Source organism: Mytilus galloprovincialis, chromosome 1, assembly GCF_965363235.1.
Source record: "Mytilus galloprovincialis chromosome 1, xbMytGall1.hap1.1, whole genome shotgun sequence".
Taxonomy (NCBI): domain Eukaryota; kingdom Metazoa; phylum Mollusca; class Bivalvia; order Mytilida; family Mytilidae; genus Mytilus; species Mytilus galloprovincialis.
The window spans coordinates 22,373,284-22,445,372 of NC_134838.1; the positions used below are offsets into that span (position 1 = coordinate 22,373,284).

The following is a 72,089-nucleotide window of genomic DNA, read 5'->3' on the forward strand; positions in this document are numbered from 1 at the left end:
TACTCATTATCGAGAGTTTTAGATTTATCATCAAGTTACTCCCTAGAGCAGGCTTTTACTTAAAAATATGCTACCTAAATTTGAGTGATCCGTGTGTATCTTTATGTTAGCCTTGTTTGAGATAATTCTTATTACAATACATATATTATGTGTCCACGCCTTCCTTACTAGGATCTGATTATACTTTCTTTTGTTTTCTGTTATGGTGAATTTTCATGATATCAGCCTATGAAATTTCAGACTTATGTTTTTTTTTTTTCTTTTCTCGAAAAGCATGGACAAAGGATCAACTGTTATTAGATCCGTTTGAGATATTTATATTTTCAATCGTGTCTGCAGTCATTGTGGAGACAGGTCTGTCATGTGTAAACATGGTTCAAGTATGCCTTCTTTTTGAAAGTAGAATAAGAAAGTATAGAAGCATGTTGTGCATGTTCTTATATGATGCTTAATTGCCACGTGTTTCCAATATGAAGTATGGATATATTGTATGATACAATATATGACGATCCATTTGTAGATTTTGAGAATTGTATTGCAACCTAGCGAAAATACCACAGGCACTTGTCTCAGAAAAAAAAATCCTATATACCGTAATATAAGAGTTATATTAAGGTATAACGGAAATTCTTTCAAAGAATTTCCGTTATACCTTAATAAGTTTCTCTGACTGAGATAAGTGCATATGTGACCAACCTGGCCCTGAAAACAGCTGTTGTCACGGGAGCCCCGCCAGACTCCAAAAAAACCCCCCAGTAAAATAGTAAACAAGAATGCACACGCTGAAATGTCTCGCCTTCTATACTAATCATTGAAATTATGTTGATAGTAAAAATATAAAGCTTCACTACAACTATCACTTACACTTAACGTGATTCACGAAAATGAGGTCAAGTTCATATAAACCAAACGAGAAATACATGTACACCTTACAATCATTCAATATACTAAATATAGTTGACCTATTGCTTATAGTTTCTAAGAAAAAGACTTAACCAGGAAAACTAAACATTGACCAATGACCCATGAAAATGAAGTCAAAGTCAGATGACCCATGCCAGGCACATATGTACTGTAACAGCTTGTAATCCTTCCATACAAGAAATATAATAGTTAACCTTTTGCTTATTATTTAAGAAAAACAGATCAAAACACAAAAGCTTTACACTGAGCAATGAAACTTGAAGATGTGATCAAGGTCAAATAAAACCTGCGAGACTATATACATCACAAAATATTTCAAAATATAGTTGATCTATTGTATATATAGTACTAAAAAAAAAGACCAGAACTCAAACACTCAACTTTGACAACTGAACCATGAATATGAGGTCAAGGTCAGATGACACCTGCCAGCTAGAAATATACACCTTACAAACTTTCCATACACCGAATATAGTAGACATATTGCTTATAGTATCTGAGATATGGACTTAACCACTAAAACTTGACCTTGTTCCCTGATCCATGGAATGAGGTCGAGGTCAAGTGAAAAGTCTGACGGGCATGAGGACTTTGCAAGCAATGCCAAATCTAATATAGTTATCATATTACTCATAATAAGAGAGAAATTAACATAACTCACAATTTTAACTTTTTTTTTCAAGTTGTCACTGAAGCATGAAAATGAGTAGGTAAAGGACAATGGACATGGGACACATGGAAACTTCGTTACATACGGCATCTATATACAAAGTATGAAGCATCTAGGCCTTCTACCTTCTAAAATATAATGCTTTGAAGAAGTTAGCTTACGGCGCCGATATAGCTGGCCCGGATGACTATCCTTATGTCGAGCTTTCTGCGACAAAAGTCGCTGACTCGACAAAACGTTTTTAACCAAACCATATGATAACTCAAGAAAACCAAGATGACGGCCTTCCAAAATTGCACCTTTCACCTGTTCCTGACCAACTGAAGATAATATTTAAATGCTCACAAAACGCCTTCGGGTAATGAGCCGATCGAGCGGGAACTGTAAAGCTAGATATTGTCGCTAAACAGTTACATCATCATTCCCTTCTGTAGATCGGGACCTCATCGTATGGCAATACGTGCAGTTGTTGTGCCTGTCTCAAGTCGGGATATCTGTATTCCAGTGGACGTTGTTAGTTTTCGTCTGCCACAATTGTTTTAAGCAAGCATCATGCTGTTGAAATATTGAAAGTTTCACATTTAGTGATTCTTTCGTTGTGTGCTTCCATGGCTTTATTATACGTTTGGGTTTTGATGATTGTTAAAGGTCGTATAATGACCTGTAGTTACATATTCGTCTTTTGGTCTCTGGCTGTATGCCCTCAAAAGGTCTTTCAATGTTTAATAATAGGCACTGGCTACGGATCCATGGAAATGTAACAATAATAAAAATATTATTTTTACGTTGGAGACTAATTGCTGGAATGCAAGACTGGATAAGGAACAGATTAATTACGAATGTAACAATAATTATTGAGTCTATGGTTACATTGTGTTATTGTTGCATCATCATTTATTCACTTAAATGTACGCTGGTACTAGTATAATGTATTATAATAAAACTTGGAACATTTTTATTTGCAATATTACAGCTTCTAAAAATCCAATATGTTGTTTTGTGAGCATCTTTTAGTCCGACGAATCTTGGTGAAACCACTTCAAGCAGCCATCACAAACAAGTGATACAGCAATATGCACGTCTGTATTTCATACTATACAATTCCATCCTGTACTATACTTTTTCGAAGTTGAAGAGACTTTCAATGTCTGTCATGCTTCAGATTGAAAAATATTTGTTTACTCTTGCGATCAAGGGTTTGTATATAAAAATCCTTGTTGCGACGGTTATATTTTCGTCCAATTTTATTGTTGGAAGCATATGTCAGGTTGCAATATGATTTAATTACCGTCCATTACTGATTTTAGATTCACCTCCTACTCAGCATAGGTGAAAAACCCAATAAAACATAAAAATCCAATTTAAGTCAATTGTGAAGGCACTTGATGTAACATTTGCCGACATGTTGAAACTGGTGGAATCAGTGTTTTCATTTTCAGAGTCCAGATATTTTGTGATAGTAATTTCATTCTTATTGACGAAAAAAATTAAGCAACACAACTTTAGAAGGTTCAAGTTTAATTAATCTAGCGTACATTGAAGTGCATTAATGTAACAATAATGCAATGTAACTGTAGACTCAATTATTATTGTTACATTCATTTCGTAATTAATCGGATCCTTACCCCCAACCCTGTATTTCGGCAATTAGTTTCCAATGTATCAATAATATTTCTATTATTTTTACATTTCCATGTAACCGTAGACAGTGCCTTAATACCATGACCATATTAGAACAATGTCGCTGGTACCTGGAAAGGATAAAGTTCATTGACGTGGGTTCTTGCTTCTTCATAGAAAAGAACTATCATCCCATATCTCATGTAACCATATGCCTTTCTTCTTCGACTTCCCAGTACCAAAGTTGCCCTAGGGGGGATTTTTGTTTCAGTATTCCAGCATAATTCTCCATTTAGCCCGGTTTCTATAAAAGGATAAAAGAGGCCATAGTACAGTGGTACCTTACCATTTCCTATTTCAATTCCATTTGATAGGTGACCAGTTATATTTCTTAAAACACTTCTATATATAATATACATAGCCTTACTACAAGCAATAAAGTCTAGGCATTTCTCAACATAGTTGCTATTGACTGATATTTGGTCAATTTTTTTCAAAATGCAGAGTTTGATAAGAAAATAATTGGTTTAGGGAATATTTGGAGTGATGCATACGTTCTGATGTGGCTACTTCACTCTTTAAGTTAATGTTTTCTGTAATGAGCTTAGGCTCTATTAATTGAATGCTTTAAATAACGTTATTTCTCATCATAAAATCATGACAAACTAGACATAAGAAGATGTGGTATGAGTGTTAATGAAACAACTCTCCATCCGAGTCACAATTTATAAAAGTAAACCATTATAGGTCAAAATAAGGTCTTCAACACGGAACCTTGGCTCACATTGAACAGCAAGCTATAAAGGTCCCCAAAAAATTACTATTGTAAAACCATTGAAACGGGAAAACCAACAGACTAATCATTATAAAAAACAATAAACCAGAAACACTTATAAACCACATCAATAAACTGACAATGCTATGGCAAGAAAAGGACCATAAAACAACAACAGTATGCAAAAATCCCACCAAAAACCATGGGGAATCTTTTGTGCTCTAGGATAAACAGATCCAAATGTGGCACCCATCTTATTGATCATGTCCTAAAGTAAAAATTCAGTGATAAGTCTAATTAATTATTTTGTAGGTCAATCTATACATCAAAGAGGACATGACTGAGGCTATGGCAATTGGAACATATCCTTTGTCATCTGTGAAACAATTATTTTATAACAGTTGACCAACTTATGATAAAGTACATAAAATTCAAGAAGAGATGATTTCTATTTCATCACTTAGAACTCTTGGTTAAATAGCTTCCTCATGATCAGCAACATTCTATCAATGAAATCATGATAGGAAATGCAAGTTCTAAAATATGGTATCATCTGGTAGATATATGTTTTATATGAAAGCACTGCTTGAATGTTGATACATAGAAATTGAAAGTTTACAATTGGGAAGCTGAAATCTTTTGTCATAAAGATTGGTTTCAAAGACCCTCATTGTCAATTTATAGATGCAAGTCAAGATATGTGGTTGACTTTACTGTCACAGTAACTGTATCTGTTGTATCGTTTATTATAGATGCAACTAAGTCATCAAACCTTGAATTATTTCGAGAGGATGTAATTTATACAGAAAAAGTGATATTAAAGAGTGAATCGTATCTTGTTCTTTAAATTGTAATTGCTCAAGCATGAACTTCTGTCATATAACAAAAGAAGCTCAGCATCATTGAACTTTCAAAATTTTCGTAAGTGGTGAAGTATTATTGACATACGACCACAGATTTCTAAAAATCAGACAGGAATGTAAAAATATGTTTGGCAGAATTTTTCTAAATAGTAACAACATATGAATGAGGGGGGGCTAGAGGGGGTCTCATCCCGATTTCCCGGTTTTAATATAAGAAAATCCCGAAATCCCGGACATATTTTGTTAAAAATCCTGATCCCGATAAACAAGAAATCACCATTTATTTAATAAAGAGGTCCTCCACTATTTGAGATAATGAATAGACACATCTAACACAACTTTAAAAGGAGGCTGTCCTGGTAAACTTTGAAAATTAACCCCTCTGAGTAATGTTGTTCCTAATTATTTGCTTTCAATTTGTGCATTTTGACCAATATATTTAGTACGTACATTTTAAACACGTCAAGTTGGGGTATTTGTTATTTTCAAAATTCTTAATTGCAGAATGCCAGAAATATTTTTATATAATATTCGATTATAGAGAAGACTGTGTCTGTGAAATTATATGTGTAGTAAGGCGAAGAAAAAAATACATTTGTTTCAGGTAACATGCCCATAAAAAATAGGATCGGTAGGAAAGCAAAATAGTTTTTTTTTAAACGTTTTTGACTGGTTCATATGGGAGAAAAATTCTGACTTAACAAGTGCTTGTCCACATAACATCCAATAACCTTTTGAGAGTAGAGTTAGATTATAGGTACTTAAAATTAGGGTAGATATATATATAGGGGTACCGGAAACATATGTGTTTTCTTTTAGGTCTTACTCTTATTGAAAATATCCAAATCAAGTCTAACTTTTGGGAAGGGTTGTAAAAAGGCGTTATGTTCACGGACAAACGCGAAATAAAATTCCAATTTCACGATGAACGAAAAATTAAAAAAATGCTTGCACTTTGCCGTTTTTACTAATTTCACAGTAAAGCAAAAACTTTTTTCATGGAAGGTTGTAAATTAAAAATGGCAAAACACGTTGCGCGAAAAAAACCTTTACCACACTCTTTGGGTATACTGATACTCTAAATCAGAGCGACACTAATACAAATGTACCAAGGAGGTTAGACATTTATCATGAATTTTGGTTAGCATTTCATTCGCGTACAGTGGATATTAAATATGGTACTCAAAAAAACAAAAATAACAATAAGATCTGGATCTACTCTGTTTCTAGATGCGATTCTGATTGAAGTATAATGAAAGGCAGTGGCTATTTTGCCGGCTCTGGCAAAATAGCCTCTTAGTTGCTATGTTACCGGCTCCGGCAAAATAGCCTCCTTGGCGCTATTTTGCCGGCTCCGGCAAAATAGAGATTCATATAGAGTTTTGCTATTTTGCCTGTCTAGCTATTTCAGATTTTTAATCAAGATGATATGAAATATATTTTTAAGGAAACTATTTATGCACAAAGGATATATGTGGCTAGATGTCAATAACCTTTTAATGTTCGCTTTGCATTCCTGGTCAGTTAAATTCGGAGAACTCTATCATTTAATTACATGTACATACGTTAATTTCTGTTGAACATTAAACGTTCAAAAAAGAAAACAACAAAATGTGATGTTATAAAACAAACTTGATTTTCGACAGATATGAAAAGCTTCAGCAGGTTTTAGAGCAATTTGAAAACGACAACTATGTGTAACTGAGGAAACGTGAAACGAGGACTACAAAAATCATGAAAACCAGACAAAAAGTTAAAGATTAATACAAAAAAATTATTGTACACACAATGCATAGAAATCTAGCTATTGACAGCATTTATTTTATGATTTTATGAATGCTGAATACTAAATTGTATATTAATTATCTGATTTTTTCAGTCTGAAAAAGTGATGCAGACGCAAAAGAAACAGGTTTAGTAACGCTCATCGAGCAGTTTGAAGTTGTTGGGTGTTACTTTTTGTTTCAAAACTAATATAATTTTTTTATTAAAAGTTTTAATCAGAATGTCGATTTTTTTTTATGGGTTTGTATGCTTTTCTTATGTGTATTTATTATATAAGAAATATATTTTAGTCTTCCTATCAAAGAAAAAAGTACTAGTATCAATTTAAATGTTTTGCTTTATTTTAGACTTCCTATTAAAGAAAAAAGTACTGTATCAATTTTGATATTTATGTTTTTCTTTTTTAAATATTTGAAAAATACACATTTTTAGAGACTACTTATTCTAAAAGTAAAGAATGTCAATTTAAATAAATTAAATAAATTTTTAAAGAAGACATTTTAGTATAGAGATTCCTTATTAAAGTGTATGTTTCTATCTTTTTTCTATTCTTAATTTCTATACTTCTATTAAAATCTTAGTTAAGACCGGCAAAATAGCAAAACTCTATGTAAATCACTATTTTGCCGGAGCCGGCAAAATAGCGCCAAGGAGATGATGAAAATGGCACTTTTATCTGTCCAAGGTACAGTTTTTTGTCAATCCCGTTAACATAAAAATCCCGTTTTCCCATGGCTAAAAACGTGGGTTTCCCGTATCCCGATGATTTTCTATCCCGAATTCCCGATCTTTAAACAAGGCAATCCCAATTTCCCGTTGCTAAAATTGGCCAATCCCGGCGTCCCGAAAATGGTCTCGCCCCCCCCCATGAATGACATCTAGGTCAAACTTTAACATATGTATCATACATCACTACGGACAGAAAAAGGTTAAATCACACAAGACATTAGCTGAATATATTCATCATACAATTAATACTGAATATCATAGGATCTAATTTAGCGCTACATTACACAATGGTTCACATTTTATTGAAAAAGTTGAATATTGAATATTAATGCAACAATATTTGATGACATATTTCACCAGATAAATAACACCCATATCATGCATTTAAAACAATATGTGACATGCACGGCTAAAAACTTGCAACCATTGTTTTATTCCTCTCTTTGAAATCAATCTCAATAACAACTAAAAATATATGTTTTCTCTAATTTTATAATTACAATTATAATTACATTGCTGCCATTTTAAAACCAGAAATTAATCTTCAAATTGGATAATTACGACAAAAATTAGTAAATGATTATTTAGGAACCCTGTTCTCAGGAAAATGGCCAAGGAAAGTTTCCCTCATGGCTATACATATATGTATCGCTTGATAACAGAAATCTTCTATACAAGTTATACAAGTTTTAAAAAAATCCACCCACAGACTGTTTCTATAACTGTATGATGCTGATGAAAGAATCTATTATAGCTATTTCCATAGACTAAATTGACATGTGTAAATATCCTAATTGAAAGTCTGGCAACTTCTAAATGCCTATAACTGTTGCTTTGTCAGGCAACACATTATCATTCACAACTCTTTGTTTTTCAGACTTCTAATCAGGAAAATTCAAAAAACAATCTTTGTACATTAAAAATTTATATTTGAAAAACTATAAGAAATGATACTCAAATATATATTTAATTATATTTTCTGAGCGTACACTTCAAATTAATGTATGACATATAAACCACTATTTCTTAAAAATTGATGAATTGACATGGCTTCTATAATTATGACATCAATAACAAAACTCACAAAATTGTCAATTTTGGTAAAAATTGGTGAAAAAAATAAAATGAAAATCATTGATGCAATGCTGATTAAATGAGCTAAAAATCCTGAACTAACATTTATTTCATGATTCTTAACAATAACATGAAGACAGTGTGACCTTGAATGACACATGTGCCAAATAATATAGTATGACTTATGTGCAAGGGTTGAAAATAGCAATAGACTGGCTCATGTGTCAAGTGGTTTATTTTCTACCAAATTGATATTAGAATTTTGTGTTTATGTAAAAATTAAAGCAACACAGGTTAGCAGAAAAAATGTTGTCCATTCATTTTTATATATCAAATAGAAAATTCCTTGAGATAAATATGACTTTTTTTAAGATAGCAACAAATTCGAATCATTGTACTCAAATGCCCAATAATTACAATTTTGGATTTCATTGATCATTACTTCTAATGAGATATTAGAAAAAATCTATTTGCTAATACCCCACCTTGGTTCCAATTTACTGAATTTTAAAAATTAAAGATTTTTTTCAATACCCAATCCCATTTATGGAGGAATTTTCCATATAAGATGAGTTTTACAACAATTTTAATTTTGTATTACCAAAACACACTTAAAAATCTCTGCAATTAGGCAGAAAACACAGTTGTTGTATGTAATGGTTTTTTTTTTTATGACACAAGTGTATGTACATAAAAATGAACAAATCAGAGAATAGATGTAATACCCGATTAGTTATATCATTAAAACTTACACTTGCATTAACCTATATTTATCTTTTTTAACAATCTACACAAATATTTAATAGTAGATGAAACCCTTCCATGAGAAATCTTATGTAAGTTATGAATGAAATGAAACAAATAGTAAAGTACAAAACAAACAAACAATAATAACAATCATCTATTCTGTTTTTGATTCACTTTCATTTTGAGTCTTTTCCTCTGTGTTTATATTTGATTCCTCTAACAATGAGTCTTTTTTATTAGATTGTTCATCTGTCACATTTTCTGATGGTTTGCTGTCTGTAGGTTTTTCTGATTGATTAGGTTTGATTTCAATGAGTCCATTACTGTCTCCTTCTCCACCTGAATTATCTAATATATCTTCATCTATTTCTTCTGAATCATCTAAATTAACTTCCTCTACATCATCATCTGCTATTTCTTCTTCAATGTCATCTAACACTTCCACATCATCATCTGTTAAAGGAAACAATATAATTATTATAGTAAAATTTCTGAATTATCTCCCCTAGTAAAAATGATTTTAAATCAACATATTTCATTCTTTGATCCTCTAGGTAGGTACAGAGTCTTCTTTTATTCAATTACGACAGGTGCCACATGTGGAGCAGGATCTGCTTACCCTTTCGAAGCACCTGAAATCACCACCAGTTTTAGGTAGGGGTTCATGTGGCTGTTGTACCCCTATTTGTGACATTTTTACCTATTGTGTCTGTTTGTTTTGTTCATGCATCGTTGTCAATATAATGGAATTTTACACAATTGTCATACAAGTGAGAAGTTTAGCGCTATAAAACCAGGTTCAATCCACCATTTTCTACATAAGAAAATGCCTGTACCAAGTCTTCCTCAGAGATAATTTTTTGTAATTTTATTTTTTACTAATCAAGAACACACTATAATTTCAAATCTTTTAAAGATTTTTTTGTAAGTTGTAACTGCTGCCAATGACAGATATAACATTAATTAGTCTTCCTTCAGAGACTATCTTTGCAACTAAGACAAAACCATGTTGTTGATATAAAAAAAGATGCCATTTCCCCCCTGACAAAAAAACAGGATAAATTCAACTTATGTCAAGTCTTGTTGCTTTCCCCATATCTATATTGTAACAAGCATTCTGCAAGTATTGTATGGTAATAAAAATACCTGTTACAAATTATTTTAACTGGAACAAAATTAATCATTTATTTGTTATATTTCCTATTTAAATATATAAGTCCCAATATAATGTGAGGTTCAAACTAAAATGTATGAAAACTTTCTGTTGCGAATAAACTTTACTAAAAGAGTTGTTTTATTCTTATATTTCATGAACTATAACTCTGCAAAAAAAAATCATCTGAAAAGAGCAGAATAAGAACTTGATCTTAAACTTGTCATGGTCAAACTATATACAAATAACAATATCTTTCAGTTTAACAAAAAAAGTGGGAAAACTGATTGTATGTGTGAATTTTCTAAGCCCTAGGACAATAACACTCCCAAAAAATATCCAAAGAGTTAAACTATATAGCATACATGCATTTCAGGTCAATATCTTTAAGCATAAAAAACAAATATCTGAAAACTGACTATTTGCGTGATTAAATCCATGTTGCAGGATACAGGCAGAGGACAAGGGGAAACCATAAATTACAAGAAAGCCTTACCATCAATAGATTCATTCACTTCTTCATCATTCTCATCGTCATCATCTAGCACCTCATAAACTTCATCTTCTAGAGAGAAAAATAATGATTTGTCATGTTAAAAAGCAGACTTTTTTCCTCATTTGTCATTAGATGAAAACTACTTCATATCAAAGGTACATGTAAGTTTTGCACACGTAAAGGCTGCTTCTTAGCATGAATATTGTAAAGATTCTTAATTAAGTGTTGCATACTGTAAAATTTTTTAAAGCTGTTTATAGCTAAAGAACAAGAGTGCACACACTGAAATGTCTCGCCTTCTTTACTAATCATTGATATTATGTTGATAGTCCTAAGTATAAAGCGTTATTACAACTGTCACATAAACTTAACATTAAACAAGATAGTTAAACAAAGACCAATGAACCATGAAAATGAGGTCAAGGTCAGATGAACCATGCCAGGCAGACATGTACAGCTAACAATGCTTCCATACAACAAATATAGTTGACCTATTACTTATAGTTTAAGAACAAGAATGTGTCCACAGTACACGGATGCCCCACTCACACTATCATTTTCTATGTTTAAAGGACTGTGAAATTGGAATAAATTCTCTAATTTGGCATTAAAATTAGAATGATCTTATCAAAGGGAACATGTATACTAAGTTTCAAGTTGATTGGACTTCTACTTTATCAAAAACTACCTTGACCAAAAACTTTAACCTGAAATTTGCACTATCATTTTCTATGTTCAGTGAACCGTAAAATTGGGGTCAAAACTCTAATTTGGCATTTAAATTAGAAAGATCATATCATAGGGCACATGTATACTAAGTTTCAAGTTGATTGGACTTCAACTTCATCAAAAACTACCTTGACCAAAAACTTTAACCTGAAGCCAAAAACTTTAACCTGAAATTTGCACTATCATTTTCTATGTTCAGTGAACCGTAAAATTGGGGTCAAAACTCTAATTTGGCATTTAAATTAGAAAGATCATATCATAGGGCACATGGATACTAAGTTTCAAGTTGATTGGACTTCAACTTCATCAAAAACTACCTTGACCAAAAACTTTAACCTGAAATTTGCACTATCATTTTCTATGTTCAGTGAACCGTAAAATTGGGGTCAAAACTCTAATTTGGCATTTAAATTAGAAAGATCATATCATAGGGCACATGTATACTAAGTTTCAAGTTGATTGGACTTCAACTTCATCAAAAACTACCTTGACCAAAAACTTTAACCTGAAGCCAAAAACTTTAACCTGAAATTTGCACTATCATTTTCTATGTTCAGTGAACCGTAAAATTGGGGTCAAAACTCTAATTTGGCATTTAAATTAGAAAGATCATATCATAGGGCACATGTATACTAAGTTTCAAGTTGATTGGACTTCAACTTCATCAAAAACTACCTTGACCAAAAACTTTAACCTGAAGCCAAAAACTTTAACCTGAAATTTGCACTATCATTTTCTATCAGTGAACCGTAAAATTGGGGTAAAATCTCTAATTTGGCATTAAAATTAGAAAGATCATATCATAGGGAACATGTGTACCAAGTTTGAAGTCGATTGGACTTTAACTTCATCAAAAACTACCTTGACCAAAAACTTTAACCTGAAGCGGGACAGACGGACGAACGGACGAACGGACGAACGAACAGACGGACGAACGAACAGACGGACGAACGAACAGACGGACGAACGGACGCACAGACCAGAAAACATAATGCCCCTCTACTATCGTAGGTGGGGCATAAAAATAGACCAAAACACAAAAACTTAACACTGTCCAATGAACCATGCAATTGAGGTCATGGTCAAATAAAACCTGCGGGACTGACATATAGATCATAATATATTTCCATACACCAAATATAGTTGACCTTTGGCATATAATATTAGATAAAAAGATCAAAACTTAAAAACTTAACTTTGACCACTGAACCATGAAAATGAGGTCAAAGTCAGATGACATCTGCCCGCTAGACATGTACACCTTACAATCATTCCATACAACAAATATAGTAGACGTATTGCATAAAGTATGAGAAAAACAGACCAAAACACAAAAACTTAACTATAACCACTGAACCATGAAAATGAGGTCAAGGTCAGATGACACCTGCCAGTTGGACATGTACACCTTCCAGTCCTTCCATACACCAAATATACTAGCCCTATTGCTTATAGTATCTGAGATATGGACTTGACCACCAAAACTTAACCTTGTTCACTGATCCATGAAATGAGGTCGAGGTCAAGTGAAAACTGTCTGATGGGCATGAGGACCTTGCAAGGTACGCACATACCAAATATAGTTATCCTATTACTTATAATAAGAGAGAATTCAACGTTACAAAAATTCTGAACCTTTTTTCAAGTGGTCACTGAACCATGAAAATGAGGTCAAGGACATTGGACATGTGACTGACGGAAACTTCGTAACACGAGGCATCTATATACAAAATATGAAGCATCCAGGTCTTCCACCTTCTAAAATATATAGCTTTTAAGAAGTGAGCTAACACCGCCGCCGCCGCTGCCGTAGCCGCCGCCGGATCACTATCCCTATGTCGAGCTTTCTGCAACAAAAGTTGCAGGCTCGACAAAAACTATGGAAAATGTACATGTGTGGTATGTGAGACTGACCCTTGAAGCAGTTTCTTTAAAATATTTCTTTTCACATGCAGTTGTTGTTATTGTTTTAATTCAGGCAATGTTGGCAATATGCATTTTTTCTATTTTGAACATTGCTTAATATTGATTTGAAGGGTCAAGAGTTAAAAGAAAACTAGCTGCCTCATAATCATATATCCAATATATACTTTAATGCAACAAGTGCACACTGAAATTTATAAGCGATTGTTAAAAACAACGTAATTTTTCCAGGAAATGGTATCATTATTAAACTACTATGGATTCACTATAAATACCAATTTTCATGGGTTTAGTGGGAACAGGTGATCCATGAATTTAAAATTTCTATAGGCTTTGTATGCAGAGATTTGCAAAACCATGACATCAAATATCCATTAAAATAATGGTCCTTGTCCAAAACTAAAAGAATTATTAACAAATGAAGGCCTTATAAGGTTATACTGTACCTTGGTCCCCATCTTCATCCTCATCATCATCATCCTCATCTAATACAACCACTGAGTCGTCCATGTCATCGTCGTCATCATCACTACAGAAAAAATAATCTTCAATTTCTAACAGGAACTATGAGAACCATTTATAATTCAATATTGAACAATATATTACGTCGCTGGGCTTCTAAAATGTCATATATGACTTTTTTGGCTAAAAATACTTTTTGACACCAATGGTCTGGGCGGCAGGAAATCTTTGGTATTACAAAATAGAATACAGTTAGACCAATCAAAATGTGTGAAATAAGACATATTACAAAATTGCCAATGTCAGTTGTTTGTAAAGTTTGCTTCCAAAATGTTGTATGAAAACTTAAAAATCGTTGTAGAATGGCTTTGGGAAAAAAATAATTGTACATTTCTTTATTTCTGTGAAAATAGTTTAAGTTCTTGGATAATCCAGAAATGTCAAAGTTTTTATTTCACTGCTATTTACAAAAATGTTCAAGTTCACATACAACATTTTGGAAGCATGCATTTTGCCAAAAATTTCAAAGCCTGTTTGTGAGAATTTTTTTTATTGAAAAATTTGTAATTTACGACATTTTAGAAGCCCAGCGACGATTAGTAACTTGCTATGCTGACTGAAGTGCAGAATCAACAATATGTTTTAAGGTAAAGGATTACATACTGTAAAGCCACATATGTTCGTGTACACTTAATGTCCTTATTTCATGTTTAGCCTTTCTAGCCACTTCACAGCAACCTAATTTTTCTAAATTTCAAATTTGCTTAATTACATTAATTAATAAAAATCCAAATTTTATTCCTGTTCTTTTTATACATTGTACTCCCAAATGTCACAAAATTTAATTGGTTGAAAGTTTTCTTTTCTTCTTTGGCAATGATGTAATGTTTAGAAAAGAAAAATGTGTCTATTTGGTGTTTTTCGAGCTATCCTTGTCTTTTTGCAGTTCTTATAAAATGTGCAAATATCAGGCTTTATTAATGATCTAAAAATCTCAACTGTTTATTGTTCAAAAATTTTAATTTTGAATCTCTATCTTGAATAGAGAAATGTCATATATTTCCATGTACTGGTAGAATCCGAGCATGCTAATGCCCCTACAAGGTAGCACTCACACCAACAAAATGGAAAGGGATTAATATAAGTTGCAATAAATTTTTCCCCAATCAACTATAAATAAATATGTTTAAACTTAACTAATCCATACAAATCCCTCAACAGTAAAATATACAAACCTGATTCCATTTTCTACTTCAATGTCCGATGCTAAATAATATTGTAATGGATTAGGCCACATGTCATCTTTTACCACCTGAAATATATCATTAATTAAGTCTTATGAAATGAAGTTCATTGACATGCAAAAACAAGTGCATTTTTTGTTTTAAGATTTGGAGACTGCAAAAGAAACACAACATTCATAAAGTACTTTTCATACTTTTCTAGGAAAATCCATAAAACCAATGACAATCTTAACTAAAACAAATTACTATCTTAAGAGTCTTTAAAAACATTTGTTTGATATTCCCAATCAATAAATTTGTTTATAAGGCCAGGGTTTTTTAATTTGTTGGTTTACGGATTTTCCCCATGAAAAAGTCGGGTCAGTCGGTCAGGAAAAAAAAAAGAAAAATATGCAAAATAAATATATATTTCACCTTTCTAACAATATGTTTGTTATGCTATTTTGTCATCATTTCTTAGATTTTAGTTCGATGAAATTTTATTGCTCAGCTGTCATAAACATCGCATGACATTCTAATAATTTCCCGTAAAAAAAGGGGGGGGGGTGCACCGTGCACAGACAAAGACGAAATTAAATCATCATTTCACAAACAAGAAAAACAGATTCGCATAGCTCTTAATCAATTCCAGAAAACTTGGTGAATTATGACCTTCAAGCACGAAAACTGATAAAGAAAAAAAAGTGTACGAAAATAAGTTTCAACACATGTGTCAAAAACGTAATAGACTCGTCCACTTGTAAAAACCAGAATATCGAGTTAATCTGTTGTCATGCCTTCCCGTTTTTTATCCAAATGGACGATATTTTTTTATTATCTATGAAACAAGAAAATTCCAAATGATTATTTAATATTCAGTACTTAAACTTGATGTCTTCAACCTGTCCACATTTGGACAAGGCTATTTCTATCAGATGATGCATCTTATGGACTGATGACAAATACGGGAAACAAACTTATTGTGTAATTGGTTTTAAACACAGGTTTCGTTTCGCAAAATTATTTGCCCAAACAACATTTCAAGGTCAGTTATAATTGATTTGTCTATTTTTAGAAACGTAAACTGGAATTTATTTTTTCACTACAGAAAGTGTTTTCAATTTTGTTAGTGATTAACGCATTTCATTTCATAAAAAAAAGAATATTTTAATTATTTTTCAGGGATAATGCATTTGTTAGGGTCAGCGGGAATAAAAAAGCATGAAAAGTCAATTTTATTTTTATTCTGGAAATCGACAAAATCGGGTCGGAGGATCCGTAAACCAACAAATTAAAAAATCCTGGCTTAATGTTTACATTTGTAGCCTCTATATAGAGCAAGACAAAATTAACTGAAATTATACTGTAAACAAAACTATTCTGAAAGCTTTGTTCTTATACATTATTTATGAAGACTGTTAAAATCATACGGAAATACAACTTTAATTTTCTTTTGGCCTTCATAAAACATTGCAACAATTTTAAGAATTAACAGTGTACTTACTTCTGCTATGTCATCAGCTGAGGGATCAGTATTATCTTCAAACCACTGGAAAAAGCTTCGACTCTGACCTCGTTTTCTTTTCCGATTGTTTCCATTTTGTTTTATTTTTGCAGATATGTCCATTCCATTTTTCCATTCTATTTTACTGGATTTTGAGGTTGGATCTCCTATTCAATAATAAGTTTAAACGATTAAGCTCACACACCCAAAAAAAAGTTTTTTAACAGACTCCTCATAATGACATTATCAAGATTATGTTATTGTGTATCCTATATATAAGATGCTACATTGTATTAATTTTTCTTTTAGTTTTGATATTGTATTTTTCATTTTGTTTTACCCTGACAATAAATTGCTGTTGTGTGTTACATACATGTATATTGTGTTCAGCACTGGGTGCCATGATTGGCTAAATAAAATATAGATGGATTGGTATTTGGCTGTTGAAGGTTCAGCAGCAAATATTTCATGAGTATTCATTGTGAGGACAACATAAACAAGTTATTTCAAAATCAACTGATTGGTATTGGTGATTTCTTAATCTAGAAAGGAGCATAAGAAAGGCTAATAAATAACACTTTAATAAGATACAAACCTGTAAAAGATAAGTGAAATTCCTTCACAAGTACTGTATTGCTGAAGTATGGATTTGAAGCAAACACAAAGCTGATTTTATATCCTGATTTAATATCCTCAAATTCTTCTACTTCAAGCTGAAATTAAAAAAAAAATCTTAAATTATTTGTAACAAGCATTCTGTGAATATTGATGGCAATACAGTCCCCTACCAGTTAAAAATTCATTGAATTGGAACTAAATTCTAACTTGATCTATAACTTGTCATAGTGTATACTTTACAACAAATATCAAGTCAATATTTTCAAGCATAACAGAAAAAAGCGTTGAAAACTGATTATTTGAGTGAGGGATTTTGTAAGTCCAAGAACCATAACTCTGCACAAAATCATAAGACCGGAACAAAATTCAAACTTGATCTGTAACTTGTTGTCATGATAAAACTATATACCAATTTTAAAATCAATATCTTCAAGCATCAAAATAAAAGTGTGGAAAACTGATTTGCTGGACCGACGGATCGACAGACAGACGGACAAACTTAAAGTCCCCTTCAACATAAAATAAAGGTATAAAACAAAATCAAAGAATAACAAACTACATTACTTGTATAACACATAAAATTCAGAAAAAGACAATCTCAAGGACAGTAACATTACTTATTAATTCAGTCACTAGACTATGATATAGCTGGGCCTGAAAATCGTCAACAAACTGATATGTACAGACAGTAATGTAGCTTTATAGAAAATATTGTTGTTTATTGTAATAAGTTCCTATCAATATAACTTAAACAGGAGAGACTGTACATTCAAACTCATAAGTTAAATAAACTGAAGCCTTCAAAAAAAAAATATACAAACCACAGTATACTAACAACAACATAGAAAACAAAAGACTAAGCAACACAAACACCACTAAAAAAGGGGGAATCTCAGCAGGTGCTGCAGAAGGGTATTAGATTCTGCTCCACATGTGACATGATAGGAAATGATACCAGACAACTAGAAACTAACTAGTTTCAAGACTATAGACAGGTGCATTGATAAATGTGGTATGATTAAACTACTTCTTAGATGCTTTTTACTCCCTTATTTTTCACCAATGCATGAAATTTTCAAATTTCAAACTATCTTCTTAAATAAAACTTACTTTACTTAAATAATGAAGGCAATCTTCTTCTACATCTTCTAGAACAGCAGAAATCTGTGGATGATTTACAAACTGAAATACTGTTAAGGAATACATTACTGGGTTGCTTACTTTAGAATAACATGTAAAGAATGTTGTTCAATGTACAACGTATAACAAATACATTGTATAATTTGGTATAAACAATGAAACTTGAACTCCATGTGTACAATATGATGACCAACTTACATGTGTCATGTGACACACTCACAAGTTTAAGCCATACATGTTACGTAGCATGCTTTTTGTTCTTTTTTGGAAGAAATAGATCTATACATATATGTCATACTAGTCATGCTTATGAAATATTTTATATGCTTATTTAAAAGTCGACTTTTTTTGGACGTTTAGGGTTGTCAAAGTATATTCACCTGGGTTTTACTGGACAGGAAAACAGTACACAGTGTTTTCTTTGGCTGGGCAATACTCCAAGAAACAGGTAATACTGGGCAATATAATTTCTTAAGCTTATTTCAACACAAAATAGTAAAGACTTGTAGTTTCATAGTATTATAGCTAAAAATATATACATTTTACACAGATAACCATTGAGAGTAATTTCTATATTTAAAGATTAAAATTTCAAATTCATTTCTTTCTCAACTTAAATTCTGTGTAGTCAAAATACAAGATTTGCATATTTTAGGATTCCTTGTTCTCACTGAAGACTTCACAAGTTGATTTGAAGTAAACGCTATGAGTAACTACATGTATATTGAAAGACATGCATAATGGGAAAGAATTGATGAAAAAATTATTTGATAAGACTCTTTGAAAACCTTCACTTTAATTTTGTAAAATTAGTGCAATAAAGGTATTAGTTGCACTTACATGACTTATGTTACTTGCAAACATGACAAGGCAGGTGGTTGATGTGAATTTCCTATAAAGCATTCAGGAACACACAAAAGAAATTTACTGACTTTGAAATAACTAAATTTATGCAACTCAATGTGATGAAAAAAATCAACAAGTAAAGTAGACTGATGGGGGTTACAATTTTGGCATATACATTTTTGCCAGAGGGAAAATCTGAAAGGGATAAACTTTCATTAATTGTGAACTTGGGTAAATAATTCTTTTAACTACATGTATCTAGGGTTTGTTCCCAGCCTGATTTCCTAGTGTGAAGTTGTATAAACAGCATATTAAAGCCTTGAACGGTAGGAGCACCTCTGTTCAAAATTTTCCAAGAAAGATAACTCAAATTTATCCTTTTCTCTATACTGTATGAAAGGGTGACATACATTGTATATCTTACAATGTACATGTCTTTTTAATATAGGGCCAAGGCTTCCTGAACATGAGAACTCAAACAACGGCTTGGGTAATATAAACATTGTATGGGTTCATCATTCAATTTTTTTTATTTCAATTTTTGCCATTTGAATAGGGATGCATTTTGAAAAGTTGCCAGGTATGTTTCAGTTTTAAAATTTTCTTCAGAGTTCAGTATTTTTCTGATTTTACTTTTGACCCAAAATCGTTCCCAAATTATGAGAATTAGTATTGCCACAAATGACCTGTTACCAATTGCGATAGGACAAGGGAAATGATGAAAACTGAAGCAAGTTAACTCTACCACCGAAAACTCGTACCACTTTAACTCGTACCAAAAAAGTTAACTCGTACCAACGTATACTTGTACCACTGGGAAGTCGTACCTTTAAAAATATATCAATTAATGAAAACAACAACTATAGCTAGTACCCAAATTATTATGTATCAAAGTTCTAGTTTCAGTTTTGAAAAAGGATACTGCTGTAACCCAAAAATTTGGTATATTCTTTATCAGCTCATTCCTTTGCTCATAATGTGGTTTCCTTAGCTTGTTGTATTTCTGTTCTACTTGGAGAATTTCTTCGCTAGCCTTTTCATTCAGTGCATCAATTTTATTCTGACAACCATCGATATCTTCCAGTGCTTTTTGTCTATAAAAATCAAGGCTTTGTTCTACGTCATTGGCATCGTCTGACATGGTTTCAGAGAGTTTTTGTACTTTGGCAAGTGGTTGGGCAGTCTCTTCAGAATTAGCCATAATGTATTTTTTCAACCTTTCTTACTTTGTTTATGTGTACACTAGATTTTGAATATGTTTCTATTTTGCGCGAATGCGAGTGGAATACACAAATCTGCAATTTTGTAAGAATCATTACGATTGGATAATATTGTAAACCGGATGGTGTTTTCCCAAATATTGACTAATCAACTTTAGTTTTACAAGAAAATTGTTTTTATGGGAGGTAACTCTTCACCTTACACTGAAAGGCATCAAAATGGCCGACTACGACCCAGAAAGAAATGATGAAAACAGTGACAATATCTTTGAAATCTTGCAAAAACAAAACATTGCTCAAGTGACAACCCAAACATTAGAAGGAGTAAAGCACGAAAACACAAATGGAAATATAACAAACGCAAAGAAATCGAAAGTTTTTAGAAATCTACCAGGTCTGCAGGTTGCACATGTTGTGAAGGAAGAAACAAATAATGAAGAGACACCACCAGATCCCAAAAGACCGCGTTTAACTGGTCTCCCTGTTACAAATACACCAGACACTTGTCCAAGTCCAGACACTGGTAAAAGAAGGCGTATACAGCACGATTACAGACGACTTTCCAACTCTGGATACTTGGATGATTATGTTAGTGGCAGGGAAAGGAGATTCTCCTCAGCAAGTGATAATTCAGATCTCAGTATGTCTCCATCCCCACCAAAATTGAAGACACCTGTGTCACCAAGTATAAAACTTGTTGCATCAAGTGATTTATCTCAGAACAAAGGTACTGTTGCTTTAATATATATAAACGAAATCATTAGTCTATAATTGGTTTGTTTATTCAACAATTGTCTGATGATTGTAAGCTAAGGTAATGCCACTCGTAATCACTTAATTCAATCAAATCCTGATTAATTAAAGTTACGTTATCAACAAGGTCTTTATAATTCGATCTTTTGATTGGTGAATATAATAATAATTAATTGTATTTTTATTTCAGGTAACATCAGAGGCTTCTATATAACACTTTTTTTTTTTGTAATTTTGAATATAGTCAATAGTCAATATATTTTAAGTTTGTATGTATCAGCTTGGGGGTCGACTTGTACCGTTGTGTATGTAACTATTTGTTATTACACAAGATGAAAGACTTGTTAGGATCACAGTCAATTGAAAGAAAATGCTAATTACTGCTGATTAATGTTGATGTCTGAATTCTTTTTATATACGTTTTAATATATTAATTATACCCAATAATCTTGAAAAAAATCTTGTACACCTTTTACATTATAATAAAAATCATAAACATTTATGAATTACAATTAATAGAATGAAATTCAAAACAGTGTGGCTGTGGCCATTGATTGACACATTAAATTCATCCATTGACTGGGACAATTTACGCAGTCTGCACGATTAGCTACTAGTCCGATGCCCCAGACTAGTAAAATTTGGTTAGGACTAGTAAGTTTTTGCAAAACTTTGTTTGGCCCAATAACAAAAATGTCAGAATATTGGTCTTCGGACTAGTAGTTGAAAAAGTTTTTGGTGCAGACTGATTTACGTGAACGTTTGTCTGTAACGACCACTGTTCACAACGTACCTACGATAGACATTTAAACTGTGGGGTCACCAAAGGTTTCTTAACGCCTTTAATTATAAAATAATTCGAAAATTAATCAGGAATAACCTTTATGTTTTGATTTATACAATTGATATAAATCAAAACATCGTGTTATTTCTGATTAATTTTTCGAATTACTTTATTAAGGTGTTGAGAACCTTTGGTGACCCCATAGTTTAAGTGTCTTTAAAAAGTACATAATGAGCAGTGGTCGTTACATACAAACGTTCACCTAAATTGTCCCAGTCAATGGATGAATTTAATTTGTCAATCAATGGCCACAGCCACACTGTTTTGAATTTCATTCTATATATATCTTTATTTTTATTCCTTATCCTTATAAATATTTTTTTTGGGGGGGCCGGATCGACCCTAAAGCTTTTTTATCAGGTCAGTTTGCACCCAATACACTTACACACCCAACATGTTCGCTCCCTAGGTCTGTTCGCACCTTACACGTTCAAACCTTATTTTATTCAAATTCAAGTTGAATATATATATATTAGATATTTTTTTACCAATTGGATGATATTATTTATGAAATGTTAATTACATGTACATGTACACAATGTACAGTACCTGGCCAAAAGTATTGACCACCTGCATTTTTTTGCTATATATTTCATATAAAAACACATTTTTTCAAAAAAATATTTTGAGGGCATTTATGGTTGGATTTTTATCAATATGGCCTTAAAAGACATAGAATTGTCTAAAGTATGTTTGTTTATTTGGTAATAGTTTTGTCTTCAGGTGTTTTTGTTTTCTCTTGATGTGAACGCATACAATAAATTTTTATAATTTAATTTGGTTGAATATATAATTATAGCGAATTTCTGAACAGAAAAATATTATTTATGTTCATTGATGTTTATCTTGTGAAAAAACGAAAATAATCCACAAAATAAATATAACCAAATAAACAAATAAATCTGTGACATTTCTGCTTCTATTAGTAGTTTAGTACAATGTACCAATTTACTTTAAATCAAACCAAAAATGACTCCAAAATAATTTTTTTGAAAAAATGTAGTTTTATATATATAACTAGAACACACCCGTGATATTGTGGGTCCGTGACTGAATTAAAGTATACTATGCGCAAGCATTATTTTAGTATTAGTATTGTCATCTGATAAAGTCATGCCGATTATAAGATACACTGTTTTCTCTGCTTTCAAATCTTTCTGTTTGAACCCGTCGAACTGTTACTTATCAATTATTGGTAATATCTTAGAAAGTCTTACTGATTAAAATACTACAATAGGTAACAATTCGACAATTTAGTAGTGTCAACCCTGTGATTATGACCCGTGTATATAGCATATTAATCCTGAATACACCGTTTGTTGTTGCGCCTGTCAGATGCCGAACATACAGATAAGGTAATAGGTAACAGGTGAATATACTATTGGTATCGGTATCGGACTCGACCCGGAACTTCTTAATTATTGGCAATATTAATTGCGTGGAAAACAAAAGGGCCTGGAGTGGTGTAATTTTTGTCGAGCCTGCAACTTTTGTTGCAGAAAGCTCGACATAGGGATAGTGATCCGGCGGCGGCGGCGGCGGCGGTGTTAGCTAACTTCTTAAAAGCTTTATATTTTAGAAGGTGGAAGACCTGGATGCTTCATACTTTGTATATAGATGCCTCATGTTACGAAGTTTCCATCAGTCACATGTCCAATGTCCTTGACCTCATTTTCATGGTCCAGTGACCACTTGAAAAAAAAGTTCAAATTTTTTGTAATGTTGAATTCTCTCTTATTATAAGTAATAGGATAACTATATTTGATATGTGCGTACCTTGCGAGGTCCTCATGTCTGTCAGACAGTTTTCACTTGACCTCGACCTCATTTCATGGATCAGTGAACAAGGTTAAGTTTTGGTGGTCAAGTCCATATCTCAGATACTATAAGCAATAGGGCTAGTATATTCAGTGTATGGAAGGACTGTAAGGTGTACGTATGTACATCTCCAACTGGCAGGTGTCATCTGACCTTGACCTCATTTTCATGGTTCAGTGGTTATAGTTAAATTTTTGCGTTTTGGTCTGTTTTTCTCATACTGTATGCAATAGGTCTACTATATTTGTTGTATGGAACAATTGTAAGGTGTACATGTCTATCGGGCAGATGTCATGTGACCTTGACCTCATTTTCATGGTTCAGTGGTCAAAGTTAAATTTTTGTGTTTTGGTCTGTTTTTCTCATACTATATGCAATAGGTCTACTATATTTGTTGTATTGAACGATTGTAAGGTGTACATGTCTAACTGGCAGATGTCATGTGACCTTGACCTCATTTTCATGGTTCAGTGGTCAAAGTTAAGTTTTTGAGTTTTGGTCTTTTTATCTAATACTATATGCCATAGGTCAACTGTATTTGGTGTATGGAAATATTTTATGATCTTTATGTTAGTCGCACAGGTTTTATTTGACCGTGACCTCATTTTCACGGTTCATTGCACAGTGTTAAGGTTTTGTGCTTTGGTCTATTTTTCTTAAACTATAAGTAATCGGTCAACCATATATGTTGTATAGAAGCATTGTTAGCTGTACATGTCTGCCTGGCATGGTTCATCTGACCTTGACCTCATTTTCAAGGTTCATTGGTCTATGTTTAGTTATCTTGGTTAATGTTAAGTTTATGTGACAATTGTTATAAAGCTTAGCTTTATACTTAGAACTATCAACATAATATCAATGATTAGTATAGAAGGCGAGACATTTCAGCGTGTGCACTCTTGTTAATTTACACCTTAGTACTATATTAGTTATATATAAAGTTGAATTCTTTGATTCGTCGTTTTTACGTGATGACGGCTGACAAATTGGACCTCGTAATTTTAGTATTATAGATATATAGCGAAAAAGTGACAAATACTTATGGCCACACTCTGTATGTATGTTTTCTGCTAATTGAGTAATTTGTATTTGTACCGTACGTGACAGCTAAACTTGATATTATTGTTGAGTGTTTGAAAATCATGATCATTGTTGTTTTAACTTGCTTTGATGTAAATACTGCATGTAATTAAAATTTATTGATAGATTTTCTTCTACACCGAGCCTCTGAAATTGTCCCACCCCGATTTTTTTTATTTTGAATAATGTACAATTTTTTGATTTTGTTCATTTCTGTTGTACTGATAAATTTCAATAATTTCATTTCATTCAAAACTTTCTGTTTCAAATTTTGGTTTTCATATTTTTTTTAGTAATTCAAAATAATTGTACATGTATCGACATATTCAGATATTCTGCTGCTCAATGAAAACATCATCTACCAAGAATAGAATTTGATTACGAGAAAGGCATGAAATAATCAGGTTACTACATTGTAGTAAAACGCTGTGTTCAAGAAGGCCATGCTGTACATGTACATGTATGTCACAAATTTCTGTGATTAGAAAACCATGGATTTTGTTAAATATACAATGACTATGTGTCAGGGAAATTCAACTGTGAATCAATATCCAAAGCTCAAGATTCGTGGAACAAATTGGTACAAAAAAACAAAACTGGATCAGATATATTATAAAGCATTTATAAATTTTACAAAATGTACATGCAAGGTATAATGTAGGGGTTTAGGGTACACATTAGTATTGGGTTAGAGATGGTTTAGGATAAAGGTTAGTTAATTGTATCTCTATATATATTTGGACCCTAAAGTAATAGAATGGCAAATAAACAAATTATTATATTTTTTGTTATCTTTGACTTCATTTTCTTATGTTAAACCAATAAACTATCAAACATGCTCGCTGCATTGAAAAGAGAGCATTGAAGACCCATTGGTGGTCTTCTGTTGTTGTCTGCTCTATGGTTGGGTTGTTGTCTCTTTAACACATTCCCCTTTTCCATTCTCATTTTGATCCCTATTGTTTTTTTTAATAAAAACAAGTTACCATTGTTTGTCCTAAACATGGACTTGTTGAATTGGTGCTCTGACAGGTATATTGTCCAATGACCAGGTCACCCTCTAGCATGTCTATGGGAGAATCAAAGTATAAGTAATGTATACATAAGAAACATTTATTTGTCTGTTTTTCAGCCAATGAATCAGTCTGATATTTTGATTGTTTTCTTTCAGTTCTATGCCAAATGGTAAAAGAGCACAAGTTTCCTGATAAAATGATGAAAGAAGAAAAATTAGTATCAAATGGAATTGACAAGGCTCATAATAAGGAGGTTTCTGTTGAAAAATGTAATGGAGGAGTCAGTGATCATGATGATAAGCGATCAGTGAAAGATGAAAATCAAACTAAAACTTCTAAGTCAGATGAAATTAAAACAGAAAAAGAAGGATCTAGCGAAAAGAGTCCTGTCAAAAGTCATAAAAATGAAAGTTCTGTCAAAAATGAAAGTTCTGTCAAAAATGAAAGTTCTGTCAAAAATGAAAGTCCTGTCAAAAATGAAAGTCCTGTGAAGGAAAGAAGCAGTAAAACCCCATCAAAAGAGGGGCATCACTCAAAGCACCACCATAAACATAAACATAAACACAAGCACCACAGTTCTCATGATAGAACACCCGTCAAGCAAGAGGAACCAATCTCAAGACCGAAGAACTTTGATATAAGGATGTCACCTGATGTACGAAGTTCACCAGATATACATAACTCACCATATAAAACAGAGGATGATCCCATATCTCACAATAGCATAAGAATCTTAGGGAAGAAAAGAATCCTGAATAATTGTGGCATTCAGGTTTGTCTGAAAAGGAGAACTGAAAATAAATGTATACAGGTTTCTCTAAAAGGATCAAAAGATCATCATTCGTCATCACATTCCTCCTCAAAGTCAGAAAAACACCGTGAGAAATCTAAGGAACATCGATCATCTCATGAGCGCACAACAGATCATAAATCCTCTCATGAGTCTTCAGGCACCAATAAACACAATGAGAAGTCTAAAGACCACCACGCATCATCATCACATTCTTCATCTAGTAAACATTCAGAGAAATCAAACAAATATGGCAGCCATTCAGCACCAAAGTCTGAAGATAAAACTAAAGCTTTGGTGGATCTCATGCAAAACAAAAACCTAGAATCCAGTAGAGATTACAGATATCGTAAATTTAGAAGTACGAAATACACAGATGAGCCATTTGCTAATTCAAAATTTCGTAAATTGTTTCATTTAGAAAAATGTACCAATGGTGGTGCACTTGTTCTGCATGTATATCAAGATGAGCTTAGAAATCTAACATCCGATGAAATGACAAAATTTGTGTCAGAATATTTTGATTTTGTTTATGGGGAATACCCAGAGGGAGTTGGCAACTGTGCCATGGGTATTGTTCATAGGTCAGCAGTCAACATGCCAGATTTTATTGATTATTTTTCTGAAAAGTTCCCCACTTTACACTGCCAATCAGGACTAATGGGTAAATCTGACATTGAATCTACCACTATCTCCAAATATCGTGAGAGCATGATGAGCACGTATAAAGATGGTACTCATCGCTCGGGTCCACTGATGCAGATCAGTGTAGTAGGAACAGTACATGAAGAAGTGGGCGATTATTTTCCAGACTTTTTAGACATGGTTGAGCAGAACCCTTTTTTAAAAGCGTTAATGCCTTGGGGAGAGCGATCTGTAGTGGCAGGTATGGCAAGGAACTTAAGTAATGATGGTCCTATATTATGGTCTCGACCTGGTGAACAGATGGTTCCAACAGCTGATATGCCTAAATCACCATTTAAACGGAAAAGGTATGATATATATTCCACTATCAGTGGTTTTTAAATAGGGGAGGGATTTGAGCACAAGCCATTTTAAATATATTTTTAATCTAGGGATAGTAAATTTAAAGCTGTGAAATAATATAAAAGTATTTCTTTTTTTCAAGAATGCTGATTTCATTTTTGTTAGAAAAATGTAGAAGAAGGCTAAACAGTCTGTGCTTCATTGTAGAACCTCTCTTGTTGATAATGGAAAATATAGATTCCAATATTTTTGTGTGTTGTAAAGCCCATCACATGTATTAAAATGTATGTACATTGTTGCATACTATGTATAGAGTGGTAAAGAAAATGAAAAAAGAAAGCAAGCATGAAGAAGCATTCATTTAAATATATCAGATTTGCACATTGTGTTGGATAATGTGTATATAAGGGTAAAGGCCAGGGGTGTGGAAATACTATGCCCGACTCGCCCGACTCGCCCGACTCGTACATTGAACAACCGGACAAGTAATTATTTTTGTCTTGGTTGCCCGTGGACAAATAAAAAAATTATAAAAGACAAAGTTCAAGTCCAACAAAAAAATACAATTAATTTTAAAACGTTTAAAGATGTTTAATTTATGTAAAAGAAACCAATGTTCAGCAAGTAAAAACATCAATGTTCATTACGAGAAATATTACATGATACTGGAAATAGATCGATTACCAAAATAAATAAAAATAAGTATGCCAACCCGAGTCGCGTAACATTGCATTGGCTTTGTCCATTGACCCGGGATCGTCGATTAGGTTTTATCTATCATTTACCGGACGTGTCATTTCTTTAAATTTTGTATCGAGATTCAGATTGATTAATACTTAATAAAAAGGTGGGCAAGCAAGACAAAAAGAGTCATGAGTCGAGTAGAAAACCTTAAATGCAAATGGAGGACACAGAGTATTTAAAAAAAAAAAAACAGAAGGGAGAATTTCAGACATCATGGATATCAGATTTCCCCTGGCTATCTTTGAAAATTCGGAAAATAAATTAAGTTTTTGTCTTATTTATAGATGAAGTCTTATTTATAGATGAAAGGTCAACATTATTTGTTGTCAAGGTGGAAAATAAAAGGGACGCTTTAATTACCCATCAAGACAATAATAAATGATAAAAAAAACAAGTGTGTCAGTGGAGAAGACTTGAGAGAAACGCAACAAAATTAATAGTTTATCTATTAGTTAGTTTATATTTCTTCAATCAATGTCCTCAAATTTAGTATATGTACCTACTGGCTACAATTTTTATTCAACATCTGCTGCAAAATTGTCCTTTACATGTCATTTCATTGGTTTGTTTGCTGTTAGGTTTCTGTCCCATTGATGTCAACCCATTTCCTACTTTCCTAATTTTTACACATATAAACAAATATATTTCATTTGTTTGTGATGCACAACAGTGCTAAGTAAGAATCATATATTAGCTAACAAGAAATACTTCAATATTTATTGGGATCATCAGGGCAAGTAAATTTTTTTCCGGACAAGTAAAATTTTAGGTTTCACTTGCTCGGGAACAAGTGCTCACAACAATTATTTCCACACCCCTGGGTAAAGCATTGGGATGAATGCTTATCGCCTTGCACTGTACATGTATATATCTTAACCAGTATGTTTCATGGCATGAAGACCGCAATATCGCCTATAATTTATACAATTTCATTATTGTAAAAATCAACTTTCATATGTTTAATTTTAATTATCTGTTTTTTAAATTAATAGTCATTTATCTGAAGAGTTTTCTGTATCACTATTTCTTTGAATCTAGATTTTTAAGTTTGCAAGAATAAGTATTACTGTTTGTTCTTATATGCATCTAAAGGGAAACCTTTGTATAACTTAAAAGAATGCATTAAGTTTCCTCTCACTGTGACTTTTATTGCAATTTATTTTCTGAAATATTTTACAGAGGAGCAAATGAGTTGAAGAATTTATCCTATCTACCTCGTGCTTCTGAGCCTCGTGAAGTATTGGTTGAAGACAGGACTCGATGTCATGCAGATCATGTTGGGCAGGGATTTGACAGACTTACAACAGCTGCTGTTGGTGTGTTAAAGGCTGTTAAAAAATCAGATGAGTAAGTTTAGAAAACCACACACGCACATACATGTACAATAAGCAGTTATTCTTTATGGTTGTTTCCACTAATGAAAATCCTTTGTCACCAAAAATGCAGATGTTAATTACATTCAAGAGCAGATTTAGAATGTTTTTGAGATGGGTGTTAAATATTGAAAAACAAATTTGAATGTATACATGTACAGACAGTACATAACAATATTTTTATTAAACCAATCAAAGGTCAATAGAATGCTTGATTACAAACAATACAATATAGAGAATGTATATATACATTCATAATTTGGAGAGAGAGAGATTTTAATTTTAACAACAAAATCTTAGGATAACTCAGGTTATCTCCCCTTGTACACAATGTCGTATTGAGAATATTATACTTTTTTTCCTAGACCATTCGTAGATGCACCAATGCCAGGTTGAGATAATATTTAATAAAAATAAGATGTACTTAATGGAAATAAAAGTATACATTCAGTTTTAACACAGAGAACAACTATATGTATCTTTGCTGCACAAATCATCAAGGGTTGAACTTTACTAGATCAACTGATTGAATGCAAAAATTGAAGCTTGCTCCCTTTAAAATAAATAAACTGTGATAACAATTGTCTGAAGAAAAAAATGGCACCACTGGAATTTACCAGATGTCTGAACAAAATCCTTTGTAAACATAGAAATAGAGGATGTTATATGATTGCCAATAAGACAAGTATTATAACACATCAATGGTAAAAGCAAAAACATAAAAAAATAGAATTCATTGTCTTAAATGGTGTAAAACATTCCAATAAAATTTAAAACAATCACAAAACTATGTTCTCTTTTAATCATTTGGAATACTTTTTGAATTTTTCCAATAATCATTCAAGTCCCATAACTCTAGAATGATACACATCAAAACTATGAAAATCAAAGAACTTTTGAAAAATTATTTTAAAAACAAACAGTTGTATATAAACAATAGTCTTTTTAAGATATTTGAATGTAACATTTTTGATATCCTTGTTTTATTGCAGCCCATGTTCAGACAGAGTGGTCAAAGATGTGATTTGTTTTCATCCTGGAGATTTCCCTCAGCTTGTACAGAAGTTGCACCTTGACCTCCATGAACCTCCTGTATCTCAGGTATTACTTTATATAGAAAATATACTAGGTTAGCATGTACAAACAAGTATAGCTGCCAACAATTCTTTTATCTAGCAGTTAGTCTACAGTGGGACTATACATGTGCATTTGCTGATTTGGTTGCAGAATATTCAAAGCATATAGTCATTTCAAGTCATGTTAAATCAATTTCTGTGTTTTCATCTATTTGAAAAAGAAGTTGTGTGATTGCAAATGAGACAACTCTTCAAAAGACACCAAATGAAACATGAATTAACAGCTATAGGTCATTGTATGGCCTTCAACAATGAACAGCGCTGTACTGCATATGGTAGTCAGCTATCAAAAGGCCCCGAATTTACAAATGTTAAACAATTCAAACAGGAAAATTAACAACCTAATTAATGGGAAAAAAAATTAACAAAAAACAAATATGTAACACAGCCACAAACAACATCCACTAAATTACAGGCTCCAGACTTTGAACACATACATGTACATGATTGTGTTATAATATTACGCTAGAACACACCCGCGAAATCTCGGGCATTCAGAGCGTTGTTGGAAGAATTTTGTAAAATATTGAATGACTGGAGAATTTCAGGAAAAGTATCAAAAGTCATAGGTACTTGGGAACAGGAAAATGTTTTTTTTTTTATCCCTCCTCCTTTATTTCCAAAATTCCCAATTTTTGGTTGTCTATTTATTTCAATATTTAGTATGATATGAACATTCAATTAATGAGCCTGTTATCTAGTGGTTGTCATTTGTTTATGTATTACATATTTGTTTTTCATTTATTTTTTTGTACATAAATAAGGCCGCTAGTTTTCCCGTTTGAATATGTTTTACATTGTCATTTCGGGGCCTTGTTTTTCGTTCATTTTTTTGTACATAAATAAGGCCGCTAGTTTTCCCGTTTGAATATGTTTTACATTGTCATTTCGGGGCCTTTTTGGCTGACAATGCGGTAATGGCTTTGCTAGTTGTTGATGGCCATACGGTGACCTATAGTTGTAAATTTCTGTGTCATTTTGGTCTTTTGTGGAGAGTTGTCTCAACATGGCCATTATACCACATCTTCTTTTTTTTGTAATCAGTTATTTTTTGTAAAACATTTAATGACTAGAGAATTTCAGAAAATGTATCAAAAGTTCACATGAATAATTCTAGCACTTATCTGTATGATCCTGTATATTATTAACATTCATTACTATATAAATAAAGTTTACTAATCGATCGGTGGTCATTGATATATCATACAGACCCTCTCTATTTAATCAACTCTGTGACCGCAGAGGATAGTAAACTTGAAAATGAAAGCAGATAGAATTCTGAAAATACACTTTTAGTTTATTTGTAGTATATTTTATGTTCAAAGTATACAGAAAAATGCAAACCGGAAGTCTAATCTGACTTAAAATTTCTTCCAATGACGGAAACAATATCCGGCTGCTTTTTTTCTCGTTTTTCTCCCAAAATAACTCAATCTGAATAATCATATGAATGGATGACAAATGCGACTATGCACTGTACCTATAGGACACAGAGGTATGTTGATTAATTTATTGGGGAAAGAAGAGAAGTGACACACAAAATGAGGTCTTCTCGTTTAATAGTATAGATGCGATACTGAAGCAGTGTGAGCCCTACATAAAAAACTGCCTACTTTCTATTTCATTTAGTTTATGTAATTAGTGGACTACTAGTAAATAAAAGAATATTACTAAGATTTTATACTAGTGTATACAATCATTCAGAACATGTTATTGTTTTATATTTTCTAGTGCATTACCTGGGTGGAAGATGCCAAGTTAAATCAGTTACGGAGAGAAGGTATGCGCTATGCCAGAATATCTTTACGAGATAATGATATTTATTTTATTCCAAGAAATGTAGTTCACCAATTCAAAACTGTCTCTGCTGTTACAAGTATCGCTTGGCATACCAGACTGAGAATTTATTATCCTGACTTAGACACTTCTATTGAGAATGAAATTAAATCTGCAACCAAAAGGGAGGTGAGCCATATTGCTAAAGATGAAAAACATGTACCAAAATATGAAAAACATGCTACAAAAGATGAAAAACATGCTACAAAAGATGAAAAACATATATTAAAACATGAGAAAAGAAAGGAAGAAAAATCTGTTGATAAGCATGAAAAATTAAAAGAGGTAAAGCATTCAAAACACGAGGAAAGAAAAGAAGAAAAATCTGTAGTTAAACATGAAAAAATAAAAGAGGAAAAGCATTCAAAACATGAAGAAAGAAATAGAGATGAAAAAAACGAGGTAAGAAAAAGGGATGAAAAACATAAAGAAAGAAAAAGAGATGAAAAACATTCATCTAAAAATGGAGAGAGAAAGAAAGAGGAGAAAATGGCTGCTCATCATCAAGTGGAAACTCTAACAATAAAGGATGACAGTAAATCTATAATAATTGTAAATGATAGCAAAAGTGAAGAAAAATTGTCTGAACAAAAACAAAAGCATATCATTAGTAATCAGGAAACACAGATTCAGCAGAATGGATGTGTAAATAATCCTCTGGATATTGAAAAAGATAGTAGATATACTGAAGTTGGTATGAGTCAAGGGGGTGACATTGACAAATATGTCATGGAGGGGCTCGCTAAGGATAGTCAAAATACTGAAGTTGGTACGAGTCAAGGTGGTGACAGATATGTCATAGAGGGGCCTGTAAAAGATAGCATAAATACTGAAGTTGGTATGAGACAAGGTGTTGACCTTGACAGATATGTCATAGAGGGTCCCACTAAGGATAGTGGAAATACAGAAGTTGGTACGAGTCAAAGTGGTAACAGATATGTCATCAAGGGGCCTGCTAAGGATAGTATAAATACCGAAGTTGGTATGAGACAAGGGGGTGACATTGACAGATATGTCATGGAGGGGCTCGCTAAGGATAGTCAAAATACTGAAGTTGGTACGAGTCAAAGTGGTGACAGATATGTCATAGACATGAAAGATGGGCCTGCAAAGGATAGTGGAAATACAGAAGTTAGTATGAGTCAAAGTGGTGACAGATATGTCATAGAGGGGTCTTCAAAGGCTAGTGGAAATACAGAAGTTGGTTTGTGTCAAGATGGTGACATTAATAAATATGTCATTGAGCGACCAGCTAAGGAGAATCACATAATAGAAGTTGAAGAATCAAGTTCTGAACAAACTCAAGAAAATGATGAATGTGAACAAAATTGTAAAAGTGATGAAACATCAATGAACAAAGAGCCAGATACTTCTAAAACTGGAGAGAAAGTATTTGACAGTTATGCTTCCGAAACTTGTGATATGGAAACTGAGGAGAATGAATCGTTTGTTCCTATGGCAGCAGGTTTAGATTGTCAACAACTTCCTGTGAATGAATTTGTGTCAGATGAACAAGAATCTGTACCTCCAGTGACAGAAATGCAAATTGAACAAATGGAAAATGAAGATTCAGCTGAAATCCACAGAGAAACAATAGCCTTGTTAGAAGAAGATGGCCAACAGGACAGCGCTCTACAAGAAAATCTTCCACAAGTGATTACTGGTACTATTCAAACAAAGTCTGTACGGGAAGATAAACAAAACCTCTTTGAAAATGTTTTTGGCCCACAACTAAATGCAAATAACCTCATTTCAGATGGCAGCAGCAATACACAGGACAGTGTGCAATACACACAGAATTCATAGTGTGTATAAATGCATTGGAGTATGGTCTCGAAATTTATTTATTTATTTTTATATTTGAAATTATTCGTAAACCTCAGTTCTTAACTTTAAACATTGTGTACCTTTAAATTTTTCAAAATATTCAGGTAGATTTGATTTTTTATTAGAATGACATAAAACTTTTAAAAGATGTTGCTGCCAGAAAAGAAAAATTATAATAAATATTTTGTATTATGACTTGACAAAATCTTTGTTTACCTTGCTTGCTAGCTGAACTGTGAAATCATTATTAGGAAAGGTATACTACCCTCCTTTAAGAGTAGACTAGTGTGATAGATAACCAATTTATATGTCTGTAGGGCTAGACTTCTCCAAAAGGAGGGTAGTATACCTAACCTAATAGGGATTTAAAGGCAACTTTCCAGAGTAAGGAAATTAAGGCTAATATAAATTGTAGTGAAGGTTAAAACTTATATTTTTACTTATTTATCTTCATCAAAATGATCAAGTAAATTTTAAAATCGCAAAATGGGTTAGAAGCAACTAAACACAAAATGTAGTACTAGTATCTATGAAAATAAGTTAGCTTATAGTAGCAAGATTCTATGATGCGTTAATTTATATAGATATATAAACTGATATGAGGCCAGTGAAACAAAAGGTTGTGAAGGTCTGTCAGAATATTGAGAAAACCAATTGGGTGAAAGACACTAAATAATTAAACCTGTATTACTCATAGGGAATTTGCTTATCATTGCACCATGTACAAGGGATTTTATATAATCATTTAAAGTCTAGTTGGTGTAATAAGATTTTTAGAGAAGGAAAGAGAAAATATCAATAAAATGAACTAAGGGTAAAAATACTTTTTTTGCATTCAAAGTGTGACTTGGTTGGTGAATTACATTTCTGCCTATTTGATGATTAAATTCTTAGGTGCAAGATTTGATTATATTTGCTTGCATTCATTTTTCATCTAACACAGCCTCCTTTTTTGTCAGCAAGGGTCTTTGACCAACAAAAGGGGTATAAATAATTTATTACATATGATTTTAAAAGTCCCTTTTTCATGTTAATTTATATCAAATGCATGTTTGATTTTATATGTTAAAACCATATTTCAAAAAAAAATCATGTGTTTACCTCAGGGTTGGCAAAAACCCGGATTTTATGAGTATTGCCCAGCCCAGTGGCAAATACTGGGAAAACCCGGGTTTTACTGGGTTTTAATGGGTAATACTGGGCAATACTGGGTAATATAAAATACTGGCCTGAATTTTAAAGAGGATTCAGTGATCAAACTCAATTGCAATACATTTAAGATATTAATAAACACATTTTGATTTATAAATTAGTTATATACATTTGAAAAAGTACTATTCTTGCAACTATGAGACAAGTAAACATGTAGGCACACATTACACAAACATTAATGGAAAAGGCCTTTATCAATAATTCTCTTCTGAAATTCTATTAAATCGCCCTCTCGTCTAGATTGGTCAAACTGTTAACATAAATTCAAAGAATTCATTTTTCAAATGTATATATATCTTACATTAAGAATTAACAAGAAAATGTAAGAAAAATTACTTTTGCATAATTTATATGTACATCACTAATTAATAAGTAATTATTCAGATTAGGACATTGATATGTTTATATAACAATATTCAGCCTTTTCATTTCTATAAGGGTTAATGACTTGACCCTGTAGGGTGTTTATTTAGCAATATGATTGCATAGACATTTAAATTTATAATGCACATAAACACTGCTATAAAATGCATTTTTTTTAAAAGTTTGGATAGTTGAAACAATACATGGAAATTAACAAGTAAAATGTTCAAATTTTGTATTCTGCCTACATAGAAGTAGTGGAGAAAAGAATGAAATTGAATTTTCAATCTTCTAGAAACATGACTCTCAATGGTTATCTGTATAAAATGTTATATTTAGCTATAATACTATGAAACTACAACAAGACTTTACTATTTTGTGTTAAAATAAGCTTAAAAAGTCTTATTGCCCAGTATTACCCAGTATTACCCATTTCTGGGAGTATTGCCCAGCCTGGGAAAACCCGGGAATTCCCGCCTGGGTTTTCCCAGGCGGATAATACTTTGCCAACCCTGGTTTACCTGGAAAATGAATGTGCACAAATGTAGATAAAGCTACCACCAATTTTATGAGTTTTACATGCAAATGTAACACATGAAGGCTACTGACTATGTTTGAAATGAAACATAACAAACAGATTTTCTTTTTAATATTTCCATATTTTAATATTTTTGTGAATGTATATATAGTACATGTTATAGCATTTTGAAGTGCTTTTTATTTGATCTGTGAAGACACATTATTTGTTATATTACTTGTTAAAGTTGTTTTTATGTAAAATATGTACATGTTTACATTGTAAATACTTTCTCACATACACCATGTACACAATCCAGGGCAAATCATGTTTTAAAGTAATTCTGCAGTGTTTTATGGATATATAGAAGTAAATCATGAAAACTGATTGTATACATTTTATAAATGCCCTCAGCTTTAAGTCTCATTCTGCTCTGAAAATATACATTCAAAATAATATTTGTTATTCATATGGTAAATTGAATATCTGTTGCCTTTCTAAGCTATTTGTTTACATTTTTTCTCAATTTTCAAGCTTGATTTGATGAAAATTTAAAAAAAAAAAAAATCATAAATTTTGGACTTTCAGAAATTAATTTTGAAGTAACTTAGATAATACACTAATGTATTAAATCCATAAACTTGAAAACAATTTTATTTCAAGATTATTTTTTCATAGAAATTTTTTGTTTGCAATGACATATATACATGTAGGGTTTATTTTACACAATACTTCAAGTGTAATAATTGTTTTGTTTATATACTATTTTTACATAAAACTGCACTCAATGTAATGGTATCACACTGATCCCTTATTTTAACATCATTGGTGTATTCCAATATAAAATGACACAGATAAAGCAGCATAATATTAGGCTAAAAAAACTCAACAAGTATGATTCAATTTAGATTACATCATAAAATGTTACCATTGTTTTAAACAAATAAACCACAAAGAATTCGATATTTCAATAATTTTTGAAGTTTTTACATGTATTAACTTTAATTTTTTTCCAGTTTTCCACATGTCATATATGTTTTTAAATAGTTTATGTAATCTAAACTTTTGAAAGGTTTAACATTGATTTATTGATTGTTGGTTGCTTTACATTGAAGATTTTACTTTGATTAATTGGCAGCTTATAAGGTTATATAATTAGATATGTCTGTAAATTCTTCTTTTATGAAAAAATGCAATTGTTCCATGATGCTTGGATACATGTACATCCTATTAGATCAAATATCTTACAAAATATATAAATTCTTGATACCCTGTTAAGTTACTTATATCTTATCGTCTTAAACAAACCTTAGTATGACAACATTATAACAAAGTCGTTCAAACATATTGCAGTAGTAAGATCAGAAAAACAGTTTCCACATACTTATCTTTATAATATAAGAGATTATATAAAACCTAGTCTTTGTTATTGTACAGTATTTGTTATTTGTTATCTTTGTATATATTTTCTCATTTTATTATGTTCCTTGATTTCTGTACATTGGAATATGTCATTTCAATTCTATGTCATCTTTTTATGTCACTTCATTTCTATGTCAACTGATTATGTCACTTCAATTATAAGTCAACTAATCATGTCACTTAAATCCTTTGTCAACTGATTATGTCACTTTAATTCTATTTCAACTGATCATGTCACTTCGGTTATTTGTCATCTGGTTGTGTCACTTCAATTATATGTCAGCTGATAATGATCATGTAACTTCACTTTTATGTCATCTGATTATGTCACTTCAATTATTTGTCAACTGATTGTGTCACGCTAATTCTATGTCAATTAGTTATGTCATTTCAATTTTTTGTCAAATGATCATGTCATTTCAATTCTATGTCAACTGATTATGTCAATTCAATTATGTCAATTAACGATGTTACTTCAATTCTATGGCAACTGATTACGTCACTTAAATTCTATGTCATCTGATTATTCCATTTTCAATTCTTTGTCAACTGATTATGTCACTTCAATTTTTAGCTCACTGGGGCCCTTTTGGACCCCATGTGAGCTTATGCCATCACTTGGCGTCCGTCGTCTGTCGTGGTCGTTGTCGTAAACTATTTAAAAATCTTCTCCTCTGAAACTACTGGGCCAAATACCTTCAAACCTTAAATGAATGTTTCTAAGGGTATCTAGTTTATATATTATATCCGAAGTTTTGATCCATCGACAAACATGACCGCCATGGCTAAAAATAGAAGATAGGGGTCAAATGCAGTTTTAAGCTTCTATCTCAAAAACTAAAGCTTTTAGAGCAAATCTGACATGGAGGTTAATTTGTTCAATTGGTCAAGATTTATTGACCCTGAAATTATCAGACGAATCTACAACCCATTGTTGGGTTGCTGCCGCCGAATTGGTAGTTTTAACCAAATTTTGCAGTTTTTATGCCCCACCTACGATAGTAGAGGGGCATTATGTTTTCTGGTCTGTGCCTCCGTTCATCCGTCCGTCCGTCTGTGCCTCCGTTCGTCCGTCCGGTTAAAGTTTTTGGTCGAGGTAGTTTTTGATGAAGCTGAAGTCCAATCAACTTGAAACTTAATACACATGTTCCCCATGATATGATCTTTCTAATTTTAATTCCAAATTATAGTTTTGACCCCAATTTCATGGTCTATTGAACATAGAAAATGATAGTGCAAAGTTCAGGTTAAAGTTTTTGGTCAAGGTAGTTTTTGATGAAGTTAAAGTTACATCAACTTGGAACTTAGTACACATGTTCCCTATGATATGATCTTTCTAATTTTAATTCCAAATTAAAGTTTTGACCCCAATTTCACGGTCCACTGAACATAGAAAATGATAGTGGGAGTGGGGCATCCGTGTACACATTCTTGTTTGTTATTATCTTGAATATTGTTATCGATAAATATAAACTGTAAGAAGCAATAATGTTCATCAAAGTAAGATCTACAAAAAAGTTTATATATGACCAAAATTGTCAATTGACCCCTTAAGGAGTTATTGCCCTTTAAAGACAATTTTACACAATTTGTTAATCATGTTTATTAACATTTAAAATCTTCTCCTCAAATACAGGTGAGCAATTCAGGCTCTTGAGAGCCTCTTGTTTGTCAACTGATCATGTCACTTCAGTTCTGTGTGTTCATCTTTTTCTTTTGTCTAATTTGATTTAAGACTAAGCTATAGAAACTGTAAAATTAACTATCTTGTAACAGCAGGATTACAAAAACATACACATTCAAAACAACCAGAACACCAATTATAAACTAAAAACAACAAGAATCACAGATTGGTTATTAAAAACAATGTACCTGCTTGGGGAATATAAAAAGCTGAAAATTATTAGTTACTTAGATTCTGTATATAAATTATTTGTATTCATTTGGTGTCAGATATTCATCGATCCCAACTGTTTGGTCATATTTTCAAATATTTTTATTTCCTAATTCCATCACCTTGTGACATGTCACAATATAAAGTAGCTCAAATCTCAATCGTACTTAAAGGATTAGGATTTTTTTTCCTTTCCCTCCTAAGTTTTCATGTAAAATGATAAAACGAAGAAAAACTAATAGTAGGCACCTTATTGAAAATTGTTTCACAATTATCTTTTAAAATCTCTTTTTTGCAGCCTGGCACTGTTTTATTCAGATACATCTTATGTGTTTTTATGGTTTCAGAGTGTTTATTATTTAGTAAATCAATTAAATTACCTAGATTTTCTTCATGTTCCTGAATCATGATACCATGAAAAAGTTAGAATATTAAAGTATGACCAAATATGAAGATTAACTATAGACAGTTTGATTTTTTATAGGTTATTTGATGAAAATCTGACCAAAAACTTTAGCTTTAAGAGATTCACTGAAATATCATATGGCAGCTTTAAAGTCTTGTATATTCTTCATTTCAAATACTTGTGTTATTTGTGTTTATTTTTTCATTACCTATTTTGATAATTATTTAGTTAATTGAAATATTTGTCAACTATTGTCATCAAATTATGTCCTCCATCTAAAATCATCATTAAAACATTTCATACATTTAACACCAGCTAAAAGCAAGCTTGAATAAAAGTGTTCTGTGCAGGTCCTCTTTCAAAAGTTAAACATTTTCAAATTATTATAATTAAATAAGAGAACCAACACCTTCCGACAGAAAGTTAGGCTAAAATAAAGACTTAGGACACCAGGGGTAATACATTCTTTATCATATTTTGGGTTTCTTTCCAGTTGATCAACTTTTGATAGAATTTCTGACCTTAGACCTAGATGTTTTTATCCTGATCAAGACTTTTCAGTTATTCCTGCATTTCTGGTACTACATTAGGATATAATGATGACTTACAAATGAACTTTATATTTCATTCAAATTGTCCACATTTTTGCAAAACTATGGCCCTTCATAAATTTGTTCTTTTCCTGAACATTTTTGTTTGTTGAAAGACATAGCTACAACCCTTAATGTAAATCTAAAGTTTGATAGAATGCATTGATAAACTAACAATAGTTTTGCAAAGGCGGGATACTGCTAAAGATATTGGAAAACCATAGAGAAGTCATTCTATAAAGACATTGATAGAACCTGACCAATGCACACTCCTTAAAGCTTCTATTATACTGTATAGCTCTAGCAGTGGCTGATCCAGGGGGTTGGGTTGGAATCCCCCTTTTTTGACACTCAATGCATTTGAATAGGGACAAATAGTTGGAACCCCCTTCCCCCTTTATCCTGGGTTGGGACCCCCTTAAAAATGGCTTTATCCACCCCTGTCTAGCATTAAGAATAATAGCAGTAGATTCAGTTTATGTAGATTGTGGAGTTTGGCACATAGAACATAATTAATACATTACATTGTAGAATGCATATATTTATTGGTCTGTATCATTTTATCATTTTTTATGTTGTAAGTCCATAACTTATAACATAACTAATTAAGAGTTGGATTTCTGGACAACTTGATGAATTTTCTAACACTTCATATATATATGTTTTTCTTGTCTTTACATTTAACATCCTGTTGAGTTTTGTTTTATATTAAAATCTATTTATGTATAATACTGATCTGTTAAGTGTGCTTGTAGATATTGATGAAATATAGAACATTCATATAATACTTACTGTTTATACTTGTTTATTTACATATATACCAAGTGTATGTCAAAGTCATATTTTTAACTCACAAGTCCCAATTGTCCACTTCCTCTTATTTATCAGGCTTATTTGAACACCAATTAATTGGAAAAATGCAATGGAAGTTCCTTTATTAAAATTCCTCATTTTCTCTTTTGAAATTAAAGAATCTTACAGAAAATTGGTTGATAAAATACATTTGAGATTAACATGCTTTTTGGATTTTTAGTCTAATCCAAAGTCAACTACAATGATGTGTCCATGTTGAAATACATGTGACATCAGGAGCATTCATAGGGTTTTGTATAAGCATGAGCTTTGTTGGGCCATATAACATCAGGAGCATTGATAGGGCCATGTTACATTAGGAGCTTTGGTAGGGCCTTGTTACATCAGGAGCTTTAGTAGGGTCATGTTACATTTGGGTCTTTAGTAGGGCCATGTTGCATTAGGAGCTTTGGTAGGGCCTTGTTACATTAGCTTTGGTAGAGCTATGTAACATTGGGAGCTAAGATAGTGGCATGTTGCACAAGGAGCATTGGTAGGACTATGTTGCACAAGGAGCATTGATATGGCAATGTTGTATAAGAGCATTGTTAGGGCCATGTAACATCAGGAGCTTTGGTAGGCACTTGTTACATTAGGAGCTTTGGTAGGGCCATGTTACATCAGGAGCTTTGGTAGGGCCATGTAACATTAGCTTTGGTAAGACCATGTAACATTAGGAGCTATGATAGTGGTATGTTGCTCAAGGTACATTGATAGGGCCATGTTATATTAGGAGCATTGGAAGAGCCGTGTTACATTATGAACTTTGGGAGAGCCATGTTACATTAGGAGCATTGGTATGGCCATGTTACATCAGGAGTATTGGTAGAGTTGTTTCAGCCAGAGTTTTGGTAGGGCCATGTTACATCATGATCATTGGTAGGACCATGTTACATCAGGAGTATTGGTATGGTAATGATATATCACAAGCATTGGTAGGTTCATGTTACATTGGGGAAATGGTCGGGTTGTACTACAAAATGAGTTTCGGTAGGACAATTTTATATCAGGAGTTTTATAAGGGTCATGTTACATCAGGAGTTTTGATAGGGCCGTGTTACATTAGGAGCTTTGATAGCGTTATGTTGCATCAGGGTCTTTGGTAGGGCCATGTTGCATCAGGGTCTTTGGTAGGGTCATGTTATATCAGGAGCCTTATTAGGGCAATTTTACATCATGAGTTATGTAGAAAAACTCATCATAGATACCATGAATGAAATTGTATATTTACGCCCGACGCACGTTTCATCTACAAAAGACTCATCAGTGACGCTCGAATAAAAAAATGTTAAAAAGGCCAAATAAATTACGAAGTTGAAGAACTTTGAGGACCAAAAATTCCTAAAAATTTGCCAAATACAGCTAAGGTTATCTATTCTAGCCATGTTACATTAGTTTCATTATGGATTAGTTAGATCAAGAGTTTTGGTAGAACCATGTTATATCAGGAGCATTGATAGGGTTAATATTACATCAGGAGCATTGATAGGGTTAATATTACATCTGGAGCATTCGTATGGCCTATACTAAATTCTTTGCTACTAAGTAACTTTTGTACATTTCATTGATCAAGTCATGTTGCCTGAAAGTTTGGTCAGCTTCTATACATACGAGTGTATCATAATCTCATATGTCAGTACCATGAGGTATAACAAACCTTTCTAAAATTGTCTGTTTATAAATTTTGAAATCATAAAGAAACCTATGGTTTCAATTCTCTCAAGCAAAGTTGGTTCTAGATGGATTTGATTTTTTTATACGTTATTTCTGGTAATATAGCTCTTCAATTGTTCCGGTTCTTATAAATCCTTTGCTATCAAATATCTAATTGACTTTGAGCGTTCCTGATGAAAGTAAATCCATAAAAGCACTTCGGGCTCATGAATTTATGTAACTTGTTGTTTTAATTTTTTTCGTAAACAAATTATGCAGTTTACATAACATCTAGATTATGTTGTGGTCTGGATTCCAACCATTAGCCTCTGTTATTTATTCAAGCTCTCAAGCGTTTATGTATTTGGCTGCAAAGTGTTTCCTACTAAAACGATCTAGATGAAGATTATTCCGAAACACTGTCATACACACAGAAATTGTGTACCATACCGTTATATATTAAACTACCAATTGGTGGTGGTGAATTGGAAGTGTTTTGAGAAAATAATAAAATCACGAAAATACTGAACTCCGAGGAAAATTCCACAGCAAATGCCAAAATCAATAGCTCAAACACATCAAACGAATGGACTACAACTGTCCTATTCCTGACTTGGTACAGGGATTCTACTCTGTAGAAAATGGTGGATTAAACCTGGTTGTATAGCTAGCTAAACCTCTCACGTGTATAAAAGTCGTTTAAAATTCCACGAAGTTGTCGTCAACAAAGCAGCAAGTGCTCCTGTATTTCGCAGCGTGCTTTAAATAATATGTACTGAATGTGATAATTCGTTTAAAAAGTTATGGAACTTTACTTTTAAATAAGTCAGGCAGCAGTAATTCATCGTTATTCAAACCTCTTAAATCAATTTTTAAACATTATACAAACCAAGAGAAGAAGAAAACAACACCTAGAGAATCGCATGCAATCAAAACAGAGCGTGAAGACTGGTACGTTGACAGGTCCCATATATTTCTACTTTGCATCTATCACTGGTCATATGAATCAAACACACCCATGTTTACATCATCTTAGGTGATGATTCTTCACTAGCCAAGGGTTACGACCCACTCCCCTCCTGTCCAGGTTTATTTTCTTATGGCCTTCGAAAACGTTTTACATGACTTTCACTGCATATAATACAAAAACAAGTCTATCAGAAGAATGTGTACAGTTATGATATACTAAAACGGTCTTCGTTGTTCCTGGGAACAGTAGTGTACCTAACAATATATATGTTCCTGGTTGTTCTTTACATGCGTTTATTTGTCTAAGGCCGTGTTCACATTGACCTAAACTCGGTGTTGTGTAAGTGTAACTCACACGTAAACTAAACAAAATTACGTTCCCATTGATAAAACTCAATGTTTACATGTAGTGTAAAACATGTTTTGTCTACATGCAGTCGATACTCGATGTAGGCCTTGTGTATATTAAGTGTACACAAAACTAGGCATTTAAAACATTAGTTTCACCGTGTATATTTAAGGAAGAAACAATTTTTGAATAAAAATGATATTTATAACAATTATTAATAAAGTTCTTTATAGAAATATTTGTTTAAACTTGATATATTTATTTGTTCATTTTTAAAACTTAACGTAGCTTTATTAAGCCCTTATCAAGACTCAAAACAGCATCATTGCCGAACACATAATTCTTTGAAAATTAAGGTCTTTCCGAATCGACTTGACTTGCACCGAAATGTTTGCCACTGGTCTTTACTCAAACAACAATTCACTCATAAATGCATTACTTACAAAGTGTGAGGTAAATGTATTGTTTGTCTAGTACATGTATCTCGGATCCGTTAAATTACCCTTAAAACTAAAAAAAAAAACCATTACACCCTCCCTTTGCCAAATACTCCTTGGAGAAGAAATACCATTTGAAACAAACAGAAAAGATAGGAATATAGTGATCCCTAATATGTCATGCCTTCTCCTTCATTCTCTGTACCGATGTAATGCATTGGCTTTATGAGAATAAAAATATAACTGTATTCTTCGCCTGCAAGCACACTGCTGCAGCCTACGTTTTCTAATGCTTAATCGAGACATCTTTATTATTTAAACTACTGCAAATCATCAAAATGGCTTTCATAAAGAAGCAACCACTTAACTTAAAAAGGGGGGTGGGGGGTATTTTGTTAATTTATCTGAGCCAGAAATTTTTCCGCGCAAACGTTTTATTTTGGTTTTTTTTCGATGCTGGTCATCAATTTTTTTTTCAACATTTAACACTATAATGTATGAGGAAACTCTTGATTTAGAATATTTTTGTATCATCTGTAGGACCGTTTTTTTTTTATCCAATTGCGGTTCGGAATATTTCCATCTATACCCAAGCCCCCCCCCCCCCCCCCTTTCCGATTTGAAGTCAAATGGTCGTTCCCTTACTGCTAGAAAAGTTGTCCGAAAACTTTGCATTCGGTTCTACGTAATGAACATTTAAATGACGTGTGAACAAATCTTATGTACAGGTAATTAAACAAGGTGTATAGATGTGAACAAATTTTTTTAATGTGAAACCAATGTCCAGTGCATTAAACTAATTGTAAACAAGTTTACTGTACATGGCGTTTGGTGTGAACACGGCCTAAGTGTTTACAATTGTGTTGGTTGTTCTTTACATGCGTTTATTTGTCTAAGTGATTACAATTGTGTTGCGCAAATGGCGCCAAAAACGTGATTTGGTGTCAAACCTAACTTAAGAATTTTTATATTTAACACGCATGTTTGATTTTTATACGCCCGTCAAAATTTTGACGGGACGTATTATGATATACAAATGTCCGGTGTCCGTCCGTCCGTCCGTCTGTCTGTCCGTCTGTCTGGCTGGCGTAAACATGTCGCACCGTAACTTGAGAACGACTTATCCAAATTTCATGAAACTTATTATAGTTGTTTCTTATGATGGTCAAATGATCTGTATACTTTTTGGTGAAAATAAGATTTAAACTTTTTGAGTTACGGTACTTTGTAACTAAAACAGGGGTGTGTTTTTGTCGAGCCTTCGACTTTAGTCGAAAAAGCGAGACTAAGCGATCCTACATTCCGTCGTCGTCGGCGTCGTCGGCGGCGTCAACAAATATTCACTCTGTGGTTAAAGTTTTTGAAATTTTAATAACTTTCTTAAACTTTACTGGATTTCTACCAAACTTTGACAGAAGCTTGTTTATGATCATAAGATAGTATCCAGAAGTAAATTTTGTAAAAATAAAATTCCATTTTTTCCGTATTTTACTATAAATGGACTTAGTTTTTTCTGCGGGGAAACAAAACGTTCACTCTGTGGTTAAAGTTTTTAGAATTTTAATAACTTTCTCAAACTATCCTGGGTTTGTACCAAACCTGGACAGAAGCTTGTTTATGATCATAAGATAATATCCAGAAGTAAATTTTGTAAAAATAAAATTCCATTTTTTCCGTATTTTACTTATAAATGGACTTAGTTTTTTCTGCGGGGAAACATTACATTCACTCTGTGGTTAAAGTTTTTAGAATTTTAATAACTTTCTTAAACTATCCTGGGTTTGTACCAAACTTGGACAGAAGCTTGTTTATGATCATAAGATAGTATCCAGAAGTAAATTTTGTAAATAAATAAATCCATTTTTTCCATATTTTACTTTTAAATGGACTTAGTTTTTCTACGGGGAACCATTACATTCACTCTGTGGTTAAAGTTTTTAAAATTTTAATAACTTTCTTAAACTATCCTGGGTTTGTACCAAACTTGGACAGAAGCTTATTTATGATCATAAGATTGTATCCAGAAGTAAAGTTTGTAAAAAGATTACTCCGTTTTTTCTGTAATTTACTTTTGAATGGACTTAGATTTTCTTACAATCATAAAATAGTAACAAGAGGAATATTTTTATTGATTTTTTTCCTCATTGTTGTTGAGCCTGCGATTTACAGCAAAAATAGGCGAGACACTGGGTTCCGCGGAACCCTTATAAATTTTTTTCACATGTCGCACCATATCTCAAAAAAGATTCTTGATTATGGCTTAAAACTTTAAAGACTTCTTAGTTATATTAATCTTAATATCTGTATAATTTTTGGTGATGATTCAAAATTTTGTTTTTGAGTTATTGAGTATTTTGTAAAAAAGGGGGAGGGTTTTTTTTACATGTCGCGCCATATCTCAAAAGCGATTTATGATTATTGCTTAAAACTTTACACATGTCTTTGTTATATTAATCTAAAGATCTGTATACTTTTTGGTGATGATTCAAAATTTCATTTTTGAGTAATTGAGTATTTTGTAAAAAAGGGGGAGGGTTTTTTTTACATGTTGTGCCGTTTCTCAAAAACAATTTATGATTATTGCTTAAAACTTTACACACTTCTTTGTTATATTAATCTAAAGATCTGTATACTTTTTGGTGATGATTCAAAATTTTTATTTTTGAGTTATTGAGTATTTTGTTAAACAGGGGAGGTTTTTTTTACATGTCACGCCGTATCTCAAAAATAGTTTATGATTTTTGCTTAAAACTTTACACACTTCTTTGTTATATTAATCTAAAGATCTGTATACTTTTTGGTTTGGATTCAAAATTTTATTTTAGTGATATTTAGTTTTTTGTAACAAAAAAACAGGGTTGGGGGTTTCACATGTCCCGCCGTGTCTAAAAAAAACAATATATGGTTATTGCTTAAAAATTTTCTCAGAAACTATTTATGATTATTGCATAAATCTTCCACACAAGACGTCGGGCGTATCATGCGCTCATGGCGCAGCTGTTTATTTTGTATAGCATACGTGTAAGGCGGGCACACCAGCAGGAAGTGGTACTTGATAGGTACAGATCCCATGAATTCTGATATATGGACTATACATTTTTACTAATTTAAAACAAAATTCCTCTGAGTCAATTAAGATCAATGGTAAGAATAAATCGACAAAACAATACGATGGTCAGGAGAAAAAATATTTATCAATGTTGGACCTGTTTCTATATATTAACATTTAATGTGTTAACTGATTTTAATTAACGTTTGCTCATGACAGACATAAACCTTCGTTATTTGGACTTGGTGAATAGCTGTCTCAAAGGCAGTCATACCACATCTCCTAGTTATATATGAAATGGTTTACATACGTTTTTGGAGCCAAGAGAACTTTAAGAGCTCATCTAGATGTCTTTTTGAAATTGAAATATTGCATAATAGATAATATATATATATATATATATATATATATATATATATATATATATATATATATATATATATATATATATATATATATATATATATACGCATGAACTTAGTTAAAAGATTGAGTAGCGAAAGTCAACGTCCCAATCAAAATTCAACCTTTTAAATTAAATCTTTTAAACCTATGACAAACATTAGGGATAGCATATTACGCCAATAAAGTTTGATTTGCACCGTTTGAATTGTCAATATTAGTATATTTACATATGGTCTTAATTGTCAAGGTGTAAGACTTATTGATATACCTAGAGTACGCTACCAATTGGCATCTACCCAACCCAAACATCGATCTTAGATCGATATCCTCTCCCGTTATCCACGGTGTGCAAAAATTCAAAGGACTACATGATTGACAAGCTTACAGTAATTTTATTAGATTAAAGAACTAGATATTACGAATTCAAATATATTAAAATATGATATTAAATCTGTGAAAAGTTGTATTTTGGCAGATGATGGGATTTATTATACACCTTTAGTATAGGACATCCAAGGTTAGTTGAAATTTTTATCGTTGAACATTTAAATTTGAATTATTGTTAAAGTACTATTAAATTCAATTTTAATGAATTTCACATAGCGTGATATATCAATTATGTTTTTATGCAGGTAATTCACACTAGAATATCCGACAAGTTCGTACTGTTAGGTAAGCTCTTTGACATTTCCATTTTACAATTCTGAAGTTGAAATATGTTGATATTGTAATGAATACTTGAAATTTTATTTAAGTCTATACGATGCATAATTTTGCACCAAGTGGGATTATAATATCTAATGAATATGAATAACTATATGACAAGTCATTAGACAAATAGTTTCTTTCCGGAAATTATAGTAAAGAAGCGACCATGTTTTACCACACTGCTTATATCTTAGTCTTAATGGATATTGGAATTATAATATAATATCTACCTATACTAGGAACTTAATGTTTTGTAGATTTTTATTTCTTCTTTTGGTGATCAATCACACGAGTTGCTGAATTGCGATAAAGAAAAATTAGCTGATTTAAGATGTAGACAAATCTAGTTGCGTAACCAAAGTTCTGTTACATTATATTTTGACTGGTTAAAGGTAAGCTGCCTTTGCCACATCTGATATTGTTAAATTCATGTCATGTTACTTTTAAAATCATTTATTTTGAATACACGTTATTCATTCAGGATACACAGTTTTTGAAGCAGTTAACTTCCTTGATACTTCTGAACACTAGAGAGAATGTCCCAAAAGTAGTTAACATGTCTATAATGAACCTAAGGATTGTATACATGTAAACCATCCGGCAAAAATGTTTTATTGAATTTTACTAAAATATCATGACCAAAGGACTTTTCTTCTGAAGAGGTATTCTCTGAGGGTTTTCTGCTCCCTCTTTCCTTTGCTTGGTGGTTTTTAAGTGCTATTTTCGGTGACGACATTCTTGTCATTACAAGCAATATTGAGAGAGCCTGGATAACAGTTTTGCTCGATTTTGATTTCAGCTTCGGAAATGTTGGAAATAAGCCATATATGATTTTTTTTTTTATCTAGGAAATCTACACGGAAATGCTAAATTATTAAACACGTTTCTGCAATTACTCGATATCAGCGACAAAATTATAAATATTAAGTAATTGTTCATTTCAATAAATCCATTTCCTGGTTTTTTCTACAATTCTCATTATACACTTTTGATAATCTCCGAACTTCATTGGCAATCAAGGAAATATCGAGATTTGTGTACTGATACCATTAATTATCGTATTTGGTTTAGAAATCAATAAAAACTTAATAACTTCTATGAAGTAATTTTCTGCAAGAATTCCTTTTTTGAAAAGTATAACAGATATATTGATGTTTGCCATTTTACAAAATCAATTCTATGTTCAATTTTTCTTGCGATGTACAATTCGTTATCAGTTCCGGTTAGATAATAAAATGTCAAAGGTACAAATGTTAGCTGTCTATACAATCAATAAGTCTTTGTTTTTTCTTCTGCTTAAATATCATTCATTAATATTTATCAAAATAATACAATAAGTCTACTAATTTGAAGATAATAAACAGAGTTATTTGATTAAAGCCTGTTGGAACGATTTCTCTCACTTCCGATAACGGGTACAAACAATTTAGCTAGGTAACATGGAAAACATGTGGTCTTTTCGGAGGCAACTGCAACGGTACGAAAGTTTGTATATATAATTGAAAATATTTTATTTCGTCTATGTTTGAAGTATTACTAAAACAACATAAGCAAATGCTACAATCGAAAATTGTTCAATAACACACAACAAATCTTCAAAATTATCAATAAGACGTCTTTTTTAGCACCTGTGAACAGATAAAAAGAATCTTCAACATTTTGTTAAAATACCCTAAACAGGATAAATAAAGATATAAAATGAAAACATTGTCATATTTGTAAGCGTTATCTTAAGAATGTCACAAGTCAACACACAATTGGTTATCTTTGAAAATCATTTAAAGACGTACAGAGGACTTTTTAAAAGGTCTCTAATTTTAAACTCAATATTTCAAAGGACACCATTTAGAATAAAATATTGTGAATTGTATTTAAACTATTTAATTACACAAATCTTACACGTATTCTTACCTAATTTCCTCCTGTGAACGGCAGACATCCACAGGAATTCTCATTGGAAAGGGATAATACGTTGTCAGGGGATTTCACGCTGTTTAACACGAAAGAAAGATATATCGGAATTTAACAATATTTTACTAAAACTATATCTGGATATTGGACCCTTTTACAGCATGTGTTGTCATTGGTTCTTTACATTAAAGGTAAGAAAGTTAGCTCGGGTCAAGACAGAAATAAGTTAAACCAAGGAGGTTATAATATAACCTCCTTGGGTTATAATATAACCTCCTTGGTTAAACAATCTATTTTTTAGAATTCTGTACTAAGTGACAACACCTGATTTTACATGTATACGGGATTTATTATTTTCTCGTTGAGCTATAACCCTTAAATCTTTTTCCTTACAAAATATGTAGACCATTCTCACGTTTAAGCTTAGAAGAGCGAAGAAAAGGGAATTAAACTGCAGATATTTTATCACATTCAAAACAATAGTGTCAAATAGTTTATTTTGGAAAATTAAACTCGTTAATAAAACTCCAACCGTAATAAAAATACAACGGCGCTCAAAATCGGGATCAACTACTCATCTATTTATATGGTCATAGAAATTTGCTTTTATAAAATTATATATTGTTTTCACCCGGGCAAGGATTTGTATATCAATACTTTACAATCCTTGTTTTAACTCAGTCTAGATGTTCGGCGCCTTTCCTGACAATAACTTATTCCAGGCGGGCTATTATATCTGATCAACTATGTCGATGTGAGTAAGATGAGGATATACGCCATTTCCTTTTTGACTGTCCCTTTTATTTTAACGTAAATAGATAAAATCGTGTACTAGTTCAGTGAAAATGGACGCCACACTTAACTCCAAAACATATAAATGAACTAAAATTAAAAAAAAAAAAACATACAAGGCAAACAAAGGTCAGATGCCCCTGACTTGGGACAGGCGAAAAATGCGGTGGGGTTAAACATGTTTTTCGAGATATCAGCCCTCCCCTTATGTGCGTTTATTTCCGATGAAAAGACCACATGAGTGAATCAATGTACATCTCGAAGCTCTCTGTGGACGGTGGATTTCTCTTGTCGATGATAGGATGTAAACCGAAAAACAAAATCTTGTTTCGTTTCTTACTGGATTTATTCTAATAGAGACGAATTCAGACCAAAGCATAGTAGTTAATCTTTGTATAATAAAAGTTATTCGAAAGTAGTTCATCTTGACATGAATAAGTAATTCCCACACGTACCGTAGCCAAGAAAAAAGTTAGAAATTAAACGATTACGACGCAGTGTAATTTCAAATGTAATTCAGTTATAACTTTAAACTAATCTGATTTAATTGTAAAAAATCTGTGGTAAAATGTAACAAGGTTATTAAAACCTTAATGTTCTATCGTAATAACACCTATAACACTTTTTGATACAGTTCCATAAATTATATAAGCATATCTTGTTTGTTTAAAGATAAATTGATCTATTAAAATTATATATATGTTTATTAAATCGTTCCTTTATGTGCAGTGACACGGACATATTAGTTAGTGTACTTATCGTGCCCTATTATTGTATGGACTTTATTTTTACGCCGCCATCAATGGCCTTGATTGATACAAAAGCTAGCCATTTATGTTTTACCAACTGCCAAAATAATACTTAGAACGCTGTTTTCAACTTACTGCCTGTATAGACGGTTGCTATTTTGTTGGTCTATTTCACTCCCTTATGGTGTGATTTTTTCAACTAACATTTTGGTAGGTTTGTTTTTTCCAAATTTAATTCAAATTTAGAGTAGTTTCTTGGGAATGCACATACTTTCCGAATAAAAAAAAAAAATGCAAAAGGGTAGCACAGAGTTTTGCTATTGGAAACAAGTTTCGTCATTTTAGAAATACAACAGCCATTCCGTAGTTGTGCGGAATATATCAGATAAAACTCCTAATTTCGATAGCGGACCGGCGCGCTCCTACTCCGGCGCAAGGAAATTATCCAAGAGCCGGCATTACTTATACATTATGTATTTGTAAGTGTCGCTTAAATAGCCGCCTCTACACTTCACTCTCCTGTGATAGTCAAATAACTTCTCGACAAGCATTTGCCCTATCATAAGTTTGTGTTTATCATATATGAAAACACTTCTTGGCCTTGACAAAGCTAGGGGACAATGCTAGGGCGTAAAACATCAATCAATCATGAAAGCCCTGCTCTGTTTAATCATATGGATATAGTCTTCTCATTGTTTTTTTTTTTTTTTTCAATTTATCAAGAAAAATATGCTTACAGTTCATCGTGCTAGTTAAGATTTCAGAGTTGGGAAATCAGGAAGAAATGTCAAATTAAATCAATAAGCAATGTATACCCTATCGTAGTTGTCAGGATTTCATATTGAATTACGTTCTTCAAAACTCAAGTACGTTTTAGGCCGTTTGTTTGTCTTTTTGATCGATGTTAAACTTAAAATATTAGTCTATATATCAGTTCTTTTCATAACCAGATTTTGTTATCTTAGGAGGTTTACTGAAAATCTGTTGCTTTCGAACTGGCTAGTCGAGCAATTGTTGAGTTGTTAAACCCTGCACTTACTTTGTCATCGTTTATTTTATTATATCACGTTGTAAGGATTGTATCCTTTCCTTTTCATACAGTGTGTTTCGGTTTTGTCTAGAAGATAATATACATGTTTATAATAATACACATTTAAAATGTGATCTGGTCTGACGGAAGGGACATTTAGATGAAGTCAGCATTATACTTTGTCAACGTTGATATCTAAAATGTAACAATTATACTTTAATTTGAAATTTTAATTCTAAATATCATAAATACTCAAAATGTTGACTTAAATATGACTGAAAAAAATACCCGCCTGATGTCAAAAAAATAATCCATTAATCCGTCTTTTAAGAGATTATATAAAATATAATTGCGACACCTATAATGGCCATTGTGGTCATATAACAGATTTGTTTTATGTTCTTTCTCCAACTTTATTTGATTTTCCGACTTTATTTGATTTTAATGAAAAAAGAAATGACCTATTGCACTTCTTAATAGATTGTCTTGATACAATTCCTGAATTTGCAGAAAAGATTTAAGCATGTTTGAAAGAAATAACCCATTGTACTTCTTAATAGATTGTCTTGATACAATTCCTGAATTTGCAGAAAAGATATAATTTCCATATTTCAAAGGTGAAAATATCGATTGTCACACGGCCGTCTCATTGTGTTATATTTGTGTTCTAAGATGCAGTAATCACCAGACGACTGTTTCTGTTATGCCTTATCAGTTATGATACTTTCAAAAAACTATGCGAAGAATTAAGATCCACAATAAGGCCAATTGAGCTTGTTTTGATCAAGACGTAGCAATTTCCTTTCCAATTATTTGTTAAGGGAATGATCAATCTTATATTTTCAAATACGGATCTGGAGAAAAAATACTACACGGCAGAAGAAAAAGTAAAATCACATAAATACCGAACTCAGAGGAAAATTCAAAACGGAAAGTCCATTATCAAACGGCAAAATCAAAATCTCAAACACATCAATCAAATAGATAACAGCAGTCATATTCCTGGCTCGGTAAGGGCATTTTCTTATGTAGAAAACGGTGAATTAAACCTGGGTTTAAAGCTAGCTAAACCTCTCACTTGAATGACAGGGATAGTGACATAACATTCCATTATTTTGACAACGATGTGTGAACAAAACAAACAGAATAACTCTTAATCTTTTAAGAGACAATAATAACAGACAAATATATTGCATCGAAACCAGATCAGGACTCCTTCAATTTTGTTTCGATTCCCAAGCATTTCCACTTGTTGAGAAGATCATGGTTTACAGACAGATATACACCGAATGATGGCAATTAGCAAGGAATTGTAAATAAGATATAGGAACATTGAAATTACTTCTATCAAACAATTTACCATCTTTGACCCTTCAGCCAGGGAATATGAGAATATATCAATAAGAACCTTTGTTCCAGCCCTTGTCTTATTGGCATTTTGTGTCTCTTGAATTGACTGAGACTTTTAGTTTGTAGTTTATTAATAACTTTTTAAGAACCACTGCTTTTTAGGGCATTACTTATTGTAAACACTAGTCTTTTGTTGAAGAACATATGCTAACCTCTCGATCTCTTTTCTTTCTACATCTCATTGACGTTGCTAAACATAGCCTTTCTTTGAAGGCAGTTCGTACTTGAATATTGCCTTATTTGAGCCTCAATATAATATGTACATATATTCCATATTCCAACTAACGTAAACACTGCTCAAATTCCACCTCCACTTCAGTTTTTAACACCTGAAATTTAAAAGAAATAATTAAATTTAAATTCAAGACGACTCATGTTTAATTTGTTAGACTTTAATAGAATTAAAATTAAAATTCTTACCTTGGATCTACGATACTAGTTGTACACAAAGGTATTAAAATTTTATAAAATGTGTCCAAAACGGTAAAAGATATCCATAGGTCGTCTTCACAGTGTACTGTTATTTTCTTCTTAAACACGTCTTATTCAAAATTTTTAATATTTATTTTCAAGTGTAATGATCTATTCCATTCTCAGTGGTGAGATGGAATAATTAATCAATATATTGAGATATTTCATTTTAATCCATGTTCAATTTCAGTGGTGACATAATGTAATAATTAACAGAATGAAAATGGCAGACGACGCAGACGAACTGATCGACGCTGGCGAAGAAATAACAATCAAAACCAGCACGCCAAGATCTTCAAAATCTTCAGAATTGCCAAAATTTACAGATATTAAGACGACAGGAAAGCCAAAAAATAAAGAAAACAAACCAGAAGATAAGAATTCAAAGACATTGAAGAATTCAACAAACACCAAAGAGCAAGAACGAACTCAGGAAAAGGTGAATATTTTCAGATGCGACAAATTTGAGGCAGATTTTTTTATGTATCTTACATATTTGTTGGGATTGGTAATGTATGTCATTTTATATAAGTATCTTCACTGCATGGAATTGTTTAGTATGTTGTGGACTGAGATCGTTGATGCCATATTTGTAAAAGTCCGTCGATTCAAATAATGTTGTATCGTTAAGGATTAATCGAGAACACCTTGAAGGTCAGTTGCAAATATCTTATTACTAGTAATTACAATTTTATGATTTCTTTACGAAACATAAGTGTGGCTAAAATGATGACCTGCCACGTCCAAATAATGCTCCTCCAACTGCATATTTTTCAGTGATTTGTAACCCAGTATGCTTGGATGGGCAAATAAATTAAATGTTCTGTTATTTTTGACTGTATAAATGTGGTTTAAGGATACCATCCATAAACTTAATTTTCTTTAAATATTTGAAGTAGCAGTAATTTTGATTGTTGACCTATATAAATGTGTCTCTCCCTTCCTATTTTCCATCTGTATAAATTTTATTTCAACCAAGCATGAGAAATTCAAGCTACCTTCTGGAAACTATTAATTATTTTTGTCCTGGACTAATTTGTAGCAGTGACCTTCACCTCTGACATACTGACCCCGTTATCACATGACCACTTTCCCTTTTCTATACATTACGTCTGTGTAAGTTTCATTCCAATCAAGTAATGATCTCAACATTTGGACTTTTAATCTATTGGTCGTTTATTGACTCCACCTTGTCTTAAATCGAGACATTTCATAGCTTGCTCATACGTATGCTGTGTGGTGACCTCTTCTTGTCTTCTATTGGTGACTTCTATATGTGTATTTTGGTAAATTTTATATCTCTATATTTGTTATTGACTTGTACTTTTTCGTTGAACCTTATTAATCTTTTCGTTTTTTTATTTACGATTGGATTATCATTTACATTTACGGCACATCTAATCATAAAACTAAATGTAGAAACTAACATCTCTTCAGAACAACTGTCCGACTTTACTTCACGGATTAGGGATTTAAAAGTACAATTTGTACCTTATATAAAGCATACAATGTTTCCAAATATAACAAGAACTGAACAATTATGGCGACTTTCAGACTGGTCTTATCTGTGATTTACACACCCCATTACCAATCAATTATATTGATAAAGTTTTAAATGCTAACCTATTCACATCACAATGCAAATATAAACCATTTCACCAAAGTTGATTTGAAATACTTATCATTAAGTACTTTTTATATTACATTTATGTTTGAATAATAAAAAAGTTCAAAACCAACTATCAAAATATACTTTCAGATAGCACGAGGTCCGAAGTCATTCAGCGAAATTTATATTTATAAATTGACGTAATGATAAAATGGTGTTCGCAATAATTTGATCTTAATGCTTTGACTTATATTTACATTGTCATCTTAAAGAAAGTGAAGTATAGCTCCATTGAGTCCAATAACAATCTTTCTATGATAATTGGAAGATTATTATTGATGACAATGTCTGACGATTCTGTGACATTATTATTGATGACAAAGTCTGACGATTCTATGACATTATCAAAGAATAACAATGTCAGACGATTCTATGACATTATCAAAGATAACAATGTCAGACGATTCTATGAAATTATTATTGATGACAATGTCAGATGATTCTATGACATTATTATTGATGACAATGTCTGACGATTCCGTGACATTATTATTGATGACAATGCCTGACGATTCTATGACACTATTATAGATGACAATGTCAGACGATTCTATGAAATTATTATTGATGACAATGTCAGATGATTCTATGACGTTATTATTGATGACAATGTCTGACGATTCTTTGACATTAGTATTGATGACAATGTCTGACGATTCTGTGACATTAGTATTGATGACAATGTCTGAAGATTCTATGAAATTATTATTGATGACAATGTCAGACGATTCTATGAAATTGTTATTTATGACAATGTCAGACGATTTAATATTGATGACAATGTCTGACGATTTATTATTGATGACAATGTCTGACGATTTATTATTGATGACAATGTCTACCGATTATATGACAGTATTACTGGAGAGGATGTCTGGCGATTGTTTTAGTTCAACTTGAACGACAATTTCGCTGAACTACTTCAATAGTTTTCCTTAAAAAAAAATACGATTTCTACATGTATATCAGCATTATTGTACATCTCCATATTAGTTCATGGAGTATAATGTCAATTCCAACTATTAAGTGCACGCTGTTACAGCACGCATACAAATATCTGTAATCTGCATGAGTATTGATTGTAGTATCCCGTTACACAGAGTGCAGATTGAGTACTGTATAGAAGCTCTCATTGAGTAATAAATCTTATTTCAAATCATGTTTAAAAGTACGAACGAATGCAGACACTTAATTTTTAAACTTTTTTTTCATTGGCGATGACATTTTAACATGTTTGTCTAAATAAAAACTACATTGTTTAAATGCTGAAAGGTTTTTAAAACTTTATATATTATATTTTTCGAAGTTTATTGAAATGCTTCCATATAACATCAATTACTGCTGAGCTATTCACTAAGTGCTTTCACTAGAATTTAAATGGTAATACTTTTATTCATTAATAAAACATATATTGCCTATGCATAAAACGGCTATTCTAATTATAAATTTGAATATTTTATAGATTCAATGATTTTTAATCATACGGTTGTACCGAATGAATTTATGCATTAAAACGGATGTGTATGATAATTATATGTCGCATTACATGTTTTACAAAAGTTCTTGTCCGGACTCGGGACGATTTAAAAACATGATTTTGTATGACAAGAAACCTTATATTGTGTGTGAATGTGTTTTTGATGTATTATCGGGGTTTTGGCTATAGTTGCATTATTTCTTTGCACAAACACTTTTACATATAATTTAACTATGAAAATGACCTTGTATAGTCGACAACTTTTCAGTCCTTGGTAACAACAATCTGGTGTCCTATTTCCTTAGTATCTGTTAATCTGTATTTTTTTTTAAATTATGCTTTCACACATTTCAATCATTTTTTTTTAATATTCATCTATACATGCAATGTTTAAGAGTTTAGAAAGACGTCCATTTTTTCGTAACTAGTACTCATTTTTATTTAGGGGCCAGCTGAGGCCAGCCTCCGGATGCAGGATTTTCTGGTTGCGTTGAAGACCTATTGGTGTTCTTTGTCTGTTTTCTGTTCTTTGGTCGGATTCTTGTCTCTTTGACATATTCTTAATTTCCATTTTCATTGTAGTAGTGTAGTACATATGTAGTATTAGATATTACCTCCAGTTAAAACATACAACACCTTATATTATGGATAAAACTTTAAATTCTATCAGGGTTTGAAAGATAAAAAGGAAAGAAAGAAACGAAAACCAAGTAGTAATGGAAGTGTCCAAGAGAAAGATAATTCAGAAAATGACGAAAGTGAGGAAGAGGAAACAGAAATGACAAAGGAAGAAAAAGAGGTAGGCAACAGAAAATCAAATACTAGTATCGAGCTGGTTCTGTAATGAGTTTATATACAAAAACTGGGTCGATGCCACTGGTGGTGGAGGCTTCCTTACCGAGATTATCACGAGCCACATAAAAATTAACTGTATACAAACCATCGATTTTTCCGAAATATTAAGGCCGTGTTATCCCTGGAAGATACCACCTTAGCTGTAGCATTCGGCAAAATCCTTCCAGGATGAGGATCATCAATGCATTCTAACTTCGTGCTTTTGTGGATTAAATGTACGTCTGGCATACAAAATTTTACTCTTGGTATATATATGATGAGAGTTTATTTACAGACACTGGAATATCAGTGAATGACCAAAGATTAGCGAACATCCATTACCGACATTTTACAAAAAGGACAATGTTAATTAAATGAACTGTATAATTGTTGATATCCAAATTATTATTATCCTCACAGCTGGATTATTTTTCTATGTCAAACGCATTGATATTGAACATTCTCAATTTGTTTTGATGCAACTACATGAGCCTTTCATTTTTTTCTTTCACAAAAATGAACACTTTACCAGTTATTGGGTAAAAGTTCATAATGGGGTACATTCCTCGTCTTGAATTTATCCAATTTGGAGACGAGTAAATTACAATTCTAATGTAAACAGTTTTAAGAAAACTGTCATATTTCAATCACAAATATTTTAGATGATCATAGATCAAAACTGGATGTCATTGTTCATTATTTTTCTGGTGTAGTGATATTTTGTTATCAGGGAACATTAATACATCGATAACTTAGTGTGCAATGACTTTTCTTTTTCTATTCCCCCCCGATTGGTTCCGTTTTTAATAATTGTGAAAAACGACTATTGCTAAGTTCGAGCAGGGAAAACTATTTTTTTGACATTTTCGTACGCATTTAGATTTGCAAGAAATTCATAAATTATTTTACAAACTAATATTACGTTTTTGATATATCAGAGCTAAAAGCAAGCGTCATACCAATATTAAAGATTATACTTTTATCATATAACTGAGTAAAGATATTATTATTGCCTAATGACGCAACCACATTAGATAATGTTTAAGTCCGCATATTAAAGGTTATGACATAATTTTTTTATAGTTATTAAGATTATAATCTAACAAGAAAACCATATAAGTAACCAAATCATTATCAAAATAGCATTAAGTAATGCCTATACCATATTGAGTAATATTATCAAAACAGCATTAAGTAATGTCAATACCATATTATGTAAAGAAAAATGGCATAAAGTAACTTAAATAATAAAACCCATAACGTAATGTCAGAGTACCACAAGACAGCTTTGGCGTATTTCTAATGTATGAAATTACGATATGTAAAGACCATTTCATTTTTTTCTGGTTCCAAAACATAAACACATTTTGTTTATGTTTTAATTGCTCAATAAGGTGGTGTTTTTGTAATTGATGTTTTTGATTAATTCACAGGACATGTATAATGCAGTTAGGAATGGTGATTTCCTCACTCTTCACAATTCACTGGATAAAAAGAATGCTGACATCAACATGACATGGGTAGTATGATAAAATATTCAAATGTCTTCAGTGGCGAATCAAGGAATTTTCATGAGAGGGCCCACTGACTGTCTAAGAGATGCAGACTCCAGTTATGCTTCAGTGATTCCCTAAATAATCAACCATTTCCTCCCACAAATCAGCCTCTGGTATTAATTACTCCAAAAGCATTGATTTAAATTAGCATTTTACGATATATTCCTGTCGTAAGCAACGGGTCATTATATGAATTGCACAAAATAGAAAAATACTGTCGATCGGTATTAGATTTTAATCAATACAAAGTATCTCAATTTCATCGTTTCTCAAGAACGATCAAATTTCTATATAATTGTTCTAAAATCAATTTTAGATCAGAAAAAATGTTTTTTGCAGTCTGGTCATTTTCGGAACTGTGAACGTGGAAAAAGTCGGACTAATTTATGTATTTCCTATTTCGGACATTTGGACTTGTTTCTTATATTATTTATAGTTTCTGTTTAATCTTTCGGACAATTTCATTGTAATTCAACAGACAATGTACTTTGATTTGCATTCTTAAAGATCTTTCATGTGTGTCACTTTTTAATCTAAAACTGTGAGAAAAACTATACAAGGGATTGTGTTAATTTATGTTACACAACTATTTCTTTTCATAATTATTTTAATCCGTTAATGTCGTACATTGATAGAATGAAATTCAAAACAGTGTGGCTGTGGCCATTGATTGACACATTAAATTCATTCATTGACTGGGACAATTTAGGTGAACGTTTGTATGTAAAGACCACTGCTCACTATGTACTTTTTAAAGACACTTAAACTATGGGGTCACCAAAGGTTCTCAACACCTTAATAAAGTAATTCGAAAAATTAATCAGAAATAACACGATGTTTTGATTTATATCAATTATATAAATCAAAACATAAAGGTTATTCCTGATTGATTTTTCGAATTATTTTATAATTAATGGCGTTAAGAAACCTTTGGTGACCCCACAGTTTAAATGTCTATCGTAGGTACGTCGTGAACAGTGGTCGTTACAAACAAACGTTCACGTAAATTGTCCCAGTCAATGGATGAATTTAATGTGTCAATCAATGGCCACAGCCACACTGTTTTGAATTTCATTCTAATTCTTTTCAATATCTGTTTTATCAGTTCTTGTCCAGGACATGTATGATAACAATGACATTAATCCGTTTTTCAATTACGGTCCATTGTTACTTTAAAGTGTTAATCTTATGTTTGTAAAATTTGTCAACTTTATTATGATGTAATCTTAATTCTTTGGCAACCTGTAAACATTGTCTATCTTTATAATGTTTCGACTGAAGTTAATTCTTCAGTCGGAGTCAGCCTTTTGAACTGACATCATCCGTTCATTAAAGTGAAAATAAAATCCATACTGAAAGTCTTCGTTTGTATTCGCTCTACCAGTCTGTGAGTTAGTTCCGCCAGTGGATTTATGTTCAATAGGCAGGGGACCAGTCTTCGGTCACTGTCATTCGTTTCAGCATCTTCGCCAGTTTCAGCAACAGAACCTGTTGCACGGTAGCAAACATTCCAGTAACAACAACGTTGTCACAGAACTCTTGCTTTTTTTTTACATTCCTTTTATATTTATCAATCTTGGAGTAGTTTTGAGCACATTGGGGGATTGAAAAAAAATTAATACAATAAAGATAAAATTTGAATTCAATAACACATTTGTGTATTTCAAAATATTTTTATTTTCTAATATTTATCGATATGTTGAACTTATATACAAACGGAATATGAAAAGCCGGACTTCACAACAATCAAACGATAATAAAATTATAAAATTTTTGAAATCTTTTTTGTCTTTCAGTACAAAGAAAACCTATTGATGGTAGCAATCAGGGCAGGACAAACAGCAATGGCTGAGTTTCTGATAGATGTTGGAATAAATTACAACCATAAAGCTAAATATTTTGTAAGTTTCGAAAGCTATTCGTTTCGGATCGACACAGTTAAAATGAGTTCAATAGTGAAAATGGTATATTCAACATTGTAAAACTCGTTTTGATAGTAAGCGCATAGAATATTGATACATATTTTTTCACGAATAGAAATCTGGCAAAAAATAAAATAACAAAAATAACGAAATTCAAAACAGAAAGTCCCTAATCAATGGCAAAATAAAAAGCTTAAACCCATCAAACGAATGGACAACAGCTGTTATATTCCTGACTTGGTACAAGCATTTTCTTATGTGGAAAATGGTGAATTTAGCCTGGTTTTATAGCTAGCTAAAACACTTGTTTGACAGTCATATAAAATTCCTGTGAACAAAACAAACAGACGTAATAGGTAAAAATGTCAAAAGTAGGGGTACAGCAGTCAACATTTGTTTTGTAGTATTAATAACTACAAAACAAAGAAATATGTCAAAAATAACGAAAAAAAGGCTTAGGCATAGACAAAACACATAATTAAAATCGAAAGACAAGAATACAAAAGTTTACCATAGCACAATAACATAACGACGGAATGTATAAGTACCGAGCCACGTATAATGGATTATACCAAAAATAGACTAAACAGTAAAAGAAATAATTTACAAAGACAAATAAAATACACTAGAACACGGAATGTTTAACAATAAGGTCTTGGTATCTCCCAATGAACATTTTGAGAAAAAAAGGACGAGACGTTCTTTAACATCACCCTGGTTCTTCAACTTTTTGCTCAGACACTGGCCACCATTTATAAAGTCTGAATAGCAGCTGCAAGCTCTTGCAAATCACAATAAAATTATGTATGAATAATCTTATAAGATTCCGTACAACAAAAATTTGCAATAAGAATTACGTTAAATATTGACAGATTATTTATAATCGCATTCTGAATGCGACAATGACGCTTAATTTCTCCATTAACAGGATTTAAAAGAAAAGGACAAAAAAGGTAAACGTATCAGCTGCTATGAAAGAAGTTGTCGAGATCTAGCATTTGACCTCGGAAATGACCACATCGTTGAGGTTATTGATGTTAAAAATAAAAACGTGTTCCCTTTTGTGCGAGTGGAGCCGAGACAAACATGGGAAAAACGACCTCCGCCCCCACCCTTGCCAAAACACCTTCTTCCACCCAGGGAAATTGAGAGTGAAGAAGAAGATAACGATACATCAGACAATGAATCGGATTCTGGACATTTGAGTGACAAAAATAACGAATCTTCTTTAACAGATGTTCTTGACAAGCTCAATGGTAAAGATGATGGCTATGGAACAATGTCTCCCTCTATGTCGCCATGTTTAGGAAATTTTAATCCACACGTGTATGTACCACCTGAAAAACCGGTAGTAATGCATAAACCGACAAAAGCATCAATGGCGTTGCAAACACACAACAGTCAATTTTACCAAAGACGACTCGTCAGCAAGAGTGCTCCCTCGATGCGCAATGTACAAGTTGTTGGAAGTTACGCACACGAGAAAAAACAATGGGAACTACGTCGTGAAAAAACAGAAATAGATGATAAAATATCTGTCCAAAGTCTGCCATTTTTTCTAACTCATCCGTCATCTGCCAGTAGCAGGCGGTCATCAACTCTAACAACAGCGTCGTCACCTTTAGCCGAAGTTTCGAAGATTTTAGGACAATCACGACTATTAAAACGAGAATCAGAGCGTCTTTCTACGCAAAGAAGTAAAACAATTATTCCAACATTAAAGATAAATCAGTGGTGCCATAACCAAAACAATGTCTTTAATAGACTTTCAAAATCAGCAACCAACAAACGGATTCAGTGCTCTAATTTCAGTGTTAGTCGCGAATTCATTAGACACCATCGGAGATGATAAAACATGTGCCAATTGAAAACATCGGCGATGATAATAACCTGCCTTCGGAAAATATCGAAGACGAGTATCTGTTATCACGTTCTCTTAAATATTCACGTTAAAGTGGAAATCAATTTCTAAAAATATTTAGAAAATAGTTAATATCATGAAATCTGGATTTAAAAATTCAGTAGTCAAGTATTAGTGTGTTAGTAGTATTAATTATGACCGTGTTGTCAAAACACAATAACGTTACCATTTATTACATGCTCTATTACATGATATATTTTTGAAACTGTCGTACTTCATTTTTTTCTGAAACGATAAAACTGGAGATATAACGATCATTTATTTCAGTACATGAAGATTTAAAAAATATCGCATTCCTATACTAATATAGAATGAAATTCAAAACAGTGTGACTGTGGCCATTGATTGACACATTAAATTCATCCATTGACTGGGACAATTTACGTGAACCTTTGTCTGTATAACGACCACTGTTCACGACGTACCTACGATAGACATTTAAACTGTGGGGTCACCAAAGGTTTCTTAACGCCTTTAATTATATAATAATTCGAAAAATTAATCAGGAATAACCTTTATGTTTTGATTTATATAATTGATATAAATCAAAACATCGTGTTATTTCTGATTAATTTTTCGAATTACTTTATTAAGGTGTTGAGAACCTTTGGTGACCCCATAGTTTAAGTGTCTTTAAAAAGTACATAGTGAGCACTGGTCGTTACATACAAACGTTCACCTAAATTGTCCCAGTCAATGGATGAATTTAATGTGTCAATCAATGGCCACAGCCACACTGTTTTGAATTTCATTCTAGTCTTATAGTCTTTGCCTAGTTAACACGTTCATTTAATTCGAATTACGTGTGATTCTCAGGCTACATCATAATAATAAAATCACCGAGATATATAAAAAAATGTAACTACTAGTAACCGTTTCTCCCACTGATAGAACGGGTTTGTATCCAACACTTATACGTATTCAATTTTTAAGTATCTGATATTATTTCGTTTTTATACGCCCGTCAAAATTTTGACGGAACGTATTATGTTATACAAATGTCCGGTGTCCGTCCGTCTGTGCGTCCGTCTATCCGTCTGTCTGTCCGGCGTAAACATGTCGCACCGTAACTTGAGAACGACTTATCCAAATTTCATGAAACTTATTATAGTTGTTTCTTATGATGGTCAAATGATCTGTATACTTTTTGGTGAAAATAAGATTAAAACTTTTTGAGTTACGGCACTTTGTAACTAAAACAGGGGTGTGTTTTTTTTCACATGTCGCATCGTATATCAAAAATGACTTTTGATTATTGCTTAAAACTTTACACACTTCTTAGTTATATTAATCTTAAGATCTGTATACTTTTTGGTGATGATTCAAAATTCCATTTTTGAGTTATTGAGTATTTTGTAAAAAAGGGGGAGGGGTTTTTTACATGTCGCGCCGTATCTCAAAAATGGTTTATGATTATTGCTTAAAACTTTACACACTTCTTTGTTATTTTATCTAAAGATCTGTATACTTTTTGGTTTTGATTCAAAATTTTATTTTAGTGATATTTAGTTTTTTTTTTAAAGAGGAGGAGAGTCATATGTCCCTCCGTATCTCAAAAACAATATATGGTTATTGCTTAAAACTTTCTCAGACACTATATATGATTATTGCATAAAACTTTCACACAAGACGACGGGCGTATCATGCGCTCATGGCGCAGCTGTTTATTGATTTTGTACTTTTTGACTGGACATTTAATGTTTTATGTTTGGTTTGAATTCATGTCTTTTTATGTTGATTGGTACAGTTTTATCGTTGTTTTATATAAGGTGAGGGTACCCAAATTGCACCTCCAAACGGTTCATGGTCCTGCAATTCGGAATACTTAAATTCCATCCATGATGCGGGAGTTTCTCGCTACATTGAAGATCCATTGGTGGCCTTCGGCTGTTGTCTTCTCTATGGTCAGGTTGTTGTCGCTTTGACACATTCCCCATTTCTATTCTCAGTTATACAAATTTAAATCCTTAATAGTCAAGGACAAATGATTAGTTTTATTTCTCAAAAAACAATTTGACATCATTAAACCATGCTTGCTGTTCAATTTGTTTACGCCCGTCGAAATTTTGACGGGACGTATTATGGTATACAAATGTCCGGCGTCTGTCCGTCCGTCTGCCTGTATGGTCGTCTTTCTGTCCGGCGTGCACATGTCGTGCCGTAACTTGAGAACAACTTATCCAAATGTTATGAAACTTAACATAATTGTTTCTTATGATGATCAAACAATCTGTATATTTGTTGGTGTTACGGGACTTAGTAATAGTAACAGGGGTGTGTTTTTTTTTTTTTTTTTGCTTAAACCTTTATACACTTATTTATATTACTCTAAAGATCTGTATATTTTTTGGAGATGATTAAAAAATTTATTTTAAGAGTTATTTTTTTTTAATAGGGATGGGGTTTGGGGGGGGGGGGGACATGTCGCGCCGTATCTCCGAAAATATTTATGATTATAGCATAAAACGTCACACACACTTTTGTGAGACAAACTCGACAAAGTTGAATTTTGTCTCACAAAATTGACTTTTGTCTCACCAAAGTTAATTTTGTCTCACCAAAGTCAATTTTGTCTCACCAAAGTCAATTTTGTCAGACCAAAGTCAATTTTGTCTCACAAAATTGAATCTTGTCTCACACAATTGACTTTTGTGTTTTAATTTCCATATCAGGTAATAAAAGTCAATTTTGTATGCAAATAAGTTTATATTTGCATACCTTTTTGACAAAATTGACTTTTGTCATGACAAAAATGAATTTTGTCTACAAAAATGAATTTGTCTACAAAAATGAATTTTGTCTTCAAAAATGAATTTTGTCATGACAAAAATGAATTTTGTCATCACAAAATTGAAGGTCTCATAAAACAAGTCTGTATCACATAGTTTTGTAAGACAAAAATGATTTTGTTATGACAGAATTGAATATTGTACAAAACCACAAGAGTCCCATTCGGCGCCCCGTAGGTAGATGACTTTTGGCACAACTTTTTAGAATTTGTGGTCCTTAATGCTCTTTAATGTCTAGTTTTCTAACTGTTTTGATCTGAGCGTCACTGATGAGTCTTGTGTATCAAATTATTAAGCCTGGTACCTTTGCTAACTATTTACTATGAAACTGTTATGCTGAAAGATTTAAGCATTCACATTAATATAATAAAAAGTACAGTACATGAGTAAGGGAAACAGATCCTAAGGAGAGGGATAATTGAAACAAAACATCAAAAGCTCCAAAAAAAAAAAAAAAACACAAGAAGTTTGTAAATAAAGGCAACAATAGTATACTGCTGTCCGAAAGTCATAAATCGATTGAGAGAAAATAAATCCGGATTACAAATTAAACTGAGGGAAACGCATCAAATATAGGATAATATTCGAAACAGTGAAGATGTGGCCATTGATTGACGACCTAAATTATCCCATTGACTATGACAGATTCTGTGAACGTTTGTCTGTAACGACCACTGCTCACTATGTACTTGTTAAAGACACTGAAACTGTGGGTCACCAAAGGTTCTCAACACCTACATAACGTAATTTGAAAAGCTAATCAGGAATAACACGATGTTTTGATTTTTTTATATCAATAATATAAATCAAAACAAAAAGGTTATTGCTGAATAATTTTTCGAATTATTTATTATTAAAGGCGTTAAGAACCTTTGGTGACCCCACAGTTTAAATTCTATAATTCTATAATAAGTAAGAAGTGAGTGGTCGTTACAGACAAACGTTCACCAAACCTGTCCCAGTCAATGGAATAATTTAAGGTCGTCAATCAATGGCCACAGCTACATTGTTATTAATTTCATTCTAAGAGGAAAGCAACGAAACAACAGAAATACTCAAGTGCACACAAAGTGAGTGGTCGGTTGAACCTGGGTTTGTGGCTAGCCAAACGTCTCCCTTTTGTAAAAACACAAATCATGACATTAAGAAAGATTGTCTACGTAAAAATATTTAATTTACAATTAGACTATGTACAGCGCTATTTTTCATGGTCATAGTCTCGTTCATTGTGATGATTTTTAATAAAGGAAAACATGTATTCAATGATCCAGGCATCTGAAGCCCGCCTTCAGGTTCGGGGTTTTCTCTCTGTGTCGAAAACCCTTTATTGTCCTTGGGCTGCTTTCTACTCTTTGATCGGGTTGTTTTCTCATTAACATATTCCCCGTTTCCATTTTCCATTTTATTATTAAGGACATTCAGATCGGCTAAAGAAATAATGGACGATTAAAAAACAATCATCGAATTCACTGCGACGAATATGATAATTCAACAGCGCCAAAGATCATAACAATGTTTTGATAAACCTTAAAAGTTTGTACAAGGAGGCATAACTCTAAATTAAAAGGAACTAAAATATAATTTAGTATTTTGATAAATGATAATCCAAAGAAATAGAAATTACACATACCATTTCCAACGAATCCGGATTATTTTTATCAAACAAAAACCGTGCAAGAATAACTATTCACTGGTAATAATAAAAAAACAAGTATTTTTAAACAATTCAAATATTGCATAGGTGTCTCATTGGCATACTTATCATATATTTATGATTACTAACTGCTAAAAATTTTTAAATAAAATTCAAACGTAGAGCAAGAAACAGACCATCCAATAGGCATTGTTTTATCTATAAAGATTGTTTCTGTTTGCTTATTTTTTAAGTAGATTTAAAGTTCGTAAGTTGTTTTGAATGAGACACAGGGTCAAACACCTAATCCCTAAGGTTGTGGGTCGGATTTGGTCATAATGGAGCCAAACAATATCAAAAGCACGGAATAGATTCTGTACTTGATAATGGAAATAATATTCTGATCCCCCGAATTTGTTAAATAAAGTTTGATGAGGTGTTGTATAAATAATTCCAATTCCCTGTATTACGAAATTCGAATTCTGCGTATATACACGTAATTAAAACACTGTATTTGCGTATGCAGTATGTAAATAATTGTTACGTCATTATTCATTATAATCGGAATTTAAAGATCATCCAAACGGAAAAAAGTTCTATATATCCGTTTTTGTATTCTGTAGGTTGCAGATCTGTAAATATAGACGATGCAATTACACATAAAAACTCCTTTTTTCGGCCAAAACTGTACCACTATACGAATTTACGTTTAGTGAAAAAAATTATATCCTAGAATGAAAAGTTGATATGCCTTACTATTTTATTCAAAGCTTTATGCACAGATCTGTGCGTCTTATTTTCAACACGCATGTGCCCCGAACTTCTAAGAATTTAAACATATACTAAAATTCTATACTTCCCCTCCCTTCACCTTGGGTCTCGATATCATTTACCCATAGCTCGTGGCTAAATATTTTGCATTAAGGTCCAACCCGTCACCGGATAAAATCAGTATAAATTCAAGCCCCCACGAATTATTTCTTTAATTCTAATTTCTAAGCAGTTGAAAACTCACTATTTTTTCCATAAAAATAGTTTTTCAAAAGATGATTTGTTGTAATTTCACACTATATTTTTGTTCCCCTAAAGTGACAGAGATTTGTCTCTGGCTACAATAAAACTTTGCTAGCAGATGTCATTTCGTTCGGTGTTGACAGGATATGGTTAAATTATTTAATCCAATTGCCATTTGACTTTTTGGACCTCTAGATAACATTCTAATGTAGACTTTGGACTAGGAATCAGTAATAGAAAGCATTTTAACGGTCTGTTGATTATGCAAGCGCTAATTACTGAATTTTTTTCGATTTTCAGTTGAAGTTCATCGAGCCAGAGCTGTTTTTAAAATTAACTGAAATCTGTGTTATAGCCCATTTATTGTAACTTGACTTAAGTTAATACGAGCGTGACTTTAGTCATAAACGGCGATCGAGGTACAATATCCCCATACGTGCATACAGGATTAACACAAATAATCCTTCTTTTATTTATATCATATATGAAAGTATTAAAAAACATACCAACCGTGTGGGAGTAACTTACATTTGACTTTTTTTTTAAATGATTTCCAATTGGTGTGTACCCAAATAATCCATATCTGAAAGTGAAAAATATTTTTTTGTATTTATGATATTTTGATGGATAAAATTTGTTAACATAAGCCTTGAAAAATAAAAATAAAAATAAGACAAGGAAGATATATCAATGAGACAGCAACACAACGACAGAAAACACTCAGTATTTAGTCAATTTTCTATGCAACCAAGCCCTAAATCTTTTTGACCGGAAAAAGTTATTAATTATTCCATCATAGACTTTCAAATATATGATATACCATCAGCACCAAGTTTCATTGAGGACAGACAACATTAAATTTTAGTGGTGACATAGACTTCTTTTATGAAACATATTTATACAATCCAATTTACCCAATTCTAGTAGGAAGTAAAGTTTAAAAAACAAAATACAACGGAAGACCAATATCAAGTGGAAACTCAAAAGCTCAAAGCCATCAAACGAAAGGTAAAACAACTGTCACATTCCTGACTTGGTACATGCATTTCCTTGTGTATAACATGGTGGATTAAACCTGGTTTTATATCTAGATAAACCTCTCACTTGCATGGCAGTCATAAAGCCTTTCATTATAACTTATGACATCGGATTTTTCGGTTCTATGTGTACCACAAGATTTAGCTCATGTGTGCATTATTCAAATTATTGTGTTTCTTCCAAAATATTAAGATACTTAATTCATCGTACGACGATTTAAATAAAATGGAACGTGGAAATGTTGTTATGATTAGAATTAGGTAAAAAATCTTAATGAACGTGAGAAAAAGATAGAAAAAAAATTAAAGAGACACAAATTAAACTATTGAACAACATTGATAA

The 72,089-nt window shown here is 32.2% G+C and overlaps 3 protein-coding genes across 7 annotated transcripts; 2 read left to right on the top strand and 1 right to left on the bottom strand.

The window, feature by feature from the left end:
• Window positions 1-7,629: 7,629 nt before the first annotated feature.
• Window positions 7,630-20,592, bottom strand: LOC143069308 (protein SET-like). 2 transcript variants are annotated; one of them, XM_076243885.1, is made up of 8 exons: window positions 20,204-20,592; window positions 18,406-18,477; window positions 17,273-17,390; window positions 16,678-16,844; window positions 15,186-15,262; window positions 13,935-14,017; window positions 10,837-10,902; window positions 7,630-9,640 (listed from the first exon to the last, which is right to left on the bottom strand). In XM_076243885.1, the coding sequence occupies exons 1-8, from the start codon at window positions 20,480-20,482 to the stop codon at window positions 9,342-9,344; spliced, it is 1,161 nt and encodes a 386-aa protein (XP_076100000.1). In that variant the 5' UTR covers window positions 20,483-20,592; the 3' UTR covers window positions 7,630-9,341. The 2 variants fall into 2 exon arrangements, with proteins under 2 accessions (XP_076100000.1, XP_076099992.1); XM_076243877.1 differs by having other exon boundaries at window positions 10,837-10,905; window positions 20,204-20,591.
• Window positions 20,593-20,683: 91 nt separating this feature from the next.
• LOC143069299 (uncharacterized) lies at window positions 20,684-35,802 on the top strand. The gene is made up of 5 exons (XM_076243870.1): window positions 20,684-21,228; window positions 26,168-27,794; window positions 29,713-29,880; window positions 30,899-31,007; window positions 32,774-35,802. The coding sequence occupies exons 1-5, from the start codon at window positions 20,721-20,723 to the stop codon at window positions 34,682-34,684; spliced, it is 4,323 nt and encodes a 1,440-aa protein (XP_076099985.1). The 5' UTR covers window positions 20,684-20,720; the 3' UTR covers window positions 34,685-35,802.
• Window positions 35,803-49,144: 13,342 nt separating this feature from the next.
• On the top strand, window positions 49,145-65,524 carry LOC143069322 (uncharacterized). Of its 4 annotated transcripts, none has more exons than XM_076243922.1 (7): window positions 49,145-49,340; window positions 49,456-49,495; window positions 56,085-56,333; window positions 59,711-59,839; window positions 61,308-61,394; window positions 63,227-63,331; window positions 64,281-65,524. In XM_076243922.1, exons 3-7 carry the CDS (start codon window positions 56,112-56,114, stop codon window positions 65,199-65,201), a joined length of 1,464 nt encoding a protein of 487 aa, XP_076100037.1. In that variant the 5' UTR covers window positions 49,145-49,340; window positions 49,456-49,495; window positions 56,085-56,111; the 3' UTR covers window positions 65,202-65,524. The 4 variants fall into 4 exon arrangements, with proteins under 4 accessions (XP_076100037.1, XP_076100029.1, XP_076100022.1 ...); XM_076243914.1 differs by lacking the exon at window positions 49,456-49,495 and adding an exon at window positions 49,789-49,923; XM_076243907.1 differs by lacking the exon at window positions 49,456-49,495.
• Window positions 65,525-72,089: the final 6,565 nt, after the last annotated feature.

Excerpts from the sequence above, each read along its gene's own strand:
- LOC143069308 (XM_076243877.1), bottom strand. The coding sequence starts at position 20,482 with ATGGCTAATTCTGAAGAGACTGCCCAACCACTTGCCAAAGTACAAAAA. Across the intron at positions 15,263-16,677 it reads CAGCTGATGACATAGCAGAA|GTGGTAAAAGATGACATGTG; the intron begins GTAAGTACACTG and ends GATATATTTCAG. Across the intron at positions 14,018-15,185 it reads GAAGTAGAAAATGGAATCAG|TGATGATGACGACGATGACA; the intron begins GTTTGTATATTT and ends TTTTTTCTGTAG.
- LOC143069299 (XM_076243870.1), top strand. The coding sequence starts at position 20,721 with ATGGCCGACTACGACCCAGAAAGAAATGATGAAAACAGTGACAATATC. Across the intron at positions 21,229-26,167 it reads TGATTTATCTCAGAACAAAG|TTCTATGCCAAATGGTAAAA; the intron begins GTACTGTTGCTT and ends GTTTTCTTTCAG. Across the intron at positions 29,881-30,898 it reads GCTGTTAAAAAATCAGATGA|CCCATGTTCAGACAGAGTGG; the intron begins GTAAGTTTAGAA and ends GTTTTATTGCAG.
- LOC143069322 (XM_076243922.1), top strand. The coding sequence starts at position 56,112 with ATGAAAATGGCAGACGACGCAGACGAACTGATCGACGCTGGCGAAGAA. Across the intron at positions 56,334-59,710 it reads AAGAACGAACTCAGGAAAAG|GGTTTGAAAGATAAAAAGGA; the intron begins GTGAATATTTTC and ends AAATTCTATCAG. Across the intron at positions 63,332-64,280 it reads ACCATAAAGCTAAATATTTT|GATTTAAAAGAAAAGGACAA; the intron begins GTAAGTTTCGAA and ends CTCCATTAACAG.